Genomic DNA, 72,089 nt, shown 5'->3' on the forward strand with positions numbered 1-72,089 from the left:
CTACGACCCCTGACCTCGCTAGTGTGGTGTAAACATGCTTGCATCTGCCATGCCACAGTGTACGAGTCTAAATATGACATTCCCTCCAAGTTATGAGTCCTACCACAAGCATTGTATGACGATACAAGCAATTAGGAAAATGTCAACGTAATGAAAAGAATAGACAGTACATGTATTTTCCTAAGCATTTTCTCGCTGTATGCATTTGCTCTCTACCTAAGATTTCCACTTGCTGGGACCTTGTTTGGTACAATACTGTTGCATTGGTTTTTGGTGTGACTACCTTTCGATGTGTCGTGTTGAATGTGTAGCATGTTCAGGTGCACAGGGCCCAGAGTAACCGTGTCGCTGAGTATTTGCATGTGTGATTACCACAATGAGACATCATAGAACTCTTCAAATGTAGCAGAACTTGAGGAGGGTTTTGGAGGAGGAGGCTTACCTGAGCAACTGGGAACCTCCTCGATATATGCTCTCTATCTATCTCCCTCTCCCTCTCTCTCAATCCCCCAACTTTCTGTTAACAGAGCAAGCCAAAGTCTGCAGTGTTTGTTTACTGCAATCAAAAAAGAAAGAAATGGCCATCAGAATTGGCACTTGATAAGATTAACATTGCAAAAACATGTGGTTCAGTGAGAGATTCAGTAGTATTTTCCAAGGCTGTCTCTGACAATAGTGTAAAGAGTTCTGCAGTGTAGTGTTTCTCTACCGCTCAAGTTGTCTTTTTAAGTGTGGCACAAGCAATGGTCAAGCGTAATCCCCAGGGAAATATATTGTGAGAGCGTATATTTTTAACAGTGTCTTTCTAGAAGGAGGAGACTCAGTTGATATAAGTCCTTTTCCTTTTCTCAGTCGGAGATTGTTGATCTATGGTAGGCTCTAGAGCAGTAGGACGAACTTTGAATAGGGAACATTAAATAAATCCTATAGTTAAAGAGCAAAGACCTATTTTAATACAATTCTATTGAAAAAAGAGAAACAACAAATGTTGCCACAACTGCTTTTAAAGTCAGCTGCTATTAGTTTATTTTGTCTCTGAAATGGTACTGTGTTGTACTGTGTAAAACTATCCTGCCAATGCAGTTTATTTGGTCTTGTTCAGAAAATGTTGAGATTGGCTTCCCTTGCAAACTTGATATTTGTTTTTGCTGTATGTTTTGGTATGAAGTTTAAATGTGTTCCTGGTTTTATGATTTTTTTCTAATTGTTTCTTCCATTTGTGGTTTTTGCTACCCTTGGTGCACTATGTAATGATTTGTTGATACTGCTTCCATTCAAGAATGAAAGTTATTTATTGCAGATATGATATAGAGTGGTTTCTTGCTTTACATTTGTTTAACGACGGTATCGCACCACTGAAAAAACACCAGCCGGTACTGTTCCACATAAGCAGATTATTTAACATAGTGTCGGCCGCTTCCTGTGGGGAGGAGTGGTTGAGTTGCGTCAACATCAATGGAGCTCTGTGACTGGAGCTTAGTCTCAGAGGGAAACACAAGCATACTGCGAATGGGGCGCGCTTTGCAGAGGGATGGTGTCCATGTAGACATCATACAACGCCATTGTCATCATTCATTGCAGTGGAGTTGATTCATGCTGGTGTACAACAGTATGCTTTTGACATGTCAAAACATATTGTTACATTTGAGTCATACAGAAGCACAGCCCGGGCTGGTTGCGCTGTATGTCCTCAACATGGCGTCAGTGGACAGCTCTGGAGAAATACATATGTATTTGAAGAGGTTTCACAAATGTGGGACTTATGATCACTTCATAAGACTGCATTTAGCCTCCATTGCCGTTCCCTGTCCAATGGAGCCACAACCTGAATCTATGCCATGCCGTGAGACTCTTATGGCAGCTTTGTGTGTATGTGTATATATTTTGTAGTTCTATGCATATGCAAGAGGATGGTGCTTAATGATACATATATTTACAAAAACTTGAAAACAGTAGATTTTAAAGAATGTAAAAATAGCAGGTAGTCGGTAAAAGTGGATGACACTTTCCCCTATTCTCGTGCAGCAATAGCATTTTAGACACTTTAATCAACTTTTTAAATCATGACCAAAAATGTACGTTTGCTTGTGACTAAACAAATTAATTTGAATAGTTATTTCCCTATCCTCAGACTTGTTTTTCACCCTTAACCTATGACCTCATGTGACCCCTTGTCTTTACTGGTTCTCCTAGGTCATGCGCTGTAATGAATAAGCTGCATTCATATCAGAGGTTGTTTCTACACTCCACACCTGACACACTGGACTAACTAAGGAATTACAAGTCCACTTAAAATGTAAACTGTAGAGGTTCATACAGCCATTTGGCCTCCACACAAGGACGAGGATGTTATTGTGGATATGTAAAACCATAATCCGTTTCTGGTTGGAGAGTTCAGTGTAGCCTTTGCCAATACCCGTGATGTTTATGCAAAAACACAATACGTAGCAGAAGATACCCACAGTGGCTTCAGAATGCCTCTTTATGGCATTTTTTGATGATGCTGCTGATTTTAAAACGTATGCTGATGTTATACTCCAGTTAAGGAACTCCTCATTTCTCTAATCAGTGTAATGCTGTGTGGGGGCTGACTTCACATCAGCACAATTCTTCTACACGCTTTCTAAATCTCACTCAGAGTTAGTAGTAGTAGTCGGCTGTTTATGTGGCGCACACTTCTAGGTTGAGTGTTGAGTCATCAAGCCTTTGCCCATGTGTTTTTTGTTCTATGATTCTCCTTGACAATGATAATATGTATATTTTCTACTCTGATTATTTATTTAATTTAAACTAAGCCCTGGAATTGTTGTGTGAAGCATTAATACGGCTTGATACAGCTGTAATTCAATCTCACTGCATCCACCCATGGGTGTAAAACAAACTGACTGACTGCTATGCAACTGCTTAACTAACATGCACTTGCTTTTCAGACATTGAGTCATATTAATAATCATAAGGATGGGCTGTTTTTGTACGTACCAGTAGAGAAACCTCGAAATGGACACCAGAATGTCAGCATTGAAGATCTGACAATGTTTAGCTCCTGCTGAATGTATATTTAACAAAGCTTTCGGGTGAGGAATGGCCTTTCACAGCCTTATCTCCTTGCTTGTCGTGATGACGATCCACGGGACATCCACTGCAGGTGACCTGGGTGAGTAGCTAGTGGCATATGTCAAGTGTGAGATCACCTCAAATGGTACACGCGATGGTGAACAAGCAATGGCCACAAAGCAGGCACTTAAAGGGGTAAAGCTGTCGGTCAAATGTCAATAAATCGGTCTACATACCTTTAATTCCCAGGCTCTTTTGCATCAGTAGGATCACCTTGCTAGTTGTGAGAGCTATCAATCATGGAAGGTAATTAGCCAGGAAAAGTCGACACTAATGATCCTCAATTGTCATTAGGACAAACAGGGGTAACCTTAGATTAATTAAATCTTTTGGGGAGATACTACGATTTTGTTAGATATTCTGTTATTCTAGTTCGTCAAAACTAAATTCTTGTGGGAGGTGGTTTTTAAGACATTTTCTGCACTATTCTTAAGGTAATGGAAACTTAGAATTTAAGGACTTCAGACAAAAATCAAACAAATGCTTCAGAATGGATTACAACTACTATTTTGATGATATAGTTTTCCAATGATACTGCACACAAAAATGCATCCGAGAGTGAATGTCATTGTTTATTAAAATTAAAAAAATACAAATCGATACAAATATTGCAATAAATAAAGAAAATCACAAACTACTTTGGTGTAGATGTTCTACACGTTTCTAGACATAGCAGAAAATTGTTAAAGCAGAACTGGTAACATATGTCTATTCGCCATCTTGGTTCAGAGGACAAGTAAGTATGCTGTTCCCCTTTGATCGACCTAACATTTCAAATGATTTGTGTTAGTTTTCATACAGACTATAATTATATAACTACTTCCATAGAAAAGGAGGCAAAAGAACAGTTTTGCAATTCGCGCAGAGTCAGTGACAAAAAGAAATACCAACAAATAAAAAAACATCTTTAAAATCGTGTCCGTGTTGTTCAATGTGGGCAGCAGGTCTTGGGCTTGTGCTGGCAGGGGGCTGGGGTTTGTTATGTAACATCTGGGTGAGTCTCTGCCTCGCCCTGCCACTGAAGCACCTGACAAGAGCTCTAGTCTATTCAAGGCCAAATCACTCCTTGTCACCAAATGAGCGTCCAGTTGCCCCATGAAGCGTGAACCGTGGTAATCAAGCATTTTATAGCGAGGGATAAGGAGAAGTAAAGCGCATACGAGCTTCCCAGTCTCCAGTGGTGTGTTGCAAGACCAATTCAAACGTGTGCACTTTTGGCATGGTTGGTGGACGGCGGAATGGTGTTGGGTCCCTGTTTGGAGTAGTAGAAACGGTTGTTGTCAGCGTAGGGAGCTGGGCTTTCCGAGCTGCAGCATGTGATCAGGCAGCCCCCCAGCAAACAGAACGCGGCACCCACCCAGCCGGCGTAGAGCGAGAAGCCGAAGGACATGAGGCCTTGCTCGCGATGGACACCGATAGGGAACCACACCGTGGAAACAATCCCACACGTAGCTGTAAAGACACAAAAGTAGTTGTAAACCACCATTTTAGTTTACTTACCGTCTAACAACGGAATGGTTCATTATTGTTTACGGGCGCTTATTAAACAGCAGGCTTTAAACAGCCTAATGTACTCCTGAAAAGTTGTTTCCCTGGTGCGCTTCTCATGGCAAACGTGTCTATTTTGAGAATCGGTGAGCAGTGGGAAAGTCGGAGGAAACTTTGACATGGTAAATTCCCGGGGGAAGGAAATAATAACAGGCGTGGGCCATTGCGCCTTTTTCAGTAGTTAGAGTAGTAGCCCCACCCAATAACATGTCCAATGTCCCATTTGAGGTCATATATATATGCTATAGCATCTCTAAGTGCCTTAATTATTAAATTATGTGTGTACAAAGTAGTTGTAAATCACCGGCCCAGTGCTTCCTTACCTACTATAAGGATGAGTATCCCACCGAGCATAGACCGTTTGTTTTTAGCGCTCTCCGGTTCATTTCCCAAGTTGATGCACGGCATGGAGCACAGCACGACCGCAATAGCGGGCAAACCGAGGATCGATGCGGTGATCATCAGGGCACGAGACGTCTGAATGTAAGCTTCGGAGGTAAAACACAAGTTGGGTTAATGCATCTATTAATTGACTTGTATGCAGGGACTTAAATAAAAACACATGAGCTGGCAACCATTGTAATTACTGCGATCCATGATTACAATTTACTAATAGACTAATAAATGCTGGAATGGACCAGACTCAATATTCCTGGTATAGGCTGGAGGGAATAAGGCTACACTGTATTCCAGTCCAATACCAATCATGTTCAGTGATATTTTCATTTATAAATGCTTATCCTATTTTCTTTTTCTAACAGTAGGCTACACATATTTTAGTACTGACTAACTTACCTGGTAAATCCAACATCTGTGTGAGGGAGACGCAGTGATAAAGCGCAGTAGAGATCACACAGTCCGCCCATAAACCTTTAGCCCCCAGCTCATCCATCTTTTTGCAGGTATTCATTCCATATTTACAGGTCACCACCCAGTCGTTGGTGGCTGTAGCAATGATGATTCCAATCCATCCGATGCAGCTGACCAAAAAACCGCTTAACTGTAAACAGGTGTTTGCCATGGTGTATTTTTTCCAAATAAAACTCTCGGTTATCCTCTGGAGCCAAAAAGAGGGTGTGAGAATGAAATATTAAATCAAGGTACTTATCAACTTATCAGTTAGCCTACCAGTAATTTCACTGCCACATGATTAATCTATAACCGCGTGTTGGTCAGAAGTTAGAGCATTTCGGAAAATAGTCAGATAATGTAATTCCATTTGGTGGAGAACCAAGTTTGTGAAAACGGTGAGATTACTCATTGTCACTAGTTTTATATACATAACTTTTGAGAAAAAAAATCTGACTAGAGACTTTCAACCAATCAGATGAACGAAAACACAGAAAACTCCCACCCCCAAAGTTCCAGTCAGAAAGAGCACCCTTCTAAACATCTGCAGCCTATAAGACTGTTAACCAGATGTGCGTTTCCCGAAAGCGTTGTTTAGCGACCACTGTGGTCATCGTGGGGAATGAGTAGTCTAATTTAAACGACGATAGTGATTTAACGTCGCTATCGGGAACCCCATGTTTAATATTTCTTTGTTAACCTATATGCACAATTTTGCAACTTTTGCATAACTAACTTAACCCTACCCTACAATATAAATCACAAGACCATTATAATAATATAGCAACCGCAAGAGGCTTGTCCATATCGTTGTCGCAAGAGTGAAAAGGAATGGTCTTGGTAGTGTCGACTGCTGTTATTTAAAGGCGTGACTGCCACCTACAGGCCCTGTAGAGTAGACTATACATCACTGTGGCATTTCAGCTTATGGGCTAGTTGATGCATATGTATCACAGTCCGCAGCTTTGGCTGCTTAGTTTAAGTATTTCACATCAAGGTATCGTAGAGTACGGTTATCAGGGATTTTTTTGTCACTCGAATGAGGAATTCACAGTTTACCTCCGATCCTTTTTATTTGGATACCTTTCATTCACTGGTTTTCTTCCTCGTTTCATAAAGGACCTGAGAAAATATCAAGGCACCCAAGAGCTGACAATGTTCAGTTTCCCTGTTGTGCCACTGACCAACTGAACAACCACCATTTTAACCATACCAAACTTAAATATTGTGCTGTTAACAGACTTAACAGTTTTTCCATTTATATCTAAATCTAAAAAATCTAATATAAGTCTCTGACATAGCTGTTGTAGATTAAGGCTATTAACCCTTATAGTTTTCAGACATTTCATAAAAAGTAAGGAAAGTATGTTTACTGGGCCTCAAGAATATTCTAAATTATTGCTGGTGGTAATACATGATGATGCATGTAAACCAAAGTTTTGTTTATTTACATCAGATGAACAGTCAGGACTCATTACTGTGGCAAACCTGCGATGTCCATCAACCCTCAGTGATAAGGCAGTTTCCTCTCTTTCCAGTAGAGGGTGGGGTATGCTCACTATATTTCAGTTCACTTAAACAAATAGTCAGATGTGATGCATTACCGACAGGCTCAACTAAAAGCACATGTCATTGCAAGGAAAACATGCTTGATTTGTTTGACATGTTTACTTTATCCTGCCTTTGCTATCAAAAATATTAAGGTTTCAAAAGTACCCTTGTCCATCTCCATCACCCTGTCAAGCATTTCTTGGAGTGGGGGGAAAGGGATCTTCTCAAAGCCCTGGAACAATCTGTCATTTTATGGAGTAGCATGTCAGCACTGAAATGTGAAAATTAAGCTAATGAAATGCCTCTTGACATTGACCTGACAGCAGGAGACAATCAGAATGTATTGCATTTTTTTTCTTTCCACTTTGAAACCTTGCCTCTGGAGCAATCCTTTGTTGGGTTCAAGGAATCAGGGAGATATAGTGGAATGACTGTTGCCTTTTATGTTTAAGTTGTTTTTCACAGATACTGTGCTGGATGTCTTCTAGAGAAGACTGTGGACGTGTAAAAGAAATGGACATAAATGGATTCAGTGTCCTCTCTTGGGTCAGAATCTGACAGACTTTATTGGTTTTGTTCCTCTGGGAGTCTTGAAGGGAGGGAGAAGGGCAACTTTATTACAGTCACAAATACCTTCTTTTTATTGTTGGTATTCCAGAGTTGTAGGAAGCTGTTGGAAGGTCCTGTAGTCCATCCAGTATATCCAGCAACCCCAAGGTCATGGATCTAATTCCCAAAAAGCACCTATATAGGTATATATTAGCTGAGCTGACGTAGGATAATCGTGCCTACTAAATGCAAATGCAAAGCAACAGATCTGGGAAATTACCATACCGATGAATATTCTTCGTCACTTCTTTTAGGCAGTTGTCAAGAATATAAAATTATATGACAGCCTACTTCATATTCTTTCATTTCTCTGTTCTGTGTTTCCCTTCTTTCTCCCTCTTCAATCTCTCTCTCCCTCTTCAATCTCTCTCTCTCTCTCTCTCAGCCCCCCTATTCTCCTCTTCATCCTTCATAGAGGCAGTCTGACGCTCCTGTTCCTCCTCAAGCTGTGCTGGCACTGGCTGGCATGAATCTCACTCTTCTCAAGGTCACAGAGCTGTCTTCTGCACCTCTCCCTCTAGTGCTCCTCGAAGTCAAGCCCCTCAATCCCACAAACCCGCTTCCTATGTATAAAATGGTGGCTGGAGTCAGCCTAGGTCAGACCAGGGTTTGCCTGGCTCAGTGTGGGACCCCCTCTCAAAGGTAATTAAAAGCAGGTCCACACCAGCTCCTGCCTTTGATTCTCTCTGGCCACAGATCCCAAATCACAGGGATGAAAGGCACTGGAGACCCAGCTAGCGACACAGTGGCTCTTGTGTGCTGCTATTTAGCGTTAGATGACACAATGAGTTGTTTTTATTTAGTCTCAATTAAATTAAAGTGAAACGCATGGCATTCAAATTTCATTAAATCACCAGTCAGGAGCTACTGTCCAAAGCGAATTGGAGCAGAGTGAAGGCATACATTTCATTTTTGTGTGTAAAGCATACAATAATGTTTGTGTTCCTTGTTGGATCAACATGGTAGCATCATTTTTACATGTTCAGCTTTCAGACCCTACTGAACTCTTATGTTGTCATACTCTTGCTGTAATGGTGCCCATTGGCCCTCTCCTCCCCATGTGACAGTCCTCTTGCTGGCCGTGCTCAACCTGGGCGGGGGGCAGTGGGAGGTGAGATGTAACTGATGTTCACACAGGTAATGTGCGCCCCTGACAAGTGTCCCGCACCCTCTTCCAGCAGTGAGCATCGTCTGTGCTGTAATTAACAGAACACACAGTGATAAATAGTTGAAGCACAGGGATGCACAAGGAACCAACCCTCCCAAACCCCCAATTCATCTCTGAGTGAATACCTTGCCTTTCCTCCTCCTGCTCCCTCTTTTTTTCCTCTCTCTCTCTCTCTCTCTCTCTCTCTCTCTCTCTTCACCCCCGCTCTCTCTCTCTTCTCTCTCTTTCTCTCTCTCTCTCATCTCTCTCTAGTTTTTAAGCATGAACATGGGATTTAGGGCAGTTGTGCCTCTTGACATATATTAGGCTCCAACGTGTTCTGTTCTGAAAAAAAAAGGTATAATCCAGAATTTGTAGACATGAAGTGATGGAAACAGGCGGGTAGGAATACTCTATACTCAGTCTTAGCATAAGATTTACATTTCCATTATTTTTAATCATATTCCTTGATAAGCCATGTCCCAGCTTCCAACTGTTTGCTTAAGTCTCGTCTCTGTTTTATAGTTTGTTTACAAAATATTGGATTATTTACGATATTTCTAATGCACAGACCTCTGCAGATGTGTACCTTGCATGATTCAGGTGCATTTGTGAGTGTTTGGTGGACATATATCTGGTTTTAATGTATGTAGCTAGAGCCTGGCCAATCCAACTATGATCACACACACATTAACCCTATGAAGCCATTTTCTTTAACAGTGGTGTTGTGTCATGCCTGTCTTCCCTGAACATTGTGTCAAAAAAGGCTAAAGAGGCAGGCAGTATGTTGGAGCCCACTTTTCCCCACTCCAGCTCAAGACACGTTAAAACCATTTTCTGGTTGTCAAATGTCAAGTCATCCATGATACGAAGGAAAATTATCTTTGCTCTAGCCTGTCTCACCATGTCTCATAACAGTCTGTGTAGTCAGCTGCAGACATTGTGCGTTTGGTATTTTGTGACAAATGCTTCTGTCTTGGTTGTAGTTATCAAGCAATTTGCATCCTTGTACGTGTGCTGTTGTACATCTGCCAACCACAGTCATGAAGGCCGAATCTTTTCACATGAGCAACACTCCTTCAGGTTTTTTCCTAATAAACTAAATGCCATACAGCCCGAAGTAAAAAAAAGAAAGAAAAAAATGAAGGTCTCAACAAAACAAAGTCCTGTGGGGTTAGTTTGTGAGGCAACGGGAAGGCGAGATTGGGAGGGTGGCGGGCGTAACAGCAGCTTTGTTTTCCATTTCACACATTGAGATTAGAGACAAATTACATAGCCTCACTGCTTCCTCTGCTACAATTCATTATTTATGAAGACGTTTGTTGTTGGTTTTAATAGCCTAGACACTATATCAATATGCATGTGTTCTGCAGGACTTGATAATGAATGCTTGTAAAAGTCCAACAAATGAACAAGATATATCAAATGAGACATTACATTCTGTAACTGTCTGTAATACAGACATAGATTCCCAGCCTTTCATAGCTGACCGCGTTTCTCTAGGACATTTATCACTGTGTCTGACAGTGACAGCCATATTTTGTAAGACCTGTCAGTCATTTAGGGTGCATTTTAATCTTTTGAGCCGAGGTGATACAGTACAGTACCTCTCCAAAAAGATATACTCAAGCCTGGGGAGTGGCTTACAGCATACAAGCTAATTATAAACAAACATACATCCCAGGTCCTTAGTGTGCTAAGCTTCCCACAGCAATCACCAGGGAATCCCCTGTTAATTTTCTCTGCAGCTATGAATGCTCAAAGAAGGTGAGAGCGACGAAACAGCAGCGGAAGTCAATAACGGAGTGTGATCATCGCACTTTATGCATGCAAATTACGTAAGACATAACCAAAGGCGCAGAGGCATTTCAGGCCCATTGCATTTCCAGTGATCTACACTGATAGACACAGCTTTGCAATCAATAAATGCCAAAGCCTCACGATGAAAAAAGTGTTCTCAGCACAGTGTGGAATCTCCTTTAAAAAAGAAGTGCCTTCGTTAAAGGGAGGAGCGTGCCAAGTCCATTAAAAGGGTTATTCAACTACATGGATTTACATCTAGGGGTTCAGAATGATAGATCAGATGTCTGATATTACTAGGACAGCCTTGGCCTGATGCTGTGTCCTGACTCAGCATCCCCTCTACTCTTAAAATACTGCCCTCTACTTATGAGGTGTCCAACTGCTCCACTCTTAAAATACTGCCCTCTACTTATGACGTGTCCACAACCAACGCACAACGAAGGACTCGCCACAAGATCTGAAATGTGTGAGGGACAGGGTTGAAATGCATTCATCCTTCAATAAATGTTGACTTTCTTGTTTGCCTTTATCAAATCATTATCCTGAGGTTGTGGTTTCTCGTTCTAGTATGTTTCTCTGTGTTGGTGCCAGCCTACTTTCAAGCCTTGCTGACGTTCAAATCCTGAGTCGGGACAGATAAACAATTGCTGTATCTGAAATTATGGTTGTTAAGATGTATTGCTATGCCACTGGAAAGAAAATTTCAAGTTTGCTTGGGGTTCAGAAAGGAGAGCATATGCTTAGGACAGTATATGCTTAGAAATGTTCTACAACTGTTGGTAATCGATAGGTACTCCTTTTGAATGGCAATGACTTGGGTTTGGGACTATGAGTGAAACCTTCCATTTTTCCAGCCGATACCTCTTGATATTCAGAGCACAGCTAATCAAGATGGTTAAAAACAGTGCATAAAACACCCACACTTTCACTAGTAGTGCTTCTTTTTCATTTTCTTTCTAAAAAGCACATCAAATTTCCTGAACATGTCTCAAACGTCCTTTGGATGTTGGGTGCCAAGTTAATGTACCAATATGTACATCAAAGTTAACGGTTCACAAACACTAGTATAATGTATGAGGCCTCACAAAACAAGATCAATTTCTTGGTATCTACCCTATTTTAAACTAACAAAACACAACTGAATTCATACTGTGTAGTTCACTATTTGGAATTTCAAAAAGCAGTTAGGATAGAACCTCCGTTGTTGCTTACAATTGCTTATTCAAACAATGATCCGTGTACAAAATGGAGCTTCCACAAAAACAGCTATACTGCTGAGGCAATAAATAGATGCAAATTCTCTCAGCGTTAGACTGTCATCTTCCCTTCAGATCATCAGTCTTTATGACTTTGGTCTGTGCGCCTTCTAGTCATGATCCCCAGGGAAGCACTACTGGGACTGCACCTTGTTAAAGACAGCTTGCGTCTTTGATTTAACCGTGCGTCTTCAGGGAGGGTGACGGTGTCAAAAAGTTAGATAGCTGTCATTCATTTGACAGGATTTGTTTTGATAAATAGTGTAAACAGTGGACACCTGAAGACAAGGGAGGACAAATATGTATTCATTTATGCAGCAAGGAACACTGCAGGTACTGAATATGGCCACTCAAGTAGAAATAGTCACAGTAATTCTAACGATATGCACCCTTGGATATATACTATCCATACTGTATTTCAAAACGACAATATGCCTACATTAAGATTCCCCCAACAAAAATCAGCAGAGCATTAACCACATTATTAAATGCCTGTTAATTACTGAATTGATCAATAGAGAAGAGGTCCCACATTAACATTGTTATGAATTACTAAACATAAAATAACCTTAAAAGAAACAGCCAACATTCAGCAAAACCATTCAGGCTTTTCAATCACAGGTATTGGTAAATTCTTTTTAATGAATGCATTGGAAACCTTACTATAAAATATTACTTTCATAATCTATTAAGCTACAGCATTAAATTCACCAAACCAGCAGATTTTCTCTGATTTTGAACCCTGTAATATTGACAGTGCAAATTGAAACTCTTTTACTCTCAAAGGCAGAATTATTTATCACAGGCGCTGCGCTCGCATAGCAGTATGCAGCAAAGAGAATGTATTGCATAGAATATTTACAAAGCACTTTTATTAGGTGTCTTTCCATCAGCTCCCTTGGCCTCCATTAAAGAAGAGATGTCAAGGTACAGTCCAAGTCTTAGAGCCATTAGGCGGCTGTCAGTGCTATTTTTCAAACGGACGAATGACTTTAGTCTACAAGGTCAGAGGGGTTAAATGATTTGTTGCTCTATACCACTGTAAGATAATGTGTCTAATTCCGAGTCATCAATTAAGATTAGCATTAATGTCAGGCCTGGCATCAGCAAGCTTCTGTGAAAAACCCTTTCTGCAGCCACTGTCAGGCAAAGTCATCCTCACTATTTTGGATTAGTGGGCAGTTGAGATGATTTAGTGATGGTGCAGGCTGGAATGGTATTTCAGGGTATAATGGAAGAGGTGGGCATATGTGTGAGGGACAGCAGTAAATGGGAATGTTTCAATGGTGAAATTTCAAGGGCTGTTCGGGGCTGGGGTGGACACGGAGGAGTGAGGATGTAGATAGGTGCAGCAGGAGGTCGCCTCTCTGGAGATCTTTGAGTTTATCTTTGCGCTCGCAGACAGCTGTCCCCCGAGGTGGCTCTGCAGCGCCGCTCCCTCCAGACCTCAGCTGATGAAGACTGGTGCCACGTCTGAGGTTCTATGTAGATTTGACCAGGTTAGGATTAAAAAGAAGTCAAAAGAGTTTCCTCGACTTAGGGGTACCTATCTATGACCTTGTCAAGGTCAGCCTCCTTCAGTCTGCCCTGTGTGGTCGCTCATCTGTGTCATTTGTCGCCACTCTTACAAGGGAAGCATAACATTTGTGTGCTCTGGCCCCTCCAACTCATAAGTTAAAAGTGGTTTGGCAATTACACCTGGAGTTAGTTCAGTGGGCCTAAAAAACATGGATTAAATGTTGTCTGCATGCAGTCTACACAAGCAAGCAATGTTGAAAAAGCTCCCTCTGTTGAAAATGCTCCCTGTGTTGAAAATGCTGGTGTTGCTTACACATAATTACAATTATTTTGTCATGAAGCTTGATGTTAGCACCTAACCCCTGGCCTTAATAACCAGTCGAGACATACTCAAAATTAAAAAGAAATTACAGTTGGAGATTATACAACAGGAAAATGTGAGGACCATGCTGTATAGGTAAAAGGTTAAATGTATCAAAGCCTGCTTTGTGCTATGAGAACATGAGACAGCAGACACTTTACTTTAAATGTACTTACTCTAATTAGCAAACTTAATCTGATTAGCATATGTATTGGATAAAATATAAACAAATGAGCTAATACATCACTAAAACAATAATAAACAAATCATAATGAATATATGATATACATGCTATTCTAATGTGGCTCTAAAATGTCTTGTTTTATCTCAAGCCTGAGGCATTTCTACAGCCTCATCTTTATAAACATCAAAGGGAAAGACAGTGTATCCGATGAGACATATCCTGGCATGAACGCACGCGGACAACAGCAGCACTGAGTTAATGAGAAACAATGCAAATGAGCTGCTCAAATGGACAGCATGTGAGGGAGGAACTTTAGCAAATATAATTTTACTGGCCATGTCATCATTTGCTGCAAACCTTATTTGCCCTGCTACATAAAGGAGCATGTTGCAGAAATACATTTCAAAATATATTGGTTCTGGCACCTGGGGGTCTCTTTGTCCAAGTCAATATCTTTCATTAATAGTACATTTTCATGCTTTTTACACATCACTCTGGATACGGCATACCAAACCTTAATTTGTATTTCTGTATGTCGCTATTTACACCATCATGGCTGCAATTTCTGCCTATTTTCCATTTCAGGCATATAACAGTATGGCTTCTCATGGGTAGGTAATTGCCAGCCATCCAGCAGCTCTCAAGCTCTGTACTGAATGGCTCTAGACCTCAGGGCCCGTGGATGGAGTACTTTAATTGAACCACAAGTGACTCATATGAGGAATACAGTGGCACTGGAAGAAGTTTTATTCCTTTGAATAAGTTGAGCTATTCTCTGCTATTCAAAATATCATCTGACAGCAGGCCCGAGACCAGGGGCTGTGAAACGTATTCTTAATTAGTAAACGTCAGAATCATGTCAAACGATAAGTCTTTGTGAGTTGTTCTAGACAGAATGGAGATAATACAGATGGAAAAATATGACAAATCAGTACTCAAAGATCCTCCAGCAAGTTTAGCCTACAGTATATGCTGAAACACTATAGTGTCTCCCATAGTGCTTCAACTTTATTATGGTGCCATAAGATGATGCTACCTAATTCCTTAAATTCCTGAAATGTTCCATAGGTTCCGGACTGTTTTAAAGCATTGAGGTTATGAACTGTAGGAGAGTACAGTGACTATGAGTGCTTTGGTTGTATAGCACATAATGGGTCAAATTGCAAAAAACTACAAAAACTGCAAAAAGCTCTGATTCCATCACTGATTTCAGCTTTGCAAATCATACATCATATTATTATTATTATTATTATTATTATTAATAATAATGTTTTATTTCTATTGTTTTGCCTCAATAAAACATTATCAACCGAGCAGTGAACTCAGGTTTTGCTCTTTCCATCACCCTCATCCTTCTAAATGACTACTAATTTAGGTAAGGCTCTGGTACAGCGCTCAGTTCACTCTCTTCCAATTTCTACTAATTTAGGTAAGGCCCTACAGTGCTCAGTTCACTCTCTTCCAATTTCTGGAGGGCGAGGGATCAGCGAGTACAGCCCAATGTGTGCCGTTGGTTGGTGGTTTCTCTGGTGTTCTCTGGTGTTCTGTGGAGCCAAACGTTCACTTTTTATCATTTCTCACAATTTAGTGGGCTGATGAGACAAGAACGATGTTGACAAAGTTAATTAGATGAGACCTTTAATGAATGAGGGAAAAATGAGTACGTTCCAAACATTAGTGGAAAATCAAGATGGACTGACACAGAGAGCCAGTTAACAGTTCAGCAGAGCACACAGATTTTGATCATCGTTAATGGAAAAAGTAAGTGACTGTATCAATGTTGCATTAGTAGACTTTCTCATTTAAATGGATTAGGATGATATACTTGATTCCATTTTGATGGCAGCAATAGATAAATAAATTTAAAAATAAATTTAAACAAAAAACTAAAATTCACAGTTTTATTCACTGTTTCCCATGTAAAATGGGCCGTTGTAATCACAGGACATTTATATTTCTCAACTCTGCATCACATTTATTAGGCACTTACTTGTTGAAGTTGGATTGTTTATCTTCTAAGTATATAAACTTCTTGTCTGTGATATCGAAAAACTCAGAGGCTGTTGTGACCGCTCACAGTTGGCACAGTTGTAATCTCCCACAAGTTTTACAGTTCATATCTGAAGCAGCCATTTTCTCAGTCTGGAAAATAAGGAAGAAGTGAGTAAAATGCTGTTGGCTTGTGAGGTCAAGAACCTCCTCTGCATGCCTCTCCTGAGACAAAACTCCCCCTCTCAAGAGACAACATCCTCTAATAATCCTTGATTAGAAACCCTTAAGATCTGGCTGCAACTGGTGATTAAATTAATGCATGAAGAGATAAATGTCTAGACAGTTTTGAATAGCTTGTTTTTATGATCCTCTAAAAATGAATCAGAGCCCACAGCAGGGCGTCTGACTGATGATGGTACAGCTTCCAAAAACTCATAAACTCACAACTCTCAGCCTTTTAGAGGGGAAAGACCATTTACTGTGGGCAGGCCTGCCATGTGTCTTGTTTGGGCCGGGGACAGGGGGCAAGATTGTTGTGTCATTGTTTATTATGTTTCATGAGTAATGTCTTCTGTTGACCAATCGGATTAAGAGAAACATAGAATTAGACCTGATGCTGATGTTACATTTTTAATCCAATTTAAACCTACTAAATGCAAGGTTTTTGTGCTATGTTTAATGTGAACAGATACAGTGCTATGTTAAATGTGCACAGATACACAGCTTAATGGGCACTTTTGTTCCAAATATCATCTGTTTGTCTGGCTAATTGTTCAACGTGGACAATTTTCCCTTTTTAAGTTTATCAGCCAGCTACAGCCTCAGGAAATGTATCTCCATGATTTTAGCTGATGGGCTGAATGGGGAGGGAGGGGAAGGGAAGGGAGGAGTGCACAGGTTTGTTATTACACTTCAGGTTAGCTACAGCTTGATTAGCAGGTCATGCCTATTGTAACTTTGATCATGCATCACATTTGATCTATCTGTCGAATATAAAACAGCCACCAACAAAATACATGATTAATAGCTGAACAAGAGAAAATCTTGCCTGTAATGGAGTTGTGGGCTGGGGTGGTTATGTGCATATGAATAACCTCAGCAGACAAAAGTGCCCAGCGATCTGAGCAGACTGAACCTGTGGCAGGTGACGAGCAGCCAAAAGGTCAGGTGAGCCGACGGACAAGCATGACTGCTCCTCATCACTCATGCTATGGCAGTGCATGAACGCATCCATCTACCATCCCTTACCTCAGGAGCCAGAAAGGTCAGATTACAAATCACCCTCAGAGGAGAGACACCACAGGTCAATCACCAAGGGCTCATCATATTTCATGTACTATATCTAATGGCTTCCCCGAGTTTATTCCAGTCAATCATAGTTTAGGGGGTATTGACTTGTCTTTTTATGCTTGCTGTAATATGAGGTAAACAGGTATGTGGTGGGCCTTAGATATCTGACCGTTGGAAATGGAATTTCAGAGGGACTAAGTATCTGGCTTATTAAGATGAAGAGAGCGCAACAGTGAACGATAAGAACGGAGAAGCGTATCTTTGAAGGAAAAATTCAAAGTGCCCCTCGCATCTCTGCCAGTGCGACCCCCCTCCCTGACCTCAATTAACTCTGCTTCTGAGGGCCAGGAACCTCAAAGATGTCTCCAGTGCTATGAACAGAGCCAAGCATGGGAAGGAACAGAATTTGCTGAAGTTGCCCAAACTCTTGTTTGTCTTTTGAGTCTTTACTTTGCTCAAGCTTTGTAGAACATTTCAACTGTGCGCCCAAAGCTAACATGATTAACTTTCGCCAGTACATATGTCTGAGTTCATTACATCTAATAATCTCTAAAAAATAATAATAGCCATGATCTAAACAAATATATGATAGTGATTGAAAATGGCGGGATATGCACACACTTTACTTTAGGGCATGACTCTGTCAGCGCAGACCCAGGTTTTATCTCATGGGCTGCTAAACAATCTTAATCAAGGCCTTTCTATTGCCCTTCAGTAAGTCATTGACACTACAGGAGAATTACAGCAATTTTTTTTATAACTGACACATTAAGTGATGTGGGAAACGTCTTAAGCTGTTGAGGATCTGGGAGTGAGAAAAATGGAAGATTTCTTTTGTAATTTATGGTTTGTAGGGAACACAAAGTCAAACAAGATTTTCACCCTGCCACCGTCCTTGCATGATGGCACCTGTGAGGGGATCGATCGGGCCATCACTCACGGCGTGGCGGTAAGAAGAGGGAATGGGCAATCAGCAGGCCACGCTAGATGAATGGTGGCTACTTCATTAGCGCCATACGTGTAGCTGGGGGAGAGGGGACAGGAGCGTGACGCCGTCGACTGGACCTGATTCCTCTGGAAATTACTCCAACTCAGCAAGACGAGCCTTCTCAGTGAATGCACCCGGCTCTGAGTCAGGGGTTTCTCATGGGATATGTGCACACCCGGGTGTCTGGTTCATTTCTCTTATTTATATATGAAGCCTGTTATTTGCTCTTCAATTGGACATGCTCACGGCTACTCTTCAGCATCCATTTTACAGCCAGAAGTAGATAATATTGCTCAGAGCTACTGCTTGTCAGATTACATGAATAGAAATAAAGTGATTTTAAGGCCAGCATTTACTGTAGTAATTGTAAATCTGCAACAAGCACCAACAAACAACGTGGCAAAAGATGTAGAAGTGTGGCTCATTCTTGAACTGAAAAATCAACCACAGTACCTCTCCATTTATGCTGGTGATAAATCACATTAGCAAGTTGGAATGCAATCATAGGTGAACATTTTAGAGTTGATAATCCTTTTTTCAGACTGGAGATATTGAAGAATGTTTACCTGAACGGGCTGGCCAGTGATAATTCGAAGCGTTTTCACACACTGAGCCAGAATTTATTCTGATTCTCCAGACGAAATGGAAGCCAATCTCAGAATCCACACAACTGATGTGTACAGAACACTAACCAGCATTTTTTCTGAAAATCCCTCTTATTTCTTGAACCCAATTATGAGGATGATAGGGGCAATCTGCCCCTCCAAGAGAATCCACTTTGATGTGCTTATACAGTATGATTATGTGCACCAGTCTTTCACAACATTATTAATACATTTTTAAAATATATGTGTCTCCATAGATACACGAGTAGATGTTTATGAATTAGAATGAAGTTGTACACAGGCATGATGCCTTTCTTTACCACAGTGTGTTGCCATTCTGGGTTTGACAAAGGAAAATCTTTGTCAGTAACAAGTAATGTGAATTATTTGAATCAATGAAAGACAAAAATGTAACAGTCGTGCCAGGGTAGTTATTTCATATTGTGCTTTCCTTTGGCAAAATGTGCATTTAAACTGTGCAAAATTTTACTGTTTGAACAATCGCACTCATACACACCCTCACCTCAAAAATAACCATAGAGTTAATTAACATCATGAAACTCATTAACATTTATCCACAGAATCACTGTCACATGCAATGAGATAGAATAAGTTGGTCATGACAATTTCCAGTCCTATTTAATGAGGTTGCATATAGATAGCCTCCTGCTGAGGACCAGCCAATGTGCTAATGCCTGCCCACATCCTGAGCAGCCAAAAAAAAATAAAGAGCATTTCAAATATTCTCTGTTCATTGGGCCCTATTCTGAGTTAGATAACATTTCTTTTGTAGCAAACTTTTCTTTTACGTCCTTGACAGACGTTCTAATGCTGACATAATTCACTCAGAGTCTTTTCTTTAAACATGGCACTTGAACAAAATCTAAAACAACCACACAGAAAAAAATGCTTGCATTGTTTATTGCCTTTGGCAACCATTGGCGTCTGGCATCTGCATGCATTTTTCCTGCCTATGTTTTTTTATTGCAAGATAATTTCATCATGTTCACAATCATGCAGAGAGTGTCCTTCAAAAGCTGCCACACAATCCATTCATTAACGGCTGAACTGATAATGGAGCAATTAGTCAACTTGGGTGTGCCAGGAATACGGAGGCTTCTCACTGACATTTAAAAACAGCCTTCCCTCGGTGTGTCTCCTCTGTGGCATTACGGGGGGATTACAGAGTGCTGTGATATCCAGTTTTGCGCCGCCATCTCTGGTGTTGTACTAATCTTGGCCCCTAAGTCTGCATTCGGGAAGCCACGAGTCGCTGCGGCTCTAAACCCTATGGATGGTGGCAAGCTCCTCTGCTAAAGAGCCCTGCGGATTTCCATTCCAAACCTTTATGACACTGTGAATCATGCTGGTGGAGTTCAAACGACGTAGGTGCCCCCCTGCTTCATGTATGTCCAATTCATAATTAAAGGGGAGGAGAGCGTGAAAGGAGGAGTGGAATGGATTATCTACATGGAAAAACTCATACAAATTAAGGGAGGTGGGCGTAATCCCTTAGAGATAAAGGTCTCTTTTAATTGGCTTTCTGATAACTGATTAATCAGTTAAAACACAACCCTATTGGTCTGTTGAGGGGGTTACGCAAATTTGAATCATGCCACGTGCCTTTGAGGTGTGTTGTGCATGGGCCTGTATGACAGGTACCACTGCTCCTCTTATGCTTGTAGATCGTTGAAAGCCACATCACATCAGTGAAATGGGTTGATCCTCCTAGCCTGTCCTGAAACGGTGTCAATTTCCCCCTGAATAACTCTGCATTCTCTGTATTTACAGCGCGCAATTCTGCTCCCTCCCTGACAGATCTGACAGGTTTTTGATGCAGCTGAGCTAGGGAGGGGGTGAGACCACACAAGCATCACAAAGATACATGTTATTGTCGAGCAGACCTCCCAATGAATAAATCAAGGTCATCTCGGCATCGGGAGTCGGGCGGAGATTCCACAGGCGAGAAATGTATAGCGTGTCAGAGAGGTGTCATTTGAGTTGAATTGTCCATGACTGTTGGTGAGGGAAGGCGTGCAGGCATGTGCGCCAAGCGTGATGCAGATGATGTGTAACGTCTACTGAAGGCTGGAGAGCCCACTTAATTTGTTCACGGGTCACATGGCTCATGTTCACCCAGTTTGCATTAATCCTCAATTAGTCTTTGACACCCAAGTCATTATTAGTGGCAAATCGAGCTCCAAAGACATCCAAATGGACCGAAATGCAAAATAAACTTTATCAAGCGAAGGCTTGGCGCGCCACAGCTCTCAAAATACCATGCAAATCCTATATGTCGTCGTGATGTGGCAGTGTGAATTGTGATCAGTGGAAGCTTCATTCATAAAAAATTCAAATGTATACTGAGTCACTGAAGGGAGCGCAGAGCCAGATGGCATTGGGGTAATATCTGGAATATTGATGTTGAGCCTTGAGTGAATGTGGTTCTAGGGATCACTGACATACTCACTAAATCATCTGCGTCTCCTGGCACAAGACTGATATTGAGCGTGGCTGTGAAACTGTGGTGAGTGCGGTTGTGAAACTGTGGTAAGTGTGGTTGTGATGCTGTGTGGTGAGTGCAGTTGTGTGGTGAGTGTGTTTGTGATGCTGTGTGGTGAGTGCAGTTGTGATGCTGTGTGGTGAGTGCAGTTGTGATGCTGTGTGGTGAGTGCAGTTGTGATGCTGTGTGGAGAGTGTGGTTATGAAACTGTGGTGAGTGCAGTTGTGATGCTGTGTGGTGAGTGTGTTTGTGAAACTGTGGTGAGTGCGGATGTGAAGCTGTGTGGTGAGTGCGGTTGTGAAGCTGTGTGGTGAGTGTGGTTGTGAAGCTGTGTGGTGAGTGCAGTTGTGGTGCTGTGTGGTGAGTGCAGTTGTGATGCTGTGTGGTGAGTGCAGTTGTGATGCTGTGTGGTGAGTGCAGTTGTGATGCTGTGTGGTGAGTGCAGTTGTGATGCTGTGTGGTGAATGCAGTTGTGATGCTGTGTGGTGAGTGCAGTTGTGATGCTGTGTGGTGAGTGCAGTTGTGATGCTGTGTGGTGAGTGTGTTTGTGATGCTGTGTGGTGAGTGCAGTTGTGATGCTGTGTGGTGAATGCAGTTGTGATGCTGTGTGGTGAGTGCAGTTGTGATGCTGTGTGGTGAGTGCAGTTGTGATGCTGTGTGGTGAGTGTGTTTGTGATGCTGTGTGGTGACTGTGGTTGTGTGGTGAGTGTGGTGAGTGTGGTTGTGTGGTGAGTGTGGTGGTGTGTTCCCACACTGCTCTTAACCAGCACAACACATTTTCAGAGGGTATCATAAATGCTATTTATTTGAAAATATTATGCAAATATAAATTAAGCATGACAGACAGGCGCGGCGTGTACATACAGGCAAACTAAGCAGTTGCCTGGAGCGGCAGATCAGCAGGGGCGTCAAAGTGAGAGAGTAAAGAATCTGGACGAAGACAAGAGACGTTAAATTTCATATGCCGCTGCCTTTCCCTACTACACTACGGAGCACTGTGAACTTCCAGCATGGCTCCACTTCCAGCTCAGTTTGCAAGCAGGCCTCTTGCGTCTTTTGGCAACCAATCAGTCACCAGTGGGCCGTTACAGTGGAACATCTTAAGAGGACTTATTATGTTCGTTTTCGGGTTCATTTGTTACATCATTCCTTGTCCCAAATTTAGTTTTTTTTTTCATACTGTACATCTCTAGTCACCCTCTGTCTGAAACGCTCTGTTAAAGCTCCTGTGTCCTTAAGCCCCACCTCCCGATGAGCCCTGTGTGCTCTGATTGGTTAGCTAAGTGGGCAATTAGGATTGTGTAATGAGATTGTGTCATCTTGTTTCAAAGGAAAAGCACTGGAATTCAAATGAGGAGTTTAAGACAGCTGGATGGTTCTGGCAGGAGAGTTACTTCTTATGGCGTTTATCTTTGCAGACTGTTTACTTGCACAAAAAGGCTATATAACTCACTGAAGCAAAGGGACAAACCGGAAAAGCATAATAGGCCCATAAAGTGTTAAGGAATCGGGCAGCGAGTAGGAGAGGTTCATCTCCCTACAGTACACAATGAATGCTTTTTGGCCAAACTGAGATCCACAGGCTCGGGCTGTTGCTTCTTAAAATTGATTGAGAGAGAACGGGTGTATTATCTGCAGATAAGTATAGCTAAAGCAAAGTCGACTATCTAGGCAATGACAACCCTAAATGAAGAAACTAAACATTCTCCCAAAGTTTTATATGATATTATTTAGGTAACACATCTTCTGAATGGGAAATACTGCTGACACTGCATCTTAAGAGATAACATCATGCAGTCCCCGACTAAAGTGATGAATCACTGCTGAACCAGCTAACAATCCTGACCAGCCACCAGCAGCGAGACTGAGACCAGCATCTGCCCCTGGTCCTATAGGCGTACCAGATGGCAGCACAGGAGTCTACTTAGTGCAACCACCACAACCCTCATGTTCAAAAGAGTACTGTAAACCCCAGTGGACCTAGTGTCCGGGAGCTGGAGGTAGACGGTGAGTCTGGGTTGGGCTATTTCCACAGCCTTCAAGCAAGGTTTCGGAAGGTGCACGAGTTTGCCAGGCGAGGACTGCACAGGGCGGGGGCTCACCAGAAGCAAGTCAAGCTGGCCAGTCAGTGGGTCGTCCCGTGTACCGCTGTAGCTGAACTGTCTGATTTAGTTTATCAAGTCCAGCTGCTAGGATGGAGGAAGACAGTGGTCATCGATCGCAAACCAGTTGGCTCTGTGATGACCCCTGGCTCACCCTGAGAGACAGGAGGGCAATACTGAGTCTGAGGGCACAGCGCCCACCTCTGTGCCCGTTCTAGGAGTGTCTGAGGTCACACACACACACACACACGCGCACGCACACGCACGCACACGCACACACACACGCACACGCACACGCATGCACGCAGAAGCTGTCGCCAGTGAAATTCGTCCTCTGCCTTTAACCCATCCAAGCTGTCCTCTCTAAAGCGCAGCCAGGAGCAGTGGGCAGCCTTTATGGCACCCACGGATCAAGCCAAGTGCTCATGTCCAGTCCTGGTCAGGGACTGACCGGAGAGCGATCTGTTCTTCTGCAAGTTTTTATATTGGGGTTCTTTATGGAGGAAACCCTTGTGAACACTGGGAGAACATGCAGACTCCACATAGAAAGGCCTGGGAGATAGCCCACATGAGCACCGAAGGCCTGGGGAGAACCTGCCCCCAGTACCATCAACCCAGGACCTACTTGCTGTGAGGCACCAAGCCACCGTGCTGTAATGTGATTTATTCCCAGTCCTTGTTTATGTCTGTAAATATGTCTTTATTGTTCTTATTTCAAGTATTTGGTGTTTTCCCTCTAATGTCTACATGTATCTTTAATTAGCAATTGTAAATGGCCCAGTATGATTTTCCTTGTGTTGTAGTGTCTTGTCCACCCCAAGTCAGTCTGATGTGCATATATCAGGCTGCTCAAATAGCCATTCTGTATCAGTGTCTGAATGCTTGTGCATATGTTAATGGCAAAAAAGCCAAAGATATGCCTGACTACCTTACATAAGCAAAAACGAGCCCTACAGGAAAAAATAGCTTGACCTGCATAAACTGGTGACGGTGGCTGGCGAGCTTGTTTGACCAGCTTAAGATGTGTTTTCACATACTTTTTGATAGTTTAGCTGGACGTCCCAGGTAAGACCAGTTAAAATCAGTTACCACCATAATCTTGTTTCTGCTGTTGATTTAAACTGGTTGACCAGCTAATTAGACCAGCTTAAGGTATGCTTTCGTATGATTTTTAAATAAAGACCAGCATATGCTGGCTTTAAGCTGTTTCCAGCTAGGACAAAAATAAGAGCCAGAAAGACGACAGCAATGAAACGCTTCCTCTGAAGTTTCCCCCCTTAAAATATTGTTATCTGATCCAGTCTCATTTCCCACTGCACAAACGACATTCAAATTGGTTCTGAAACATAGCGCTGTGATTTCAGAACCTCGGCCAGCGATATTGGTTGTGCGTTATCAAGACATTCATTTATTTATTTCAGTAGATTTGAACCTCACGGCAGGGGTGTGATTTTTTTGTTTCAGTTTAAACCGTTAACACTCGTGCTAGTTTGCTAGCTAAATAGTCAGTTTAACTTTTACCGCCACGTTACGCAGCTTGGCTGCAGTTCACGAATGAGGACGGATATCAGATCGTGGCTTTGTAAGGAAAGAAGAAAGAAAAAAACACCACAGAGACCCCGAAGAGCCCAGTAGCCCCAGCATCAGCAATGATGTCTGAGGGCCCGAACTTGATCTGCTAGCTTCATCAGGCACAGGAGATGTTACACCGGCGGCAAGCAAGGTCAGAATTCCCCAAATATTCCCATTTCATATTATGTTCATGAAGCACAAAAACATGGAAAAGATAAGGTAGGGAATTGTTCGCGTCTAGTCAAAACGCCACTTTATTGCCAACAGCAGGAAGGGGGAAAAAATCTGAAATGGGCATGGCAGGATGATAGACTGCTGTTTTACTATATACAAATATTTGCCCCCTCGCCATTTTAACTGCCTCCTCAGTCACTTCATCCTGGAGCCGGGCCTGAGTCTGTAGCTATATCAAAAACTTGTGTTTAGTGTCTGGTATTGAGAAAAAGGGAATAGCCCAAAAACACAAGAGTCCCAGCAAAACAATTTTTATGTTGGACATAGTGCTTCTGCTTGTGCATTGAGCTGCACCACTAACTCACATATCAGCGTGTAAAAGGTGATTTTAAAACAGAGGGCGGAAGGGGGTGTGGATCTTAACGCACCCTGAAGTAATTCTTGCCTGACGTGGTCAAAGGCAGCATATCTCCGCTGCAAGTCTTACTGAAGGTAGTTTCAAACTGTCCTCCAGCAGTCTCGCTGAAGCAGGGGGAATGGCAGTTGCGCGTTGCTTCGTCTCTCCAGCGGAAACCATTCCTTGTCCCGAAGCCTGGCGCACAATTTGCTCACACTCAAGTCGTTTCACCGGACTTCTGGCATCGGCAACAATAATAAACAATTGAGGACAAGCAAACTGGACTACGAGAGAAAGAGAGCGATGCCATCTTCTGTCGAGACCTCATTCCAGTTGCGAAGGGAGCAGGATGAATTTAGTGTTCTCACGATTCTTGGCATACCTTCACATCGGGTTCCAAGTCGTTCTCCATACGTTCATCTACCCCAGTCATCTCCATCCGCAACCCTGCCACATCCTGGCACGCATCGGACACACCGTGCGCTTGGGCGCGCTTTTGCCCACTCGTCAGCCGTCCAGGATACAGTCTGCCCTGAACCGCGCCCTCGTCCATCTCCGGCAAACTGGGAACAACTTTTTACCCTATAACCTGAGCTTGGAGGTACTGTCTCGGGAGCCTCTAAACGGAGACCCTGAATCCCTTTTCAGATGCGCCTGCCAAGACATAGTCGTGCAGGGAGTCTCTGCCGTCCTCGCATTTCCCCAGACCCAGGAAGAGCTCATACAAGTGGAGTTTATGTCCTCCTTTCTGGAAATACCTTTCATCAGTATTATTGAACAAGGAGAGCCACTTAGAACTGAGGTAAGAAGACTTGTTGAAGTGAGGGCTGCGTTGATAAGTGTCCGAACACTGTTGTGGAAATGGGCAAAATCTTGTGAATATTTCGTCAGTAAGGACGCAAATCGAAGGTATTTAATGGTCATTAACCTTGGATATGTGCATTTTACCGTCAGTTGTTTACATCTCCACGAATGTTTGTTTGTATACCTTTTATATTTCATTATTCTTTTATCTCCCTAATCGTGACAGCTTCTGTCTTCTGTGTCTTTTCGACACTTATAGAGGTTCCTACTGGACTACTGTATAAAGTACTGTATTTTATGATGAAACACATTGGTTGTCACAAGCAGTGTGGTACTGTTCCTCGTCAAGTACAGACAGGGTCACTCAGCAAGCCTGCTGGCTGGTGAACCACCCTTTTCTCATATCCCTCCCCCATACAAACCAGATTTAGGCTTCCACTCTCTCACCCAGCCTCATCTCCACAGAACTGTAGCTGCAAGCTCTACACAGCCTGTTGGTGGGTTATCAATAGCAATCTTCTGGATGATTTGCCCTTAGACACCAGGAGGGCTACCCTATAGCAATCTCTACAGTGATAACCAGTGTGTGCCAATCACATCCGTTATTTTGGTCTCCAGCAGCACAGCCAATTGCAGTGATTTTTGTTGGCAGAAGGCTGTCTCAACAGACTTTATCCATCACTCTGTTGGAGACCCTGCCAGCACACAGGCATAAAGGAACAAAGAGGCCCCTGAGTTTTGCCCCAGAGTGCCAAAGAATGGTGCCCAGGCGAGACTGACCAGAGGCGGTGTAGAGTGAAATATTATCATCTGTCACAGGCTGTCTCTGCAGTAAATGATAGTTGACATGCTCTGAAAATTCACATCCTAATTCTCTTTGGGTGTAGCGTTTAAGACTATAATAAAAGACTATAATAAAACCCCTAATTCTCTTTCTGCAGCATATTTATCACAAATACGGTGAACACATAGTAGATAGTGCCCTGCGAACCTGAAAATACACCTTTGCTATTCATTATCCAGATCTGTATGAATTAAAATCATCTTTTACTCCTGTCAGTGGCAACGATTCTCATTCACTGCTGAGAGGACGGCATTTCTCAAGGAGGCAGGGATTGTCTGATTGCATTGGTGAATTGAATTTGGCACATGCAGCTGTCCACATAATTGCCCATGATGAAATTAAAAGTGGTGGGAATTAAAAAAGGGGAAACTACTCTCTACTCATTAATTCACTAACTGTAAGGAGAAAAACATAAATAACTGTGTCTTGCTTTTCAAGTTTGAAACATGCAGGATGTACTGGCAGGTAGTTTTTTTTTCTCCAGCTTATGGTCTTTGCCACGGCAGTAGCAGGTGCTAGTACATCTTAATTAAACTTCCCAGCAGAGGCTTTTACGAGAGGACCTATTTCCTAATGCCTTTGGTCTATTCTAACAAAAAGCTCAGTGTGTTCATTAAGTGATAGTGACTAAGGTAATGGGGGGTGTTTCTTCGTGGGAAATTGTGTAAATTCCTCATTTCCATATTGAGGCTGTTTGCTTAGCTGAGTTCATTTTGGAGATGCCAGCTCTCCTCAGTCTATCCATGCCTAAGCCAGGCTTTCATTAAGTTGGTGGCTTTGCACAGGAGATATCTCGTTATGAACGGGGGAAAAGATTACCACATGAAATACTCAGTGTGTTCCTTTGACCAAAATTACATTCTAATCTACAGACCTCTCAGAGTTTCATTTCATTGTGGCCAACTTGTTCTATGCTGAGGTTATTAGGCTTAATGAGGCCTTAGCGCCAAAGGCTGTTTTTGTGCTAAATATGGAGGTTGAGGAGTGATGCACCTGGCTATACGGAAACTCAAAACAAACTGTGATTGTCCAGGTCCTCGCATAAGCATTTAAAATGGTTCTTCTCTGATGAAGATGTCAGAGGTGTTCCTGATTTTATAGGGTAAGAATTACTGTCAGCGAGGCTGTGATTTTCAATTAGGTTTTTGCTTCACAGTTAGCGGCCCAGTTTGCCAGTGTGCTTCTCCCCAGTGAAAGAGACACAAGTGTGTTGGGTCTGGCAGGACCAAACACCAACTCACTTGGACGGTGCCCAGGTGATCAATCTTGCTTAGGACAGGAGAAATAAAGGTGGTGGTAAAGGTAATGATAGCCGTAACAGTTGTCAAAGGGAAGGCTTTGCAAAGTGACACATAATCAGTGCTATCTTCAGGACACTGGATGTGTTTTTGCTGTGGTCTGTGAGGGATGGACTGGACCCTAGGCCTCAGGGCAGATAAGGAATGCTTTTTAATAAACAGGCTGTCTATGACCACGTCTGTTAGACACAAGGCTTTAGTTACCGTATATTTTAAAATATGTATGTAGAAATGTTCTAGAAAATCCTGCATGTATTGATACTCTGTGCTGTTAATTTACACAGCTGTGGCTGTTTGAGAATTAATTTCTGCTTATAGTCTGTAAGTGACCATATTATGGAGGTCTCAAATTAAGTTCGTACAGGTTTGCATCCATTCAATCATCTCATCATGGCTTAAATATAGAGTTGTGCACACACAACAAATATATACAGCCAGAAATGCAAATGCATTGTGCGTGGAGGTAGTCTTGACACCATTCCATCCCTCCCAATTTGTCTGTCTGCCACACACACACACCCACATATGCATGAGTGCACTCACACACAGAGACACACACACAAACATGCACACATATGCACACAGAGTCATCAGCAGTAACACCCCTGACAATGGCGATCATCGGAGCGGTTCAGCACTGATTGTCTGTGCCCCAATCGCTCGATTATCGTGGGCACAACAGTAAAAAAGTGTGAAATACCTGCAGGAGGAAGCCTGTAATCTCTCACATGTGCGGTGCAGAGATAAGGCAGGCAGAGGCCACGCGGGTCTGTGACAACCAAGTTCCTGAAGTGGGAGGGGAGTTGCCCCGAGACTCAGCCAGGTGATCCGGGGGGGGAGGGAAAACGCTCGGAGCGCTGCTTAAAGGGTCAAAGGGGGTCTGCATTGCCGAGGCGCCTGGGTTTAGCAGTGGCTGTGCGCGCATTCAGACAATTTAATACCCATCTCTAGGTGAGCGAATGCCATCTGCATGCAGTTTAATACCCATCTGTAAAGCTTGCACCTAGCACAGGTCTCGCTGACCTTTCACAACAAATACATCCTGCTGTGGAATCCGTTGGAGAAATCAGCGCCCCCAGATTCAAATTGATCAGCATTTTTCTTTCTTCGAAAGAGTGAGGGGGAAAGAAAAGAGGCGATTTCTCTTTGTGCATCTTACAGCCATACCTAGAGGTAGCCTGCAGCTATGCCTGCCGCAGATGGATTTTGTTTATTCCCCACAAATGCCTTATGTCAGCTGGGAGTGTTTTCCCCAATGGGCACCCATAAGGCACCTACATGCAGATTAGGAAAGCTCTGGCAGCCACATCCTTGAGAGTGGCTGGCATTTGCTATTGTTTTCCCTTTGCCATTTGTCCGTCTGCTAAAGACTGATTGTGATCAGATTTTAAGATCTGGTTGTGACGTCAGTTTAATATTTGCTCATGATGACACACTCTGTGTGGTTTATCCACCATCAGCATAAAACGAAACAATGTACCCAACCTTCAACCGAGTCATGCCTAAAATAAAAGACTGATTGAGATTACCACCCAGCGCTCATGCTAGAACAGGAGAGGGTGGCGCAAGTTGAGCTGAATGAATCCAACTGGCATCCAGCTCAATGCTGAGATGATTCATTGTCCCAACTCTGGCAGCGCACAGCCTTGTGGTGGGCATGGGATTATGGGCACACAGTCCACAACCTGCCAACATTTTACCCAGAACCCCACAAGCATCTGGTAGACAGTTGCTTTGTTATGACTGTGATTTTCATTCTGTTCCACTTTGTTGATGCGGATGTGTTGGGGGTCACACTTTGATGGTGAAATGGTGTGCCTCAAATTTTTTTAAGTCCACACTGTTTCATCTGTTAAATGTTGGATGTAGGATCTTGAGTCTATATGGAAATGAATATGACACATGCGAACCTGCAAATATATGAGTGATCTTCTATTCTGTTCCATGGTTGAAAGCGAAAAAGTGCTTTGACATAATAGAACACATTTGTTTGCGAAGAATGAAACAGATATTTGCATAAAAATGTATTATGATACCATGGGTACAGCAGCAGAGAAGACATGATCACACGTTCTGAGATTCATTCCCTTTTCTTTAGACTGTATTCATTACTTTATCTCGTTGGAGCATGAATATTTCAATTATCAACCATTACTCTGAGAAAAAGGCTTGACTGAAGATCTAAAGGCTTCCGTCTCCAAAGAAAAGGCGCTTTATCCGCCTTATATGTTTTGTCAAATTTTATCACAAAAATTATCTTTGTACCAGAATTGTGCCACAAATGTGGGGTTTTGTTTTTTATAATTGATCTGTCTGTCGTACAATTAAACAGGAAACTCATTTCAAGATAAAACAAGGAGAAGTTGAAGTATAAGACTTACTGACGCCCACCTCATGAAAGTTATACATATTATGCATTGCACAAGTATGTTTATCATTCTTCTGATATTTAAAATGCCATTCCCCATCTGCTTCACTATAAAACCTAATCGCCAAAACACTCTTGCAATCTCTTCCGTTGAGTAGCAATGTGTTTCCAACCCGCTTTTGAGATCTCAAGGTCAGGTAGAACACACCGCCCAGCTTCAGCGCTGTGAAGAGCAAACAGCGTGATATCGGTCCAATCAGACGGAATTTACTATGTAGTTAGGAGGCGGAGAAAAATGGAGACAGCTTTGTGGAAGAGTTTATTTCCACCCTGTCAGAGCCCCAGCAACTGGCTACAGGCGAGAGGCTCCAGATCACAGCTGACAGTCTGACGAGTTGCCTACTGTGGATCTCTTCAGTCCTCTGCAAAGAGAAAGTTCTCCCCACCTGCTAAGACGTCTGTGGAGATGTTCTTTTGCTCGCATGTTTCTCAAGCCATGGGAGGATGGTAATGGAGGAGAGGAGAGAAGTGGAGGCGCTCTCTTGACATCTTCACACACGGTTGTCTGTTGATTGAAGGATGGATAGGAGGGGAATCGTTGCCGTGGTGTGAATCTTCTTGTTTATCATTTTCACCTGGGTTGGTCTGGTCCCATTAAAATTGCATCACAGACTCTGATTCCACTAGTGTTTACAGTGTGTGGCATTGATAGATCTCCCTGCTGTCACTCCTCTGTGGTTGCATGTGTGGATCTCTGAACACAGACAGTGATATTCCCTCTCACCTTTCACATATACTGCAAAGCCCCAGTTCTCTGTTCCCGGCTGGGTTTTTCTTTTTCTCTGATGGGGTGCGCTCACACTTCTTATAGATCTCTTTTTCCCTCCAATCCTTCACTCTTTCCACTTGCTTTCCCCTGGGAGACTTTTGGTCCACTGCTGATTCCAAAACCTGCCATTTTCTTTGAGTTTCAACCAGACAAATGTCAAACATAGAAAAGAAAAAGAGTAATTCATGAATAAAATCAAAAAATCAGAAAAAGAGTAAATCATGAATCATAAGAAAAGGGGAGAGCATTGGGGAGGATTAGGGGAGTCATAATGACATCATTAGGTTTTTAGTTCTGTTAAAAAAATTATGAAAAACAAAATGTCCATATATATAAATACATCCGTAAATACTAGTATCAAGTGTTATTTGTCCTTGTTGATTAACAAGAAGTGAGTTTTCTGAGCTAACATAACATAACCCTTTTGCATTGATAACAAGCTTTGTGAACTTGTTTGGAAGTCTTCCATGTTATCTGAGTTGATGTATGGCTTATCAGCAGCAGTACTATCTACCTGTGGTGAAGGAACGGGACTACTTGTGATGCACAGAGGATACCTGGTAGATGATGAATTTGTTCAGAAGTTAATTAAACATTTATTAATAATTAATAGATACATCATCTATACCCATCATAAATCCGCAGACCAAAAATGATGTGCCATTTATCATGAATTACGATTCTGTCTCAATCCCATACCTCTTCCAGTAGGCTTCTCTTACCCCTGCTCCGTCACACACACACACACACACACACACACACACACAAATGCATACACACAGAACCAGAACGACAAGTTTTAATATTAACATTTTTTTTTTTACTCTGTTTCTCTTTTCAAACACCCAAAAGATCTCGGAGTAGATTTCTTGTGGACTGCTCAAAGCGTTCACTGTTCGATGTCCTTTACGTCTCAAATGCTATCAATCAACATTTGGAGTGCAGCTTTGCATGCAGAGCGGCTGGATGAGACTGGGCCGAGTCGTGGCCGTGCATGCTGAGCCTCAAAGATAGGGGATTCTGTGTGTGAGCGGCGGGCGTCTGATCTCCCCGCCCGCTGCTGTCCCTGCTAATTGAGGCAAAGCATCGTTCAAAAGCAAACGGATGCGAACGGCCAAAAAACGCCACTAGATGCCAAGTAGGCTCTCTGTGCATTTTGCTGATTTATTTTCTGAAAAAGAAAAGACCACTATTTTAGAGTTAAAAAGATGATTTCAGCTTTCACAGACAGGGCCAGTTTGCCATGGCTCAAATAGATGGCTCCTCGTCATCCTCATTTTCTAACAGCTTTAGTGACACTTTTTTGTGGCATTTTCCCACTCTGTATGTCTTTCTCTCTCTTTTTCTTTCAGTGTTATCACCCCTCTTCTGCTCATTGATTTGAGTTCTGGTGCCAGGGGGCATTGGGAGGGTTACTAATCTCAGCCTCAGCTCTCTCTCTCTTTCCCGGCTCCATCTCCTCTCTTATAGCAGACACATATTGCAGTAATAGCATTCACACTCTTGCTGTGCAGCTGAAAAAGTCTTCCCATTGTCCTCATCTTGCATCAAACAACATCTCATTATGCTAAAAAAAAGAGTGCTCATTTAAGGGATGTAGTCCTATGGGGAGCTTTGTGTTGTTTCCTTTAACACTAGGTCACTTCTATCTGTTTGTTGCATCAGCTTCTTGTGGTAATTGATTTCAAATTAGGGGAAGTCTTTAATAAGAAAAATGGGTCTCTTTAAAGCTGGAAGTTGTAAGGTGGTAGCGCTGAAAGTGTGACTTCTTTTTGAAGTGTGCCGTGCATTAGTCTTGGCTTTCGGTTCCGATGTGTTTTTAAAAGTATGTTTACTGTGACGCTGCCTTGAGCAAACATATTGTGCATTATCACCCTCCTATCAGGAAACAAGGTCCTGCCACGGGTGAGTGTTTTAAAGAGATATACGATTCTGCATGCTCTATGAGGTAACACTGTTTTGGGGAATTACCTTAATAAGTTATGGTAAAAACCTCATGGACCTGCTTCAGCATATTGTTCCAGTCATCCTCACCTTGCAGTATATTTCGTCATGAGCCTGAACCTTAACAGATAAACTGCAAAGCTCCCTTATAGACAGTCTCATCTGTCGCCAAAATTTGGGCAGGGCGTTTGCTAAATCACCCCATCCATAAAGCAGCCTGTCCCTAAATGGCTTCCATTTTCTAGCGCCATTCAGTCTCTCCGTGGGAGTGTGGAATTCACTGGAGAATTCTCAGGGCATAATGTGAGGGATCGTTTCTATTATGAAGTTTTAAAAGACATATTTCTGTTTCCGAGTCCTAGAAAAGCTCATTACGGCCCTGTAATGTTTCCTGCAGTGTAATGAATATATGGGGGTTGCATGCTCCCTTAATACTCTGACATTTTGCAGCATGGCCTCGGAGGGCTGTGTTAGTTTGTGTCAGGTAAATAGGATTTGGGGACGTTATCAGGAGTAATAACAGGTCAGAGCCCAGCAGTGTGACATATAATAACTCTGGCATGGTGTGCCATCCACAGCAGGTCCCTCATAGTGGGACTGCAGTCCCAGCTAATGCCAGAATTGATCTGATATGAAATGATTACCAGCAACAGCAACTGGTATTTAAATGCCTGAAGTTCATCATTAAGTAAATTATGTGTGTGGTGTACCAATTTGTCTTGTGTCAACTGAGTTTGATTGGCCATCTATCAAAATCTGGCAGCCGCCTGTTTATTTTGCCATTTCGAAACTGACTAGAGCAGTTGTAAACACTAATCATGAAAGCCTGAAAGCCTGAAAGCCTTTTTTTTGGGCTATCTTATATCATCCAGAGTTTTCAGTGTAATTTGTTACTGCATACAAAAATTGGAGGTCTATTTATATTATATTTAAATTGAGATGGAACTGATGACAACCCAGTGCCTTTGGGATGATGCATGTTCATTATCACACTCAAGAGTGGGTTAAACTCCAAATATGAGTGACGGTAGGTTAAATTGTGACGGAGGCGGTTATAGTCAGATTACAACTGCAGTCATCAATTTTCACTAACCTATGTGATTACTGCAAACGCACATTCATATTTCTTCAGGCAAGGCTGTTTTTGTCTTTGCTGACGTTTATGCAACGTGATAGGTAAAATATGGTATGTGCAGTCTGGAGTGATTTAGAAGATATCAGTTTGAGAATAAAACACCTTCAGGTGGGAGAGGCTCTCTCTTCCCTTAACAACTGCCAACTACCAGTCAGAGGGAGACGCCCCACATAGATAGATGTCGATAGGATATTTCATGGGTTCTTTCATATCCAGTTTAAGGTGAATTTGATTTTTTACTGAATTTGATTAGTCTTTTTTATATGAAATCAATTTTTTTCATTTTGGCATGTACACAGAGCCTCATACTGGATACATGTTATGGAGGAGGTGACTCATGCAACATACAGCTAATGATGACTGAGTGGAATTAACTGCACTGTGACCTTAAAGAACTGATCCAGGTTAAGGCTCTAATTGGCCTAATAAGTGACTATGTCATAAATCTTACATGAATGCACACTGGATGTGTTTAAAAAAAAAAAAAAAAAAAACTTTGTTCTACAGGTGTCGTTATTCTGTCTGCTGACTCTATTTCTAACAGAATACTAGCAGAACTGAGGATTTATGGGCTTATAAGCCTTTAAGCCACTCTTCTGATTACAATTCATGCTATTCGGGACAGACCAATGCACTTCTTGAACAACTTACCCTTAAAAGCAACTGTAATACAGCACTGAGAGTTCCACCGCTGGTCAAGTCAGTGAGGCCGCGCTTTTGGTGAGTTGAGGCGCTAGACATTAGTGTTGCTTCAGCATTAGCACAGGAGACCAACGGGAGCTTTTGATGATTGTTGTAGATGGTGAGCGGAGCGGAGCGGCACCTCACCCCAGCCCCCCTGGACCCCTGCCCCAGCCGCAGGCCAGATGCAGCACACTGCTTTGATCTGGGAGCTGAGTGCATGGAAACACCAGTTGTGTGCTTGTGGAAAATAACCACAGCAAGGCATGCAAGCCTGATGCTTATTAGCATATGCCTATACTGCACAGGACACCGCTGTCTGTGGTCTACAGAGTTAATATGCCCATACTGCCCAGGACACTACTGCATGTAGCCTACATAGTTAATATGCCCATACTGCCCAGGACACTACTGCATGTGGTCTACAGAGTTAATATGCCTATACTGCACAGGACATCACTGCCTGTAGTCTACACAGTTTGAAAGATAGAGTCTGTGATTCTGGCAAATGGTTTTTCATATAGCACCCCTCCCTTCCAGGAACCTAAAGCACTTTTGTCTGTTTCCCATGTTCACAGCCAGTGAATGTGACCCTAGCCTACCGCCAGAATGGACGGCTGAAGGACCTGTGAGGAACAATTTGCTTAATTTCACAAAAGGTGTATTGGATTAGAACCACAGACTGTATATTTAATTGTGACTACCTGAGATAGGCAAGATAAACATACATGAACTCTTTAAACAGTGCTTAGCGCCGAGCCTGAGTGTCATTAATGACCTTGAAAGGACTCATCTGCCCTTAATCCTCGAAAGAGAATCTGATGACACCTTTCCTTGTCATTCCCTCTCATTAACAAAGTCACATAAATCATGCATATTTTGTCATGATCTGTTTGCCGATGTTATTGAAAGTGGATTATTCATTCATTCAATACGTATCCATTATTCATCATTTAGTAAACATGGAATGAACAGGATCCATGTTACTCTGATTCCCTGGCAGTATGCTTGCTCTTTGTGGGCAGAGTCAAGGCAACACAGACTTAGACAATTGGCTAAAAGCTTATCGCCTGCACTAAGTGACTCACGCCAGCAGGGAAGACCTTGCATAACATAATGGCGCTGTTGCATATACATCATTTCAATGTGAAAGAGACAGCCGCCTTCTCACCTTGCACTTCGGTTGAATAAAATTTTATTTATATAGCACTAAAACAATTGAAATTGTCTCTAGGCTTAACAGAGCCCAGAGCCTGAACCCCCCTAGAGGAAACACTGAGGTAAGGAAAAACTCCATTTCAACAGGAAGAAACCTTGAGCAGAACCTCAGAAGCTCAACCCATCCGCTTGGAGCTAGGCAGATAGAGAGCTAGAGATAGAAAAGGGAAGGGAAGGGAAGAGAGATGGAGAGGAGGGAAACAGGAGTAAGCTGATGGATTCATACATGTGTTAAAGATTAGATCATATTAGCACTCATATGGCATATGGACATATTACATACATGATTCCTTGAAACATAAAATAAGGTATATACGTGAAATATACAAAATGAATGGTGGATAAAAATGGAGATTACTAGCATTCAAAGTATTGTTGTAGAACAGCTTAGTAGGTGTACAGTGTCCTCACAAGGTTACTATTATAAGGATAAGCAGAGCAATGTAACAGAAAACGATGTGAATGATGGCATTTGCGTATATTACGGGGAAATAGGCTGGCATGCAGAATGAATTAAAAGCATAGTAGAATTTGTGCGTAATAGTTTGGTGGGAATGGGCAGCTGTAAGCAGGTGGTGTCTGCAGGTAGATCAGGTGGAAAGAATGCAGCAGCATCCCACAGTGAGTAGGAGGGCAAGAAAAGAGACAGTGAGTGGACAGAGCTTAGTTACCTTAAATGTGTATATGGGGATGAGGAACAATGTTATCTCAGCCATCAGCATTTGCAGGTAAAGGTCACACTATATGGGAGAGGACAGAGACACACACACAAAATAAACCCAATGCACTGCCAATCATTTGAACATCAAGTTCATTATACTCTGGTGTGCCACAGGCTGTCCATATTTGCGATGTTGACAATATTTTTGTTACATTTTAGTGGAACATCTGCTGTCAGTGCTAAATCAAGCAAACCATTCAGAATAACATAAGGTATCTTATACAAATGAGTCACGCTTACCTCACTGATTTGGATCCTACAAAAGCACTACTAGCAACTTCTTACAGCTAAGTCTTTTAACAGTGTGTGTTCCTCAATTCAGTTGTAATATCATAATTTTATCATGCACAATTATTTTATTTCGATCTTGTGCCAGGTCGCGTTCTCTCCCTCATGGTAATGAGACTTAAAAGTCTTAACTACACCACAGTTAATTATATCAAATTCATATTAAGAGCCTTCACAGCACAGCATTTTTTTTTAAATTTGTTTTACTTTGTACCAGGTTTTTCTTGGAAATATTTACGCACTGTCAGAATGCAGTGGTGCATTTTATGGACAGCACCCCCTGGAATTAAGTCATTAATTTGGCCATTGTTTTTGTCGAGTGGGCTTTTAGCATCCAAGTGTTGCACAGGAACTCAAAAAAAATCCACATGCACCCATCTACCTATTACAGATAAGCAACTGCAAGCAAAAGCACTTGCACAGATTATGATTACCCACAAGGCTTATTTGCTGATAATTCACAAGGCAGCTGACTCATCACCTGATAACATTTAGCGTGTGAGATAATGAATATACAAAGCCATTCATCCACTATATATGCAGTAATTAAAGGATAATGATTTTTTTTATTTGGCACAAATAGTGCGCATGTGTTACCAATGTTACTAGGACGCATTTCTACACTAAGTGCCTGGTAGGTGAAGATAAACAGTAATTTCATGGCGTAAGTGGGCAGGCCATGCTTGTGGCATGCTTCATGTTATGGTTCACTTGCAGGCATGGCCCCAGTGCTTTGTGGTAGTGACAGATAGTATGCTCTGTATTTAGAATGGGAAAGTGTGGGGGGGAGACCACACTAACCCAGTGATTAAATGCAATTATACCCCGCTGTGAACATGCACATAACATAACTTGTTGTTATCAGGAAAAATTACCACAGAATATTCATTCCGTCTGACTGGCGACCATTACTGGGACCCTCCTACCCCCACCCACCCTGCAGCCCGGGAAACTTGCTGCTGAAACATAGGAACAATTATTTCCCTCTTGTAAAGTCTAATGCAAATCCCTCATAAAGCTCTGTACACGTTGGTATTGAAATGCCAATCTGCACTGGATGAGGCGGCTTTTTAATTTAAATGCAATGCAAATTAATGCCTCAGTGTTAAAAGTGGTGGATTAGTGAAAACGCTGTTGACAGCTGGACATGTATTGTTGGCCTGATCTTTCTGCGGGCGGTTTATTAGGAGATCTATCATATCTCCAGCCTTTGGCCCCCTGCTCCATAGGATGGGGCCAGTTAATCTGACTCATGTTCTTGCTGAGGATTTGACTGTCCTGCTTTTTTCATATAAGAATGATCTACCACAGGCTGAGAGTCAAAACTCTAAAAGAACCATTTTCCTCCTCCTAAAGCCGACTTTTTGAGCTTCTGACCAGTCAATCTTTCGTTCACTTCCATTCTTCCCGAGAGCTCATCAAAATTCACATTCAGGTAAGTCCTCCCCCTGTCGCTCGCTCTGGAAGTGCTATTCATTGGGAGCCAGATACAGAGGAAGGTGAAAGTCCAATGACACACACACACACACACACACACACACACACACACACACACACACACACACACACACACACAGACTGTAAATCCCTTTTCTTGGCACTAATGTAATTCTAGTCACACACTCTTATACCTGCATGCAGTCCCCTCCACTCTGCTGCCTCCATGCCCGCTGTTTATCCACACACACCCCTGCAGAGTTCAAACACTCCCGGGGATCGCACACTCCCAGTCTGATGATGAATCTGCAGTGCCATTCAGCCCCAGCGTCCCTCCGTCCGCTCTGTCTACCCCCATCAAAAGAGCACCTGTTTGGGGAGCGCTCTGGCCCACTGGGCCTCCGCCGCCACCACTCTGTGTGGAGAATTGGCTTGGATTGTGACATTTTACCAAACATCCTTTTGTCCCTCCACCTCCTGTGTCTTCCCCCATCCCCCCCTGGATTCAGTGTTCCTTTTGTTTTGAGGTTCCTCCTGAGCCAGCCTTAAGTCCCTTACACGCAGTCTGTGTGGCTTCCTTTAATGTCTCTGCCAAAGCGCTGGGAAATTATGCCTATTTCATGAAAACTGACTGGAAAGGAATTCTCTTTAAACTAACGTGCCTAACTTTCAACCTCTTACGTTGCTTTTCGTGTCAGAGCCAAAGCACTTTTCTGAAGTTAGTCAGTTGTATTGCAAAAAGTGCCCACATCAGCAGAATGAAGTTAATTCCCCAGTTATTTATTATTTACAGTCTTAAGAAAGGAGAGTTCAAGGCATAAGCAGTGCTCTTCCTTGTCTTTCCGCTGCCGTTTCCAAGCAAACAGGTTAGAGGAACAACACAGTCCGGGCCCATTTGAAGATGAAAGGGATTTTCTTAGCTCTACAGAAAAGGTTCCCCAGCCGGATGAAGAGTCAGTTCCAGTTTTAAAAAAAATGTTTAGGGGCTTTCTGATGTTTGTGTTGCTCTGAAGAGGGGACACCGTTTCTGTTAAGTGCTGATTTGGCCTCTCTCTTTTCTTTGCACGCTCTTCCTCTCCCAGTCGCTCGCCCTTCTCGCTCTCTTGTTTCTCTCAGTCTCAGTCCCTTTTTTTTCTTTCTGTCTCTCTCTCTCTCTCTCTCCTTCTCCCCAACACTGCTCTCTCTTTCTCTTCCCATCTGTCTCTCTCCCTCTCTCCCCCTCAGAACCGGTTCCACCTGCAGATGCTGCTGCGGATGCCTCCCTCAGGCCTGGCCGAGCTGCTGGTGAGCATGCTGCAGCGGGGGGGCTGGCAGGGGGGCACAGCCGTGCTGTGTGACGGCTGGGAGGCCAGCGGCGTGCTGCAGACCCTGGAGCAAGCTGAGCGCCTGGGCACGGGCACTGGGGCGGGTACAGGCCGAGGGAGGCGGCGGGTGCACTGGCACCTCTGGGAGCCCCTGGACCTGACGGGCTCCCCAGAGGTAACGGGCGAGGAGGAGATGCTGGAACTGCTGTCGCAGCACTTGAGCCAGGCGCCCTCGCCGCGGGCGACCGCCGTGCTTCTTTTCGGCTCTGACCCGCAGTGCGTTTCCGCTGTGCTGACCGCCGCACACAGGCTGAGCCTAGCCCAGCCCCTTCTCGCCACTGCCGCCCACTGGATTGTAGGATACCCTTTGACCCTGGATGCGCTGCAGTCCATCGGCTCTCCTCAGGGCCTACTAGCGTACGGCGAGGTCAACCGCAAGCCCCTCAGCTTCTACATCCGTGACGCGCTGCAGCTGATCGGCCAGGCTGTGACGGCTGCCACCCTGGTGCGCCCCGACCTGGCGCTCATCCAGAACATGGTCAACTGCTACGACAAGCCCAACAAGCACGAGCTGCCCTCGTCAGGCCAGTACCTTGCCAGGTAAGACCTGCTACCTCTCTATCAGGGCCACATGAGGATGGGCCTCCAGACTAGGGGGTCTGTTGAGTCGAGTGGTTGATTTAGAAGTGATTAGTTTCAGCTGTCAGTCAGACAGCATTCAAATTACCTTTATATTGATGTTGTTATCCAGCAAATGGGCTTTGAAAGGACATTACAGTGAAAGCTACTTGCCTTTTGATTTTTAATAGTGCGGCGGCTGTGTTTCAAGGTGAGATGGAAGTTGAAGGTGAATGAGCTTGTAATAAATTAGGCATGGGTATTTTTGCTCTGATTGCCTGCTAATTACATTATATTTATCTGGGTTAAAGGTTTATTTTTGAGGTAAGGGTAGATTAAGGATAAAATATAATAAGATGCATAATAGGACACCAATTACCTATGATTTGAACAATAAAATCGTTATTTCTGACCCAGGTGTCACTCAGCAATTGTTGCTCAGTAGACCTTTGAGAGGTCTTATTAAGGGCAATTTTTTTTCACCCAACTTGTGCCAGGTGATGCCTGATCATTATCGTTCCTGGGCTAGTTGCACGGGGGAAGAAATGACATTGTGTCTATTAGCAACACATGACCTGGTTCACCATAGGCTCTTTCAGAAGGAAAGGCAATTAATGAGTCTCGGCCTTTCGGGAGAGCTGGAGATTTGCTATTCCTCACTCGGAGCAATAATCCGTGAGGAATTAACCGATACATAGCCGGAATACAAATATGAGCCGATGGAACGCTCAGAGCAGGATTTGGCTTTCCCACCCCCGCTGGGGCCGAGGATGTTATCAGGATGTCTCACCTCCCAGCTCACTCGCTCAAAGTTAAATGTTTCTTCACCTGGACATGAAAGAGCAGCCTCTATCTTGCGTTTTAGAGCGCAAAGCTTTAAGTCATCTGTTCGTACTCTTCAAAAGCAGATTTTCTTTTTTTTTATCGAACATTGTCACCTTATCTTCATTGCACCACCCGCACAGCAGAGTTCTCAAGGTTTCCTGCTGGACAGGTGTTTGTTTTTGTGAGGGGTGCAGCGCAAAGGTGACTGTTTTGACGCTGATATTTTATGAGTGCCCCAGCCTTATTTAAGACTTGTTCAGACACCTAATCCATGAGGGTGCACCATTGAAAAATGTTTTATAGATTTTTCTTGCAATAAGTGAAGGAAACATAAACCATGTCTGACTCCATATTTCTACTGCTACCATGAAGGGGGGAAAAATGTGTTCATGAAATCAGTCGTGGCGTGGCGCATGTGTGGACACAGCAGTACCTCCAAACTCAATTCATATTCCCAGCAGACCAGCCTAGCTGCCCAGCTCATTCCTCACAGAGTTATGAATTAAATTCACGTACCCCTGTGCTCCCCAAGCAGCCACAAACCTTGGCCAAGAGGGTGAAGTTAATGACCCAGGCAATCAATTTGCTTATTTTATTTTCTGCTCCTCTTCTTTGCTTATTTTATTTTCTGCTCCTCTTCTTTGCTTATTTTATTTTCTGCTCCTCTTCTTTTATTTATGATAGCCTGCTGAAACAGTGGTTGTACAGAGCATATACTATTTACTAGCTCATTAAGGAACCTATCTCAGACTCATGGGAATTTCGTCTTGCCAACCACTGACCCAGCCATACCGGCACCTGCTTAGGCAAATACTCTCTCATTTATTGATGGGGACTGATATTCTGTATTCACCTGTAAAACAGGTGTGTGTGTGTGTGTGTGTGTGTGTGTGAGTGTGTGAGTGTGTGTGTGTGTGTGTGTGTGTGTGAGTGTGTGTGTGTGTGTGTGTGTGTGTGTGTGTGTGTGTGTGTGTGTGTGTGTACCCTTTTACTTGATGAATGAATTTCACCTTGAAACTTCTTTTCAAAGAATAATCTGTAATCTGTTACAATTCTCCTTTTGTTGTTGTTACTGTTCTCGTGGCAGTAAGTCATTACCTCCTCATCCTCTTCAGGAAACAGCCTACTAATGTAAACAGTCATAAAGTTAATCACCTCATGTAGTCCATCAATCCTTCCCGCTGTGCAGTCATCCCTCTCATTCTGTTCAGGTTCCTGTCCAACACGTCGTTCAGCGGCGCCACAGGTCCTGTGCAGGTGCAGCGGGCCCTCTCCCAGGTGCTCCCCTCCCAGCGCTTCCACGTGTGGAGCCTGCAGCGGGACGCCGTGGGCCAGCCCTCCTGGGTGACAGTGGCCCACTGGCAGGACGGGCAGCTGCAGGTGGACGAGCAGGGCCTGTGGCCGGGCGGCGGGAGGAAGCCGCAGGAGGCTGGGCCGAGCGTCCGGACCAGGGGGAGGTGGAGGGCGGGGCTGCCCGTGGCCGGGAGCCGTCTACGGGTGGTGACGCTGGTGGAGCACCCGTTTGTGTTCACGCGGGAGGTGGACGACGAGGGCCAGTGCCCCGCCGGCCAGCTGTGCCTGGACCCACACACCAACAGCTCGGACCTGCTCAACCTCATGTTCCGCGAGCTGGCCCAAACCAATAGCAGCGGCGGTGGTCGTGCTGGCGGGGTTACTGGAGGTGTTGGTGGCAGTGCCAGCGGCCCCTCCCTGACCGCGGATTACCGCAAGTGCTGCTACGGCTACTGCATCGACCTGCTGGAGAAGCTGGCCGAGGACATGAACTTTGAGTTCGACCTGTACATCGTGGGCGACGGCAAGTACGGCGCTTGGAAGGGCGGCCGCTGGACGGGTCTGGTGGGGGACCTGCTTAACGGCGTGGCCGACATGGCCGTCACCTCCTTCAGCATCAACTCGGCACGCAGCCGCGTCGTGGACTTCACCAGCCCCTTCTTCTCCACCAGTCTGGGCATCCTGGTGCGCAGCAAGGACACGGCAGCGCCCATTGGTGCCTTCATGTGGCCGCTGCACTGGTCCATGTGGGTGGGCATTTTCGTGGCGCTGCACATCACCGCGCTCTTCCTCACACTCTACGAGTGGAACAGCCCCTTCGGCATGACCCCCCATGGTAGGAACCGCAGGAGGGTGTTCTCCTACTCGTCCGCCCTCAACCTGTGCTACGCCATCCTGTTCGGACGCGTCGTGGCCAGCAAGACGCCTAAGTGCTGGACGGGGCGCTTCCTCATGAACCTCTGGGCTATCTTCTGCCTGCTCGTGTTGTCCAGCTATACGGCTAACCTGGCCGCGGTCATGGTGGGGGAGAAGACCTTTGAGGAACTGTCAGGGATCCATGACGCTAAGGTGAGTCACAGTCAGAACGCAGGAGCAGGGAAACAAACTCACCTGTCATTGTTAGTGAAAAGTTACTTTCCTTTACTCTAGTTACTTTCCAGCTTGACTTTAGTCAATGTTGTGAGTTTAGCAGGAATAACCTTCAAAGTTAAAGAATCCTCAGAAGTTCCATTTCAGTTGAATCCCAAGGTCATATGCAGTGGTAGCTTTAGATGCTATGCTGCTCATCAGTTGCTACCAACACCTCATACTGTTGCAGCATACTCCATCTCCATCTGTTGTGTGTATATGTCTGTTTCTGTCTATGTGTGCATGTGTGTGTGTGTGTGTGTGTGTGTGTGTTTGTGGGAGGGTGTCTGTTGTGTGTGTGTGTGTGTGTCTGTATATCTGCGTGCACTGACAATCTCCCCGTCTGCAGCTCCACCATCCGTCCCTGGGGTTCCGCTTTGGGACGGTGCGGGAAAGCAGCGCAGAGGACTACATGAGAAAGAGCTTCCCCGAGATGCACGAGTACATGCGGCGCTTCAACATGCCCACCACACCCGACGGAGTGGATACACTCAAGTAAGAGAGCTGAGCGCCACATCCTTGCTGCGGGGGGTTTGTTTGTGTGCCTGAGCGTACGTGCCGATGAGTCTGTGTGTGTTTGTTCTGAGTCGCAAAAGAAGATTTTTTTTACAGCTTAAATTCTTCCTGCTGCTTCCAAGTGAGATTTATTGTGTGTGTGTGTGTGTGTGTGTGTGTTTGTGTAAGAGCACACGCATATGTGCGCATGTGCGTGTGTATTTATGTGAAACAGGGATCATGTTTTTCAGTTTATTCTGGGTGCTTCCGTAATGGTATAAAGCAGACAGCTGACAAACAAACAGCATATTTATTTCCTTCAGTGAATTCCCCTCATCAAACACCTCGCCGCGTCTAAATGAGAATGCCAGTGGCAAACGGAGCGCCCTGCTGTCTTAACAGTGTGTTAAAGGAATCACAGAAAAAAAAAAGCAAATGGTAATCCTCCAAAGCAGGATGCCCGTCTCTTTGTGCAAGGCGTAAGACCCGCCTGGCTGTAGTGGCTTGCTTATTTCGTGGCAGTGCCATGTTTATATTATGGCTGTGGGCCCCTGCAGCCATGAGCTTAAGTTCCTGATCTAAGTAAACAGAGCTCCACAAAGAGGACCTGAATCAGAACAGAGATCCGCTGGCTGTGGGCAGAGCTGGTTGGTGGAAAGAGGGTGATGCAGCAGATCCTTTTCTTCCCTTTCTGTCCTTTTGTGAGATGGCCAGATAAGTGGAGATGTTGCTGTTGTTTTGGGGGCAGGAATGAAGGACTGGGTAGTTTTGGTCCACAGCGCACTTATATAAACACCAGGGAGGAGAGGCATTCTGTTGTCGGTCCCTGATTAGGGAACTCATCCTCTCTCTCACTCTCTCTCTCACTCTCTCTGTATCTCACTCTCCCACTGTCCTTTTCTCTCCCTATCACTTTATCTCTGTCTCCACTCTCCTCCTACCCAAAAGACTGACTGAGTGAGACTGAGGCAGTGACCCCAAAATCCTCCAGAATCTCTGTAGGCGGCCAGACGTGCTGTCCAGACGAGACAGATGGACCTCAGGCACCCATGCACACCACATATCACACACCACGTATACACAGCGATGGGGGGAGAGGAGGATGGAGAGAGATGGAGAGATGGAGAGAGATCTTTATGCATTGTTGCCATTTTGTAAATAGATCTTCATGGTGATTTATCGCTGAGGCTGTTGTGTGCACAACCATTAGGCTTTGAAAAGGTTTGCCGATAAAATGCTTGATTAGTTAACGGCCAATTTCAGTCAATGTCATGTGACCACAAAAAAAGCTGCATATTGGCAAGTAAATTGATCTTGCCCCTTCTGTTCGGCTCAGGGGCAAAAAGGTGCAGTGTTATCAGTCTTAGAGGATAATGACCAGCTCAGACTTATACTGTATCTTAGATCCTGGATGGATCATTAAAAATGAACAGAAGGGACATTTGACGGTTTCATTAATAAGCTTAGTTGCAATCCTTCCCCTTGAATGTAGCATATTTAGAATAAAAATAGACTTAACATGAGCATGGATAAGGGATTAGAAAAATCTATCTTGGTTGCTGGAACGGAGCAGGTGATTAAATTACACTGTATCAATATCATTCTCCTCCACAAGTAATCCTCCCAATGTATGTGATACTGCACTGAATTAGGATTAGTCATTCATTTCTTTTAATGCTGTTGATACATCCTCGATGACGGACACACACCATCCATTACACTAAAAATAACGCCCCGTTCCGTCACAGTAGTGTATCTATCTATATCTATATATTTTTTCTTATACTTTTTCTTGGACGGCGCAGAGAGGAAATGCTCTATATTTGCATCATGGGAAAACAATGTAATACCCGTTTGTGATTCCCGGAGACCTTTACCCCGAGGTGACATCCCAGCGGGGAAACAGCAGGCGCTCACTCCCCATCAACCCCAGCGCCACTAATCCCAGAGGAGGACTGATCAGCCGGCCGGTAATGACTGGCCTTGGCTGGGAGGTCACACCTTCTGCACACAGCCCACTTCTTTACTGAGGGGTCACTGGCTCTCCTCTGTTGCTTTAGTTCATTTTGAGCTTTAGGAGCCCATAAGCCCATGACTGCTGAGCAGGAGGTTGGAAGCTGAGGCATGAGGCATGATGGGAAAATTTGAAGTTAGGAGAATAATCACATAAAATTCCAGCATAATTAGAAACACCGGGAAACTGACTGACGTTTCTGGCTGAATATGAGTGAATTGGATTTAATATGCATAGGATATCAAAATCTACTGTATATTTAACTGATTTAATATGCATTGGATATTAAAAACTAAATAATCTAAATCTACTGTATATTTTGTTGAGTTAATTTGGATAGGATATCGAAATCGAAATCATTGAAATCTACTGTATATTTTGTTGAGGCTGATAGAAGGTTTACTTTGCTGGTTCACAGTAGGTGGATTCCACCGTTGGTTTGATGTTGTGGCGGTTTCATGGCTTTGAGGTATAGTTACGGCTGAATATGGCTCTGTGAAATTAAATGTCAACCCCCTGGCAGTATCTTTTACCTTATGTGTGTGTGTGTGTGTGTGTGTGTGGGTGTGTGTTTGTGTGTGTGTGTGTGTGTATGTGTGTGTGTGAGTGTGTGTGTGTGTTTGTGTGTGTGTGTGTGTGTGTGTGTGTGTGTGTGTGTGTGTGTGTGTGTGTGTGTGAGTGTGTGTGTATGTGTACGGTAATGTATGGCACTTATCTCACCCCTCTGCTATGCGTGTTGAAGGACAGATCCCCCTCAGCTGGATGCCTTCATCATGGACAAGGCCCTGCTGGACTACGAGGTATCAATAGACACTGACTGCAAGATGCTCACCGTGGGCAAGCCGTTTGCGATTGAAGGCGAGTATTTCACACAACCCGCCTGTCTGCTATCTTCATTATACATGTCACATCCTGATGTTTATCTGTTGTCTAGCTGCTATCTCACTCGTCTGTCCTTCAGAAAGTAATTTAATCTGCTTTGATCCTTTAACTTTGAAATTTGATCTTGCTGTTGTTGTTGCTGCTGCTGCTGCTGCTTCTGCTGCTTGGAGTGGGGCAACATTCCTCCTCATATGCCAGGAACATGTCCGACACATTCTCAACTCGCTCTCACCAGCCTGAGAGAGAAAAAGAGACGGCACAGAATATCCCTCCCCCTAAACCTGGGCATTACACAAGTTCAAAGTCTCTCCTGCAATCTTTGTTTCTCCTGAAATAAATATTTTAGGTAAGGAGCTTTGGCACTGACCTCCATAATGTTGTAATCCCTTGCTAAAAAGCCATCATCCGCCTGCCTGGCACAAGCCGTTCCAGAAGGGGCAAAGAGGGGAAGAATTTCACCGAGTTACTCGACTGCTTCCAATCCGTGTGAGAGATATCCTCGTGTGTTTGTGAGGATTTTCAGCCAGAACCCCTGCCCTTCAAATCTCTCCCCTCTACTGAGCTGAATTATCAACTAATCTCCTTCAACTCAGCGCTGTCACAGGGCCTTTGGAGGTGTCAAATGGATCCTCAGACTGTCTTGCTCAAAACTTCCGTATGTTCCGGAAAACATTTAGGACGGGAATAGAGCTGCTGCTCGAATAGCGATTCATTTCAGTCTCTTTTCCTGATTTTTTACACCATTGCTTGACCATTCATTCATTAATACATTCAGTTATTCACTCCTTCATTCATTTGTTCATCTAATCATTCATTCATTAATTAATTCATTAATTTCTTCTTTCTGAATTTTATTTAATATTGATAAAACACTGTCAGGTGAAAAGGTCCCCTTTTTTGGCACCTAGTGTTCAGACAGCCTGCCCTGTACCTGCACAGGGCTCTAATCACTGGCTGTTACTGCTGTCCATTCCCATTGAATAGATATTATAAGGTCTGAAATAAACAGTATTTACTGTTTCCCTCCACAGGGGTTCTTTGTTGTTGAGGTCAATTAATTCTGTGCAGTTGCAAATAAGCGAGCGTGAATGTTATGACAGAACAGAACCGCAGCTTCTGCAAACTTTAAGATAAGACTCTGGGCCAACGGAGGGCCCGGGCACGCATGCCTGTCCTCACAAAGACAAAAGGGTCCACTCAGCTGACACTCACGCAGAGGGGAAAATCTCCCCCTCTCATTGTTTTATGGGCTCTATGCAGTTTATGACTGCTAAGATACACTCCATTAAGATTATTACACTGAGAGCTGGGGATGACATCTTTCTTCTGCAACCCCCAAACACCCCCACTCCAACTAACCTAAAATGACTTCAAGTGAGTGTGTATGTGTTCGTGTGTGTGTGTGTGGGGGGGGGTAGTTTTCTGTTCAGTGTGACAGCAGTCACACCCAGCGGCCTGAGCTCAATCAGGAGCAGCATGTGTCTTTGTCAGTGAGGGCTTGGTTGCCGTGAGTGATGTGCCGAGTCACCCCGGCGAGTGTCGTTGCTCGTTGATGAAATCTCCAGACGTCAGAACAACGTTCATTTCTCTCTCGGCCCCGGGGCTGTCCACAGAGTGACAGACACATGCTGCTCGCCATCACACGTCACACTGACGAGACGCAGATTCATGCTCGTTTTTTGGCAAGAGGATGTTCAACATATCAATACTGCCACCATCCATAACCCCACCTCCCCTTGATGCTCGGGCCACGCCCAGCATACAGGAGAGGAAAGCAGGCTTCTGGCCAAGGCTGGATCATCATTGTTACACTAAAATCTTGCCACCATAAGCACTGTAGTGAAAAGACATTCATTACAGTAACTTTCCATTAAGAGCAATCTGCTAACATCGTCTCAGTGGCTGGAGGGGGGATGGACTCATTTAGACTCTTGTCACATGACTCTTGTGCTTCCTGTTCCAGGCTATGGGATCGGGCTGCCCCAGAACTCCCCTCTGACCCGCAACGTCTCAGAGTATGTCAGCCGCTACAAGTCTGACGGCTACATGGACATGCTGCACGACAAGTGGTACAAAGTGGTCCCGTGTGGAAAGAGGGTCTTTGCAGTGACAGAGGTGAGCTAGCGTTCCACCTGCAAGTGACTCTGTGTGTGTGTGTGTGTGTGTGTGCATCCAAGCGTGTCAGTTTAATGTCTGTCACAAGGTAGTAGAAAAATGACAGCTGCTCCACCTGTGTTTATGTGTGTGTGTATAAGTGTGTGTGTGTGTGTGTGTGTGTGTGTGTGTGTGTGTGTGTGTGTGTGTGTGTGTGTGTGTGTGAGTGTGTGTGTGTGTGTGTGTGTGTGTGTGTGTGTGTGCATGTGTGTGTGTGTGTGTGTGTGTGTGTGTGTGTGTGTGTGTGTGTGTGTGTGTGTGTATGTCAGCGCCTATGTGTGTCTTAGTTAACATTCTCTTCACAGTGTGCGATATAACTTCTTCACCCACAGGTGAAGGAAACTGTTTCAAATATAGATGTATTTCCTGAGCTATTTCCTGGTACTGGCTGGTGCTTTCTCTCTCACTGCTTCCCCCAGTGTCAGCGCATTTAGACACCTCCATTGCCCAGTGCAGAGCAGGTACTGAAGGTAGAGCTGAATATGTAAAGTCCCTGGTGGATGCCTGACTAGCCTGCACTTGTTCCATTACCAGCGTCTCGTGTGTGTGTGTGTGTGTGTGTGTGTGTGTGTGTGTGTGTGTGTGTGTGTGTGTGTGTGTGTGTGTGTGTGTGTGTGTGTGTGTGTGTGTGTGTGTGTGTGTGTGTGTGTGGGAGGAGAAGTGTCCTGCAGTGTGATTGTCATGTCATCAATAGGGGCGCCTGTGTTTCTATCATCTGTCCTCATTCTCCAGAGATGGCAGGTGGGCCGAATCGCACCTGCCACTGTGAGCCTCAGCTCCCAGAACAAATGGAGCACATCAGGGGAAATGGAGTTCCCAGTTCAGTCCATCAATCCCACACGGTGCCTCTAAAACAATGCGACACTGTGTCGAGCGCTTTATGAACTCCAGAATGAATTGTTCTCTGCAGCCGATGCCAAACAATGGCATTTTTGTCCAGCCACAGTCTGACAGCTGGAACTTGATGTGTCTTCTTTCCACACTGTTGCTCTTCCGTCTTGACTTAGTGGTCTCTATAGGCTATCACGGAGAAAAAAAATGCAGAGGGAAAAAAAGCCTGTTAACAGTTCGCAAACACTATTTATATGCAAGGAAGTAGTCTCTGCATGGCATTGATAAGCCTTTCGGCACAGTTGTCTGGTTGGTGACACATTCTCGGCAGAAAAATTAATTATCTGTTTTGGCGGTTTTAATTCCTTGCACTGTCTCCAAACGGGGGTCTGAAATGCAGACAGCCTCACTTTGTCGTCCGCATGAAGGATGTTGCCTTTTCCGGCAGCCCCTTTCCATCTTCATTTAGGGAATAAAAAGAAATTAGCGAAGGGCATCCCACAGATACTGGAGCGCTCCCCGTCTGTGGATGAAAGCCAGCTTGAAAATTCAGGCAAACACTGAGAGCCTCACTGCAGAAGCGGTTTCAAAGACTCCAGTGATATACCATCTAAAGTCTGCAAAGAATCGGCAAACATGGATCATTAAAAGCAATCCCAAAAAACATGTTCAGGGAATAGAGTGTGTGTGTGTGTGCGTGTGTGTGTGTGTGTTTTCACATTTTCAGACTCATCTTAAAATACATGCACAATTATCCGCAATGACAATGGATTTTTGTTAATTTATTGAAAATAAAAGACTAAGGCCCAATCCCATTTCTCATCTCTACCGCTACCCTTACCCCTACCCCTTCGCCTTCGCTTTTTCAAACGGAGCGGTAGTGGAAGGGGTTGAAACGCTAGCCCTTCGAATTGGGATAGCACTTCAACACTTACGTACGTCATCAGTACGCTGCGTCAGCTGTTACGTTACCGGAGAGCGACAGCTGTCACTCACCAGACATAAACAAACATGGTGCCTGCAGCTCTTATTTACACAATGCAACATTTCATCAAACAAGTTTTAAAATCATGAATTACAAAGAAAATACTTTCATTTGTGTGATGCTTTCCCTGCTGTTTCCGACATTTTTAAATTGACTCCCGCGATGTTTCTTCTTTAATGCTCACGGGTTCGCAATGCATTGAGGGAAATCAGTCTACCCCTCCGTTTGAAGTGTGCCCTCGGAAAATCTTCGTTTGGAGCGGTAGAAAGCGCTTCCCCTTCCACTACCCCTCTGTCTTAACGTGAATTGGGACGGCCCTACCGCTCCACATGAACGCGCAAAACGGAGGGGAAGGGGAAAGACGAAGGGGTAGCGGGAGAAATGGGATTCAGCCTAAATTATCCCTTTTACATAAGTATTCAGACCTTTAGTTATGACACTTGTAATTGAGCTTTGGTGCATCCTACTTCTATTAACGGTCCTTGAGACCCTTCCTCAACTTGATTGGAGTTGAATTCTTTGGATATTATTAGGAAAGGTGCACACCTATGTAGGTCTCAAAGTTGATGGTGTATGCAGATTGAAAGCCAAACCAAAGGTTGAGAGAGACTCTGCACCTGAACCCAATAAAGCATCTCTGGAGTGACCTGAAAATGGCTGTGCACGACGCCCCATCCACCCTGGTTGCGCTTGAGCGATACTTCCAAGAACACTGGGAGAAACCACCTAAATAAAAGGTGTGCTAAGCTTGTAGGAGGCTTGAGGCTGTCATTGCTGCCAAAATTATATATTTCAGTCTTTTATTTTAAATAAATCAACAAAACACACCAGAAACCTGTTTTTGCTTTGTCATTGCGGACTATCGTGTGTGGATTGATGAGAAAACATTTCATTGAATCCATTTTGAGATGGGTCTATAACGTAAAAAAAAAATGTGGAAAACGTCAAAATGGTCTGAAAACTTTCCGAATGCACTGAATGTACAGTGTTTGTAAAAGGGGAGCAGTGGAGAGGAGAAATGAGCTGGATATTTATATTTATTTCTTTATCACACTCCCCTTTCAGAGAGAGAGAGAGAGAGAGAGTGAGAGAGAGAGAGAGAGAGAGCGAGAGAGAGAGAGAGAGAGTGGAACAGCCAGAGCGGGAGCCAGACTACGGGGCCGGGCGTCACGTGTATGAGCTATTGCACACTGCAGTGTGCAGTCTGTGCACTGAATCTCCCGGCATCCCCACGGCCTGTCACAGGTTTGACAGGGCTTGGCAGGGACTGGACCGGCCGCCGTTAAAGCGGCACTGCGGGGTGTTTCGGGGTGGGAAGTAGATCGGGGCAAGTAGCTTTATGTGTTTGGATTCTGTCACTTCCCCTGTCCACACCAGCCGTGCCAGCTTACTCCTGGGTTTAGGAGTTGGCATCGGTGATTTGAATAATAAAAAAAATAGGAAGGCTGTTGTGGCACGGGATTGGATGTTTTAATATAGTTCACCACACAAACAGCAGAGCCTGGCCAAAGAGACAGCATCATGCATTAATAGTGTTTGGAATGTTGGAATGGCTTTTTCAGGGAGGCATGTAGACACCAATAGCAATTTCATTATAGCAAAGGTATGGTCAAAAAAAATTGGACACGTATATCCTACGGTATTAGACGGTATCAAGGTATGATCGATTTACAAGATTACAACAGTGAGTTATTTTTTTTCCCGGGGTCATTGAGTGCCCCATGTACATGAAAGGTGGGGGCATTGTTGGGGAGTTGAATATTTTTCACACTATGTCGTCGCAATATCAGCACGACTTTAATTTCAATTAGCCAGGCCACGCTTTTTATAAAATTGTGATTAGTTCTAGTCAGCAGGAACCCTCTTCCTCTCCTCACTCCCTTCACATCAAAGCTATTCTGGAAGAAGATGGATTCCTCGGGATGCCAATACACTCTTCCTACCCCCCGCCCAAGTGGAGACTTAACGGGGATCTTTCTGGAGCCCAGGTCTGCTGCCTCCTGTGCCCTGGGCTCCAGGACCTTCCTAACAGAGAAAGCATCTCTCATTCCCACACTGAAGCATACCTGAGGAGGAGCGGCTGTTCTCCGCAGTGATAACACTGAGGTCTACTGAGTGGTCGTTACTGTGTTATCACAGTGATAGCACTGAGGTCTACTGAGTGGTCCTTACTGTGTTAGCACAGTGATAGCACTGAGGTCTACTGAGTGGTCGTTACTGTGTTAGCACAGTGATAGCACTGAGGTCTACTGAGTGGTCCTTACTGTGTTAGCACAGTGATAGCACTGAGGTCTACTGAGTGGTCCTTACTGTGTTATCACAGTGATAGCATTGAGGTCTACTGAGTGGTCCTTACTGTGTTAGCTCAGTGATAGCACTGCGGTTTACTGAGTGGTCCTTACTGTGTTATCACAGTGAAATAATAGTTCAAAAGGTGCGGTTCCTCAGGGCCAGCACTCAAAAGGCAGAACAACAGGCCAGCATTAAAGCTGAGCTTTGTCGTCTGTCTGGCTAGGACAAGCCTGCTGCTATCTCTGGGCACTGCTACTCCATACTGTTTAAACTGCTGCGCATCAGCACATCAATATGTGTGTTTGTTTGCAATGATTGATAGGGCTTACACCATTTATTTTCTGTGTGTGTACGTGTGTGTCTGTATGAAAGTGCACTTGCGGTTGTGTGTTTGTGGCTGTGTTTTAGTTTATGTTGGCTTGTATCTGCTCATGAGGGTTCAAACTACCTTTCTGTCTGTCTGTCTCCCTGTCTGCCTGTCTGTCTGTCTGCCTGTGTGTGTGTGTGCATGGACATGTGTATGTGTGTGTGTGTGTGTGTGTGTGTGTGTGTGTGTGTGTGTGTGTGTGTGTGTGTGTGTGTGTGTGTGTGTGTGTGTGTGTGTGTGTGTGTGTGTGTGTGTGTGTGTGTGTGTGTGTGTGTGTGTGTCCATTCGCCCCCCCCGCAGACGCTGCAGATGGGTATCCAGCACTTCTCGGGCCTCTTTGTGCTGCTGTGTGCGGGCGTGGCCGGGGCTCTGCTCACGCTGGCCGGAGAACACGCCTTCTACCGCCTGGTCCTGCCTCGCCTCCGCCAGCAGCAGCGCTTCAAGTACTGGCTGCACACCAGTCAGGTGAACACACACACACACACACACACACACACATACACACACACACACACGCACACACACACACACACACACGCACACACAAACACACACACACACACACCCACCAACAAACACACACACACACACAAACACATACATACAGACACACACACACACCAAAACACACACACACACACACACACACACACACACACACACACACACACACACACACACACACACACACACACACACACACAAACACCACCCTCTCCCTCCCTGCCTCCTGACCCCTCTGCCCCACTCCCTCTTTGCCTGTCCGCCTACTTACCCTCTCTCTGCCATTAGCTGCCCCTGAAGCTCCAGTATAGCTAAGCGAAAAACTGGTAGTAAGTTGACGGCAATTACAGTATGCTGGGCTGTGTTGTGAATGCGCGAGGACCTTGGTCCAGTGTGTGAGCTACACTATTGACGGATGGGATTTTACCAGGCTGAGACTGAATTGTGGGAGGGATTCTCACGCTGTACGCTCTTTAATCAGTAGAGCGAAATGAGCAACACACCTCCCTCTCTTTTATTTAATCACCTCTGAGGCACAGGCGCTCTGTGGTCGACGTGCTTTATACCTCTAGTTTTAACAGCAAGCAGAGAAGTATTCAGATTTACTCTTGCTGGGTCCGAGAACATTATGAGAATGTATTTGGTATGATTTGTTTATGACTGATGACTGACTGACTGACTTTTTAGTTTCTTTAATTTCCTGTGCAAATTCAATTAAAGATATTAATGGTCCATACTCGCAGAGTTCCAGGTTATTGGACTCCAATCATTGGACACTGTGTTCCTTCGCCTTAACCTCAATTGCATTAAAGCTGGGGGATCTCGACTGCTCTCACAGGACATCATGCCCCAAACCACTTGAGTAGACTAATCAAGAACTCAATGATGAGGTGATCAGTTGACCAATAATTGATTCGTTTGTATGATGAGCTGCTCAGTGCCCAAAAAGTCCAAACCAGGAGCTCACTTTACACCGAGATGTTGAGGCATTGAGCAGTCTGTCTGTCCTTTTTTTGATGTATAGTGACAGTGCGCCCTCTGGTGCTCAAATGCTGAAAGCACAGGGCAAACTGAACTGATTAACATAACATATGTGTAAAACCGTCTAAACACTGTGTATAAACTTTGTGTTCGGATATGCCACTTAACTGGATTTCCATCCAACTTTTTCAGAAAATTTTGACCATTCGAAATATGGCATCCTATAAGAATTTGGGGTGCATTAACTCCCGATTCACATAGGGCAAAATGCAACTATGGTTGATGGAAACAGGGACATTTGCATCAAATCACATTTGTTGATATTTTATTATGTGTTTGTTAAGGGGGGGCGTCCACGTTTAATTCGCAAAACACAGCGGACAGTAATGTGCACAGACTCGCATTTATCTTTATCCATTTTATCTTAGCTTAATTTTTCATAAATGTGCCTCAAATGCGAATGAGTTTGATTGAAACCCAACTACAGAATTCCTTCGTCATCCTTATCGCAGCTGATTATAGTTTCCTATTACTCTGCAGAAGATCCACCGTGCTTTGAACATGACCTGTGAGGATGAAGGGAAACACCAGACAACCCCAGACAGAAGGTGAGGAATGATCTTCTGAAATCAATCACTGAAGACATCAGAATGCCTTCTCTCATGAGATCTTCTAAAGCAGGCACGTGAGATGTGTTAGTCATAGGAAAAGGTACTCTGAGGTTGTAAAATCAAATATTTGTATTTATTAAGTGTTTATTACTGGAATTACTGGAAAAAAATTGGAACATCAACAATAACTGGATTGGAAGCTAGCTTGCTAAACAGCACCAGTATCTTAGAAGTATCAGTAGAAACCCCATCCTGGCTCTCCCCAGATAGCACTTTAGATCACCCTAACAAATATGTGCTGTCTGCTCCATTACAGGCTTAAACCTCCTCAGTGCTCCCAGAGATCAAGAGTAAAGAGTCTGTCCATGATTTGTTAAGTCACAGGCACTCTTTCCCTCAGGCGTTTCTGTGTGAGTTTGATCGATGCCCTCTCTCTCTCTCTGTATCTCTGCCTCCCAGCCCGACCCTATGCCTGTCAGATAGCTGCAACATCCACCGGCTGCAGCCGCCTTCTCCCTCCCCTCAGCCCTCCTCCACCACGACCTCCAACTCCACCGCCACCATGGCCTGGAACAACCAGAGCACCCGGGCGTCCCGCGAGCCAGGCAAAGACAACAAGCGTGTCCACTTTAACCTTGAGACCCTCAACACGTACCGACTCCAGGCGCCCCCCTCGGGGCCCGACCGGGGGCTCAGGCGGGGGCTGGTGGGCAGCCCCCCCACCCAGCTGTGTGAGAACGGTGGCCCCGCATCCGGGCTCAGCCTGGTACTATCGCCGCCGGCCTGCTCCTCAGCCTCCTCCAGCTCTGCATCCTCCCAGTGGGAGGGTGAGCTCCAGGAGCTCCAGGGCCGTATCGAGGAGTTCCGGGGCCAGCTGAGGGTGGCCCTGGCCAGGCGGGCTGAGCTCCAGAGCAGCCTGGAGCGGGAGAAGACATGCAGGGTGCGAGCCGTCGTGGAATCTGCCGCCGCCGATGGGCCTCTCCCTGCAGCCGCCGCCACCACTATCTCCACAGCCAACACCACTGGCCCTTTTAAAGACAAGGACACCAACCTGAGGAGGTGATGTATGGTGTGTGGTGTGTGTATGGGCCGGTTTGGGAGCATGCAAAGGAGACGGAGAAGAGTTTGGAATGGAGAACAGGGTACCCAGCTGTTATTTTGTGACTTTTGTGTCTAACTGATTTGCTCTGAAATTACTTTTCCCCAATTTTGGGCTACAACAGGACATGTTTTGGATGGGTGGGTGGATGATAGAAATGCACTCTGGAATATTTGAACAGAATGGCAGATGGATAAAGTGAATTTTCATTTGCCAACACTTGCATTGGAGATACTGGACCAAGACGGAAAAGCAAAACGATTCACTCCAATGCTTTTTTCTGAAGGTGGCTCTTTTGTCCACCCACTTGTCTGTAAATATGAAACGGTGATGCTTACTTGTCTGTAAGAATTGCTAGCTGTAACAGAAGTACAGAATTTGATGAACAATCTGTTGATATATGGCTAAATTAATTGTTATCCCTGTGTACTGGAATCTTATGGGTTTCCCATTAATGCATTTCAAAATAAACTTGGTTTACATTTGGGCTGTAACAGGTTTACTTGAAGCAAGCAGCATGAATGTGGTTATTCCTAACCAATGGCTAATGGTACTTTAAAACTGAGTTTCTTTCTTTTTTTTCTTTCTTCCTCTGTCTTTTATGTGAAAATTGGCTGTGCACTCACTTCGTACCATGCTCTTGGGGTTTGTTTTTTCATTACCACTGAAAACCACTCTCATATCTGAAAGTGCATGTCACCAGTTTGTCACCATTTATTCTGCATGTTCCATGGACTGGGTGAGGATTTCGGTGTCCTTCAAGGATCACTATGAAACCACAGGGAACATATAACAGCGCAAATCCACCTAGCCTCAGTAATAAAGGCTTTGGCTGAGGCAACGTAGAACTGGCCAAGCTGGTTACCTCTGCACCGCTATGATTAATGACAAAGTCAGGTAATAATGGCGTCGCTCAGCTGGCCAACTCTACCTGATCTCTCATGCGATTGCTGAGGTTTGCATTTTTTGTGGACAGACCAAGTTTAGGGAAACCATGTGATGTTGTGTAAGGAAAAGCACTGGAATGTATTGGGTGATGGAATGGAAGTACAGCACAGCACAGCATGGGGTTTTGAAAGATGTATTAGAGCAGCGTGACAGGTAGCCTGTAATGTCTGGGACAGTTTTTGTGGAAGAACAGATAAACATCTTTGCCTGCAGTGAGGCAACCTTGGGTGGAGAGGTAGTGTTGGCATGCCTAAATGATGTACGAGTTGACATTCGGTTTCCCAGTAGGAGAAATGAGCTGCGGCCTTTCTGTCTGGACCCGTTATTTCAGCATGCTTGGCTGACCACTAAGTGTTTGATGAATTATCCAGCCTCATGTTATACAACAATTTAGCTTCTCTGCTTGTCTCGGGATGTCAAGGAGCATGCAAAAGCTTCTGGCTGAGGCTCAAAACTCGTCTTCGTTTTCCCATTTTATTCTAGAAACGAGCTGAGCTTCCAGCACATGAAAGATCAGGCAGCTCCCCCTGCCATTTTTCTTCTGTTCTTTGGCAAATGTGCTTTGGCATACTATCTGTTTTGTCTGAGTGGCGATCTGAATGAGGAGTGGTTTAAGTGGTTTCAATATATTTTTCCTTAGTGGTGCATTAAGCTAGCAGGTCCTCAAAGGCCATTTGCATATAAATTAGTCAATCATTTAGGAAAAAACAGCGATTGAAAAATATTTGGTTTATGTCCTTGGAAACTGCTGTAAAGCTTTCTATAAAAAAAATTGTAAGTAAGAAAACTAATATTTCAGCCCATTTGCAGGTGTTGATGAGTAGTGAGTGTCCAGGCCTCTGTTTTTGTCGAGGAATCTGTTGCATTGTTTTCACTTCAGAAAGCTGGCAAAGGCATGTTGGTGGTGATGCTCAGACATATATAATCTGCCCGAGTCCTGCTTCTCAGGTTTTGGCACCTACTCATGCTCGTTCACTAGTGCCTCACAGCGGTGTTGATGGGCAAAAGAAGACAAATACATGGCAATACACTTTTGTGTTGCGCTGTGCCAGGAATAGGCTCTGTGTTGCCAACAACAACCAAAAACAGGAGGCAAGTGCCTGTTTCCTTATACTTTCCTTTGAAATTACGAATAACATTAACCACCTCTTTCCACTTCAGGGTTTGTTTTTAACTGAATCGAAATAAACTGATCAGGGTCAAGACTGTTGCATATACGTACATGACTTACTTGAAATGCAATTCTTGGAGCATTTTGTTCCCCAGATTATTTAAGATCATTTGTCTTACATTAGCAAGACTGTTTGCATGCATGCCATTGTAGTGCCCATCCCAGGGCCTAGCAGCGGGGCGGTGCTAATGCTGCTTTCCTCATAGGAATTCTCATATTGCATGGAAACAACGCTGCATATAGCTCACCACACACTGATGCAAGTGGATACGATTTGCATTGGAGAATATGAGTAGAAAATTTGTCACTTACAGTGATATCAGGGTGGAAAAATACTTTAAGGCCACTGCCTCCTCCTACAGAGTCCTGCCGCAGAATCAGTGGGACTTAATAACGGCGATGGTTATGGGGAGCCATCTACGAAGAAATAAATGTTAAGACTGAATGGACGCAGCCTGCAGCATCTGTGTAGAATTTATGGATGAATTAAATTGGTGAGCAGTGGCACGGATGAAAGCATAGATCAGATATCTGCATGCAATCAAGTGGATGAGAGCGAAAGATGGGTTTGGTAGAGGAGGATATTTTACCTGCATTCTTCTCTTCTGGATCGTCACAGAGGTTATGTATGCAGCCTTTACAAACAGTGCACTTCAGAGCAAAATGCAGTGTACTCAGAGTGAGGCATGAACCTATCCATCACCCTTAAGTATAATAAGATGTGGGTGCAAGGGGTCAGGACATGGTTACAGCGTATAGAATATGCCCTTATGTTTGCCCTTCATATAAAAATGCTTTCCAGAAACAAGAAAAGCCGCATTGCCAACAGGTCAGCAAAGCAGTCTCACATCATGTACAGAAGTCGTATTGTTAGTGCGATAGATAATACGTAACTATAACATTATGTACAGCAGTCATATTGTTAGTGTTATAGCTATTAAGTCATTATAACATCAAGTCCTGAAGTAGTATTGTTTGTGCGATAGCTTATGTCATGATAACATTATGTACAGAAGTCATATTGGTAGTGCGATAGCTATTTTTAAGTCATTATAACATCAAGTGCAGAAGTAGTTTGGCTAGTGTGATAGCTCATAACTCATAACATTGTGTCTCTTGTTCTTGTTTGTACTGCAAACTCATTCTGAAATCCAGGGAAATGGTCAGTGGGCGGTTACAGGCCAAAACACAAACAGACATTCTGCTCTTGCATGGACATTTCAAAAGGGAACATACTAGCTGTAACATTGTTGCCCGAGAAGCCATCAAAAGGGAACATACTAGCTGTAACATTGTTGCCCGAGAAGCCATTATTACATTTTTGCATGTTTCCTTAGTCTCTGATTTATGGAAATAATTGTATGATTTAGTACAGTAAATATATAACATATTGTACCTTTTAATTATGCCATTGTCTGTTCATCTCAAGCCAATCGAATCCTGCATCATGATTAATTATAATGGCCACTTTTCTGAAGAGTTCAACTATCACTTTAATGAGAATGCCTTTCTCTAGTCCCCTAAGACCTCTGCATTTCATTAAAATAGTTGTTTACTATGTGCTGAATAGCGGGTGTGCTGGGAGTGTGAATTGTAGGTCGTGTTTGCACCCCTCTACCACTATGCAAAACCAAAGCACCATAAATCTGTGACAGCTACCACTGACAGAAGTGTAACAGCTTGAGTGATATTTACTCTGTGGCCCTTCTATAAATACTGAGGTCAGTGATATTCATTCAAAAGCATTAGTGTTGGCAGAGGGAGGATAACAAGCTGCAAATGCTGTGGTCGTGTCTACTTTCCAATTACACAGGAATACGGTCATGCCAAGGAACACAGATGAGGTGATGTTGTGTATGACATTTATATTTCTACTTCCCTCTGTTACTTACACCAAATTATACTGGAACTTATTATTATTAGGGCTTCTCAAGAAGGTTTGCACTAACCCTTTGTTTTGCTAATAATCATGCTTCTATATAACAACATACATTTATTTTTACAAACCATTGCGAGACTAAATAGAGCTTCTGTAAAGTTTTATTAACCATAGAATACACTCCAAATTACATTTACAGGCTGTGTGTGTTTGAGTTTGATGTCCAATGCCCCTGTCCTTGTAAAAGCAATATAGTGCCACCAGGGGGCATCTAGACCCTATGAACTAAACAGACATACTTAGACACTGTTACCTCAACAGCCATAACTGGCCTTCAGCAGAGGATCACAATTTGTAATAACAGCGTTGTTCATGATTGTACAAGAGAGTCATTTTTATGAAAAACCTCAGTATGAAATAACCATCATGTTATACAGTATATCATATATTTTTCTTTTAAAGCACAGATTACTCATCATTTCCCAGATACAGAACTCATTATGTACATTGGTCAGGCATTACTCATACAAAACAAGGCCATCACTCTAACTGAAAGAGACATTAACTAATATTCTTCCTTTGTTGTGTGTTTAACCTCCTCCTTAGTCCCAAAATGTCTCAGATTATCACTCTCATGGTGCTGTGAGCGTTATCAGAAATGGGGATCAAGCCCCAGATATCATATATCTTACAGGCTGAGAGGCGCTCATATAAAAGTCTGGTTGGTGAAGGAATGCTCTAAATCATTTTGCAGCAGCAGGGGAAAGTAAAGGCATTTGCGCCTATGAGCAAAGGTTTTAACTTCACTGAAAACGCAGTCACTGATGAGACAGAGAGAAAGGCCGAAGGAGAGGGTTAAAAAAAAAATCAATCAGAACACAATCAGGGAGTGGAAGACCATAAAGATGGAGTCTTGAAGCATGGGAGCAGTGCGTTTGGGCTGTGTAATTGGGTCAGGCGTGTGAAAAGTCAAGAAGCATTTTAATCAAGTCAAGAAACAAATTGATCCTCGGGGCATTCAATTACAACTCATCTGGGGAAGAGGGGTTTTAAGAAAGAGGCACTTCAATAGATCTCGGTGTTACAACATGACAGAGAGAGATGGTGAACTGCACACTACATCGGTCGCCAAGCTGAAGCTTGCACTTGAAACACATTTTGTGTTTATGAGCGTGGTTGTGATTTTGTGTGTGTGTATGTCTGGTGTGTGTGAGACTGATAATAAATGGAAATGTGCTTTGAGTGTCACTGCATTATAGCTGCTATATACAACTAATTGGCCCAAAACTACATTTGGGAAAGGGCTGAATGGTTGACTGATGAGTTTATTAGCCTCACCACAGCTGTGCCCAACCCAACGGTATGCAAAGGGGGACTGCCCAAGAGGCCTAATCCAATCTCCTGGCAACCAATAGCCAATGGCAAACCCACCCGTTTCTTTCATTCACTGCAAGAAAAAGAAAAGGGATAATAACAGGGGGTGAAGCCTTTCTCCATTCCATCAAGGTGTTTGTGTGTGTGCGTCCAGGCACGCATGCATGTATGTGTTACAGTATCTGTTGCCTGTTTTTGTCATTTGGATGTGTAGGAGAGATATTAAACATGTTTTTACGATTGCCAACAACAACACCCTTGTTAGAGGGTAGATTGCTATGTATTCCAAACACAAATCATGAACCTGTCGCACTTTCAGATACTGTGGGTTTGATTAGTTCCACGCGGCGGCATCCATGCGCACGCCCTCGTTGCTGTCATGACATTTTCTCACTGGAGGCGTTTCTCGACATGTGCTGAACGCCCATCGCTGTTGAAAATAAAACTTGCCTAGACACAAAGCGGCGCATGGTCAAAATGAAGCCCCACCCTTCTCAGATAAACAAAGATGGGAGGCTGATGCAGCCATGTGCCGTCTGGGCTGTAATCATGTGCTCATATTTGGGTATTCTTCAATACGATTAGAATTACACACATATGAGACCCAGATGGAAAAATGCGGACGTAAAAAAGGGGGGGGGGGGGGTTCCCTCATTCATCCCCTTGTGTGGTTGACCGTGTGATGTCTGGGCATGAACCACCCGTTTGTTTAAATAAAGTGGTCATTATGAATGAGATGGAGAGGAGATGGTTAAAGAGGGTGACTCTCAGTATGTCTGCCGCTCGTCGTATGTGTGTATCTGTGTGTGTGTGTGTGTGTGTGTGTGTGTGTGTGTAAGGCAGACCGCCTCCTCTCTCATTTACACACTGTCCCCTCCCTCAAATCCCCCACCCCCCTCCTCAAGCCTTTGTGTTCACACTGCCCTTACTCGGTGGCTGCGCTACTTAAATTGTGTGGTATGACTCTCTCCATAATTTAAGTGCGAAAACCTAACTCCTCGAGTGAAAGTGCATACATTTTCATTCACCTCGTTAGTTATTGGCAGGTGAGGTGGTGGGTTGGAGTGGATTCCCTGGACCCTTGAATGTCTGGTGAGCAGGCTACACACTGAATGCTGACGGATCTACGTTACTACACTTTCGGTGTAGAAAACTGTCTCGGATCTCCCCTGTTTTCCTTTACAGAAAAAAAACAAGTTGTTAAGACCCCTGAACACATACGAAATTTGTGTTCGCTGGTTGAGGGCTTCACGAGACTAGAAGTGTGTGAAATGGATTAGATATCACAGAGCAAAGCTGGAGCACCACAGAAGATCGAAAAAACGGAGACGGGGTCGAAAGGACTCATTGAGTTCCCATAGCCAACGAGAAAAAGGTGAGACATGCGTTATTTGTCGGTGTGGGTTATTGGGGCAGCCGACAGTGGCGAATATATGGTGTCTTCCCAGACATTGCTCAGAGCACACTGTCACTGTCGTGATAGGCTACTTTCGTCACTATGGAAGAAATGTGTTATGCCTCTTACAGTTGTTCTGTATGATAGTGGTGACTTCAAGTGTCTTGTTTCGTGTTTTGCATGCTTTTATATTTTAATGGGCCACATACATTTGCAAGTGAGACAGGGATACCTTAGATATAGAGTGAATAGCGCGATTGTTCAAAGAAAGCTTTTTGTTAAAGAGCTGAAAGTTAACTTAATAATATTTGTATCTTATTGTGTAACTATGATAGCTTTACGAATAACCCCACTCTAGAGGCATGATTACTTTTAAATAGACTTGCGCCCTTAAACGTTAACAATGCGTTTATGAGTAAGTTGTCAATTCTTGAGGTTCATATTCCGCTCATAAGCTCCTGCTGTTGTCGTTGGATTCAGTACTGAGTAGTGGACAGCGCTAATGCTCTTTACAGGCTCGAGGTCAACTCTTAAAAATCAGTTTCCCCTTCAGTTGTAATTTTATTTGGACCATAAAAGGTAACTGTGACTTTTTAGATTGCCCTGTTCAGTAAAATGTCTGTTGCTGCTATTTCAGTGGATCTTCAATGAGCAGTTTTGATCTGGAAAATAGGCCTATTTTTGGGTCAATCACTGCAATATGTGTTTTATGATTGTGCTGTATTTTGACTGTTCTAATTGGCCTAGTTAATGTCTACGGGTTTACTTCATTTGGTATCTCACTGTAGTTGAACGTTGTAAGCAGCCTTATCTAATACTAATTGTCACTTTTGTCAACTGTAATTAATCCGGCCTGTGTCTCTCCCTACATCCTGCTGCGAGTAAATTAGGCTGGAGGAGATGTGACTTCAACTGTAGACATCTCTGACAGTAATGTGAGCTTATTTGGCTGACTCTGTTTGCAAGCATTCCTTCAAAAGCCGGTTGCCTGTGCGCCTCATAGGTGGCTTGCAAAAATTCCACCACGTCCTTGTAATCCCCTCACATGGACGGGTTTTCTGTCCACACAGTCTGATCACCATCTTGGCAGAGTGATCCTTTCAAAGGCTTCTTTTTTGTTTGTTTTGGTGACTGCCAAGATTTTCTCCCTCTCCCTCTCCCTCAGAGGACTGTGTCTACCAGAGAACAGACCTGAGTCTGTTTTACAGCACTGCTCCTCGTGCCCTCTCCACTCACCAGAGACAGGAGCATCCAAACAAGATGAACGGCCTCGCTCTCCCACCGTGAATGGCCCCTCTTTGTGTGGCCCAGTGCAGAGAGATGGATATGGATATGGGCTCTTCATTTGGCTCAAACTCAATTTGCCCTCAGATATGCTGGCTTGCATTCAATACCCATAAATTAAGAGTTTGTGGAGAGTATATGTAATTACAGACTGTGTTATGTACAAGAATCCAATGTATTCTCAGGATTTGTTGGTGGGAGAGCCAGCAAAAGAAACATAGTTTTAGGTCATTCCTAGCAGTATGGTCTTAATAAGTGCAATAGGTTACATACAGTTTAATGTAGACCAAACTGTGTGTTCTCTGTGTGTTCTCTGTGTGTTCTCTATGTTCACACAGGGACACATGCCCTGTGTTTATTTTTTCCACGTTTTCCACTCAAACTGTTTCATAAAGGTTTTTGCATCACAAGGAACTGTCCCCCCACTGTTGTGTCTGTGCAAGTGTCTGCCCTCACATTCCAAGAGGCTTGTCTCTCCCTCTGGGCCTCCCGGGCCTGACTGTCCTTTATTTCACGGATGAAGCCTTCTGAAATTGGCCGCGGTTTTCTGACTGGGTTTCCATCAGTGCCAGCCTAGTCCTCTAATTGATTTCTATCTCCCTCGAAGATTGAAATTGAAGATTGCGATTCAATGGTTTATGCTTGCTCACTGGTAGTTTCTGGATGAAAATGCTAACTAACATTGGGGAATTCCTTCTGGCTTTTCATCCTTTTTCCACAGAGGGTTTTATAAAGGGAGGGAGAAGGCAACATCACAGTTACTTAGGTGATTGTATGGGATTGATTTTCAAATAAAAATGAAAACCACAGAATTATTGATTGGACTGAGAGACGAGCATCAAAGCAGTTGTAGCAAAACTCAAGAAACAAACAAAGAAACAAAAACAAGCCTATTAGCCTGAGGAGGATTTTACCATGAAAATGTTTCTTTAAGTCCTTAAGCCAGTCTTTTGCTATGGATTGTTTTTAGCAGACCAAACAGCTATCATTTTCTGCCCTTTGAGTCTCCCTGCTGGATCAGTAGAGTCGGCTCACTCCTGTAATATAAAGGGCAGACTATTGACTATGTCTTTAAAGAGGCAGTATGCAACAATTCAACTTTTTAAAGCATGTTATAAGCATCAAGTTCTGGTATTATCTACAAATTAAATGTCATGTTATATTGTCATATGAAGAACAAATAAACAAACATGTTGTTCCAACTAGCCACCAAAGGCTATGTGCACTATGCCAGGGGTCTTCAACAGGGGGTCCGCGACCCCCAGGGGTCCGCGGAGGTACTGCAGGGGGGTCGCGAAATCTTTGGTTCAACAAAAAAAAATTTTCCGCAAATTTAAATGTCTTCCTTATCAGAATTGTATTTATTCCCTTTACATTTACATTAACATAAATCCAACATATTGTAGCGAACGTATAAATTGATCAAGAAGACGTTATCTTTCAGTCCAATCGACACATTCAGCTACCCACAGGAGCTCTCTCAAGCTGGGCACCGGTTCACTCACAGCACCTTTCATGCACAGGCACTAGCCAATCAGATCGCGTTTCTGCCCAAATCTAAAGAGCGCGAAAATCAAAGATAAAAGATGGCGGACCAAACTCCATAGCTGGTCTTGTTTGTACCTATAAATTGTTAGTTTGACATTTTTTTGCTTAGATTTAAAAAATAAATAAATGAAGAGAAATAGACACTGTACAAGGTCAAAAAACGTAAATTGTAACTGAAAAATAAGTGAGGATTTGCGAGGTGTGTGAGCCTCCTAGCTAATGTAAGCATGCTACTACCTACAATCTTAACAACTTGCTAGCAGTGTGATTGGTTTGTTGACCTGTCAATCTCACAATAACATCTATGTTGTCAAAACAACTCCATGCGCCAGACTCCTCCTCCGTCATCCGTTGGATCGTGTCAGTCAGGAGTTATTGAAAAGAAGATACATCTCACTAATGTGGGAGGATGTGTGCCATCGACACAATAACAGGGTAGCTATGTTTATTTGGCACTAGGCCCAGTATACTATAAACAAAATTTTATGCAATTTATATATTAGGGGGTCCCTGCTCATCTTGCCATCAGTTTGGGGGTCCCTGGCCTGAAAAACGTTGAAGACCCCTGCACTATGCAGTTATGTGTTCCGGGTCAGACCACCCCATGAAAATGCAGAAAAAAGCTTTCACAGCACGACATCACCAACTATATCGCAAAAAGCCACGAGTTAGAATGCTAGAAAGCCTTTTATCAGTGCCAACTGTGCTGTTGGTGTTGGTTAGGATTTAGCATGCCTTTTTCATGGTTAGATTGCTAGCTTTTGACCAAAACTCCTTACTTCTGCTCTAAAACATGTGATTTCAGGTTTGTCTCGCCCCGCCTCCAGAATGATGTCACCAAAAGACAAACCTAAGAAGAAACCACCCAAAGACAGTATGACATTGCTGCCTTGTTTCTATTTTGTTGAGGTAAGTATGCACTGTTGTCTCACTGATGCGTGGACGAAGTGAACAGCGAAGACTGACAGTTAGAAACCTTCTGCAAATTAGCTCACTGTATGTGAGCTCAGTAACCAAAGGTTACCTTTAATTGGTTCTCGCGGTATTGAGCCTACATCATGTGATGAGTCTATATTTAGAGGTCCCTCTGAATGTATTCATTGTCAGCACAGCTCAAGCCATATGTTCTGTTTGGCAGACTCTGTGTTCATCAGCACATTCACTAGACTTTAAAACTCACTGAAAGTCCTGATTTAATATGGTTAGACTAGCTTTGAAGTATTCCTCTAAAGTTCCTGTAAGGTTCAGTATCGTTTCATGTTTGTTGACAGTGTGTGTAACTGTGAGCCTGGGTGAACTAAGTTCAACTTGTGATGCTGTGTCAACATGATTATTTTTTGTTGCATGACTTTAAGAGCCAGATGGTTGACTTTTTTTCTCAAAGAACACTTGTGAAAGCGTGTTAGGACTAGCCTGGATACCAGCCTGAACTCCGCCCACAAAATTTTTGGTCTGGGAGATTCAGTCTGGAGTCGAGCTAGTTGGGAGGGATTAAACGTTTCGAAAAAGTTGAGAAAGCAATCTAAACCAATCAAATTGTAAGGGCGGGCTTTATACGTTGATGGACAGATGACCTGATGATAGATAGAATATACATTGAACAAAGATGGCGCCGTCTCGGGAGCTTAGTGGGACATATTTGATATGATTTAAGCTATCTACACGACTTTTTTATGTCTACATTGACTCGGTTAGTTGTGTATGTGCAACACGAATGTTGCCGAGGATAGTAGCTCTTAACTGAAGCACTCTAGACCATTATTGATAGGTTATGCTAACGCGTAGACAAAAAAAAACATTGAAACAAATGGTAGCTTCTAGCCTTGAGTGCTAATTAAGTAACGTGAGCAGGCATATCTCAACAGATATTGACAGCGCATTCATTTTGAAAGAGGAACAGAGAAACGCGATCAAGGCATTTGTCGATTGAAAAGATGTTTTTGCCGTCCTTCCTACGGGATCAGGTAAAAGTTTAATCTATCAGATGGTAATACTACGTTGCTCTGATTGGTTCTAGGTATCCAATTCAGCGAATAGGCATTTTCTTTCCTGGTTCGTTGAAACACGCCCCATAATCACAGCCCAATGGTTCAGTCTCAGACTCATATTCTGAATAGAATTATGAGAATGACATCGTCAGGCTATGTTAGGACATTAAAGTGACAACATATCAAGAAACTGATAACTGATAAATTGACAACATATCAAGAAACTTATTTATCATAAAAGTATAATTACTGCATGTTATTACAGCTGTCTGTTGTCTGTAAGATATGTACTCTAAAAGATAGACACCACTCATGTGGAGAACAGTTTAACACATCGGAAAGATAAGACTTACACAGGATTATTACAGTGCATGAAATGCCCTGTATTGTTATTCCTAGGCTTCTTCTTCTTCTTATTCCGTTTACCGACTTCTGCGCTTAATTCAGCTTGAACCGCTTAACTTACAAACTTCGTTCAAACTTTGTCGCGTAGGTCTTGTAAAGGACACTTATGCTAAACTTTATACTTTTTAAGATATTAAAGAAAAACGAATATAAATTTCTCCCATTGACTTACATTGGGCCATTATGACATCATAATAGGGTCTTTAAACTGGCTTGCACCTGTGCTTCACTGACACCTGCGCCAAATCCAAGGAACCTCTTCTCTCTGTCCCTCTCAATTTAACTGTAACTAGGAACATTAAGACACCTTCCATTCTCTACTTGTTTTTCTCTCCATCTCTCCATCTTTCTCTCTATCCCTCTCAGTCTACTTTCACACTCAATCTCTCTTCTTCACTCCATTTTTATCTCCTTTTTTCAATATTTTCACTCTCTCTTTATATCCAGAGCCACTCTTGTTCGCTCTTCTTTCCTTCTTCTACTCTTCTTTCCTTTCTTCTTTCCTTCTTCCATTTTTCTTTCCTTCTTCCACTCTTCTTGCCTTTCTTTTTTCCTTCTTCCACTCTTCTTTCCTTCTTCCACTTTTCTTTCCTTTCTTCACTCTTCTTTCTTTTCTTCTTTCCTTCTTCCACTCTTCTTTCACTCTTCTTTACTTTCTTCTTTCATTATTTCACTCTTCTTTCTTTTCTTCTTTCCTTCTTCCACTCTTCCTTCTTTTCTTCTTTCCTTCTTCCACTCTTCTTTCTTTTCTTCTTTCACTCTTCTTTCCTTTCTTCTTTCCTTCTTCCTCTCTTCTCTCCTTTCTTCACTCTTCTTTCCTTTCTTCTTTCCTTCTTCCACTCTTATTTCCTTCTTTCATTTTTCTTTCTTTTCTTCTTCCTTTCTTAACTTTTGCATTTCATGCACTGGTATTTCCTTCAGGAAATGCATTTTCTAGTTTCCTTTAAAGTCACAAAATCCTTTTATTTTTATCCATCCACCTATTATGTAAAAAAAGACCACAGCTGCGATATGCACATTTATTATCTAATTAATTTCAGGATTTAACACACCCATGTGCTTGTTGCAGTAGTAAGCTAGTTCATTTTAACATGATATCCCCAGTCTCAACATTACTGCTAACCAGGTTAGCATGTTTCCTCATGCACTATGCCCTTGCCTCTCTTGGTCTCCCAGCTGCCCATTGTGGCCTCCTCCATGATCTCGCTGTATTTCCTGGAGCTGACGGATGTCCTCCAGCCGGCCAAGGTGGGCTTCCGCTGTCACGACCGCTCGCTCAGCATGCCGTACATCGAGACAGGTGACGAGCTCATCCCCCTGCTCATGCTGCTCAGCCTGGCCTTCGCCGGGCCCGCTGCCTCCGTGAGTACCGCACATCTGTCACGTCCACGCAGCTTTGAAGTACCGGGTGCTAAAAATGGCACAGTGCAAAAATACACCAGGAAAAAAACATATCTCAAAGATTTCACTTTCAGATTTTATCTCAATTAGTTAAGGAAACCAGTCAGTGCATTAGGCAGTAATCTATGGGCTTTGGCTATGGCTAAGGATATGACTTTGTGCACAATATGTGAGACAAATAAGGTATTTGTGAGCATGGAGGGATTTACAGGACCTTTATTTCAGTTAATGAAACATATGATCAAAATTCAACACTTGTTTATATTTCTGTTTAGTGGAGATACATTTTTGCATCTACACATGAAGCCAACACTACACCTATTGCCTCTTTGGTGTATGTCTGGCCTAAGGTTTAGTGTGCCTTGTAGTGTAACTGTACTCTGGCAATATGAAAATGTATGCAAAGTAAAGATCTACAATCTGAAATCATGTGAGCATACATATTTCTAATAGTTTATCTTGACCAGTATGCAGTAGATTTACCTGTCTAATGCAGACCGGAGTCGTGTTAGCAACTCCAAGACGGATAACTTTCCACTCTAACAAAGGATATCCTGGTGCTTTTATTCACACCCTGCTGCGTTTGTTTGCCCAGATTATGATCGGGGAGGCTCTGATGTACTGCATGCAGTCTCGTCTGAAGAATCGGCGCAGCTGTGAGAGCAGTATCAATGCTGGTGGCTGCAACTTCAACTCATTTCTGCGCAGAACCGTCCGCTTCGTGGGTAGGTGTCTGGAAGAATCTTTAATGATCTACTGGCATTACACAGCCTACCTTGTTCAGGTGCTTAATGTAGTGAGGTTTATAGCGGTGGAGCCCTGTGTCTGATTACTCAGCACATTGTTATTCAGAGCATCATTATCTGTGCTGTTTTACTGATTTATCCACATTATACAACAGAAAACACCTTTGGGTGTACCTGGAAAGTTATGTCCATACAAATGCACAAGCATTTTATGCCACCAGTGGCAAACACGTTTTATATCTGGCATGACTGCTTTTGATGTGTTCAAAGTGTTGCCTGTTCCGTGAAAAGACACATACTTGTCTCTTTAAGTGGTTTGCACATAGAGCCCTGGTGCTAAGATGTATTACGTAGTACTGCCATTTGATAGATTTTTTAGTTTTTCACCTTGGTGTTATGACCTGATGTCACCTCTCTTCCCTCCAGGAGTGCATGT

The 72,089-nt window shown here is 43.7% G+C and overlaps 3 protein-coding genes across 3 annotated transcripts in view; 2 read left to right on the forward strand and 1 right to left on the reverse strand.

Moving 5' to 3' along the window:
• Positions 1–3,836: 3,836 nt before the first annotated feature.
• Positions 3,837–5,854, reverse strand: cldn11a (claudin 11a). The gene is made up of 3 exons (XM_080837505.1): positions 5,458–5,854; positions 4,986–5,150; positions 3,837–4,566 (listed from the first exon to the last, which is right to left on the reverse strand). The coding sequence occupies exons 1-3, from the start codon at positions 5,681–5,683 to the stop codon at positions 4,313–4,315; spliced, it is 645 nt and encodes a 214-aa protein (XP_080693631.1). The 5' UTR covers positions 5,684–5,854; the 3' UTR covers positions 3,837–4,312.
• A 20,058-nt stretch (positions 5,855–25,912) lies between these two features.
• Positions 25,913–57,477, forward strand: grin3ba (glutamate receptor, ionotropic, N-methyl-D-aspartate 3Ba; the record flags this gene model as incomplete). Its single annotated transcript, XM_080836230.1, has 9 exons — positions 25,913–26,365; positions 40,355–41,034; positions 43,089–44,238; positions 44,648–44,793; positions 47,550–47,665; positions 49,653–49,804; positions 54,619–54,783; positions 56,344–56,411; positions 56,874–57,477. The coding sequence occupies 9 exons, from the start codon at positions 25,913–25,915 to the stop codon at positions 57,475–57,477; spliced, it is 3,534 nt and encodes a 1,177-aa protein (XP_080692356.1).
• Positions 57,478–67,941: 10,464 nt separating this feature from the next.
• The window catches only part of plppr3a (phospholipid phosphatase related 3a), a gene marked incomplete at both ends in the record, with an annotated part of 7,800 nt that continues 3,652 nt past the window's right edge, over positions 67,942–72,089 (forward strand). Inside the window, 4 exons of the mRNA XM_080837752.1 lie at positions 67,942–68,022; positions 70,683–70,868; positions 71,503–71,632; positions 72,080–72,089. The exon at positions 72,080–72,089 is cut by the window's right edge and continues 186 nt beyond it. Of these exons, the coding sequence (XP_080693878.1) occupies positions 67,942–68,022; positions 70,683–70,868; positions 71,503–71,632; positions 72,080–72,089 (407 nt within the window). The remainder of the gene's footprint in view (positions 68,023–70,682; positions 70,869–71,502; positions 71,633–72,079) is intronic.

Source organism: Sprattus sprattus (genome assembly GCF_963457725.1).
Source record: "Sprattus sprattus genome assembly, chromosome: 4".
Taxonomy (NCBI): domain Eukaryota; kingdom Metazoa; phylum Chordata; class Actinopteri; order Clupeiformes; family Clupeidae; genus Sprattus; species Sprattus sprattus.

Excerpts from the sequence above, each read along its gene's own strand:
- cldn11a (XM_080837505.1), bottom strand. The coding sequence starts at position 5,683 with ATGGCAAACACCTGTTTACAGTTAAGCGGTTTTTTGGTCAGCTGCATC. Across the intron at positions 5,151-5,457 it reads ACAGATGTTGGATTTACCAG|CTTACATTCAGACGTCTCGT; the intron begins GTAAGTTAGTCA and ends TTACCTCCGAAG. Across the intron at positions 4,567-4,985 it reads GATACTCATCCTTATAGTAG|CTACGTGTGGGATTGTTTCC; the intron begins GTAAGGAAGCAC and ends GTGTCTTTACAG.